This window comes from Sturnira hondurensis, unplaced genomic scaffold, assembly GCF_014824575.4.
Source record: "Sturnira hondurensis isolate 20B ecotype Veracruz unplaced genomic scaffold, ASM1482457v3 Scaffold0000880, whole genome shotgun sequence".
NCBI classification, from domain to species: domain Eukaryota; kingdom Metazoa; phylum Chordata; class Mammalia; order Chiroptera; family Phyllostomidae; genus Sturnira; species Sturnira hondurensis.
The window spans coordinates 23,245,964-23,318,052 of NW_028073511.1; the positions used below are offsets into that span (position 1 = coordinate 23,245,964).

Sequence of the window (72,089 nt, forward strand, 5' to 3'; positions counted from 1 at the left end):
ACAGCTTGAAGAGATTTAATGCATAGTAATGTAAAGTATAATTTAACATTTGCTTTGACAGAATCAAAGTGTTTGCTAAATCTGTTTATTCAAATTTCTGTTTCTATGTAGATGCTACTAGGAGACACATCTTCGACAAGCAGGTTTTTCCAGTGATTATGATAGTCAATGAGGACATAGAGCTGAATAAGACAACAGCATTCAAACAAGGAAAATAAAACCCAATGTGTTATAAAACACACTACTATATTAAAGTCCACATTAGCAAGAAGAGCAGTTAAAGTGTTGATAACAAAAGGAATGGCAGACACAAAAGTAAAAAACTGTGGTCTCAGATTATCCTCATTTGAAAATTATAGAAATGGCCTAGTTGCCAAGCTTAGCTTTTTTAATTGGAGTGGTAAAACTTATGGCTATTTTATTAGTAAAACAAACGAATTATTACATCGGTGATATTTTTTTAAAGACTTTATTTATTTTTAGAGGGGAAGGAGAGAGGGAGAGAAACATCAATGTATGGTTGCCTTGTGTGCCTCCCGTGCTGGTAGTTAGCCTGCAAGGAACCGGCCTGCAACCCAGGCATGTGCCCTGACTGGGAATCGAACCGACATCGGTGATATTTTTAATTCTAGAAGAAATTACTCTTAAGCAATCCAAGCAGTTTCATGAGGTAAATGAAAATTCCAAAAATTTCATATCCAAGATTGGGAATAAATTTGGAAGAACAGGAAGAAAAAAATTGATATCAAGGAAAACTATCAGGTATCGGAAGAAGAAATTTAAAGAAAGGAGTTAATTAAATTGAGAAATTGAATAAAACTTCCAATAAATAAATAAAAGAAGCAATCTATGTTTTCACAACCTGATTAAAGAACTGAAAATCCTGACTACAAGGCTTTGAGTCCTATAATAATGGGGACTTCATCAGCCCCAGGACAATTGTCCCTTTCTTTCCCACCATCCCGAAAAATCTTTTCAGAACCCCCTTTATGTCTTTGTTCCTGAGGCTGTAGATGAAGGGGTTCAGCATGGGTGTGACCACAGTGTACATTACTGAGGCTGTTGCACTTGACTGTGAGCTGTGGGTACCAGCAGAGCTGAGATACACACCTAGGCTTGTACCATAAAATAAGGAGACAACTGAGAGGTGAGATGCACAGGTGGAAAACACTTTATACTTCCCCTGAGCTGACGGGATTGCTTGTATGGAGGACACTATCTTAGAGTAAGAGTAAAGGATCCCAACAAAGGGACCACCACCCAGCACCCCAACTCCAAAATACATCACAATGTTTTCAACAAAGGTGTCAGAACAGGCAAGTTGGACCATCTGATTGAATTCACAGAAAAAGTGGGGGATTTCCAAAGCTGTACAGAAGGACAGTCTCAAAACCATTAAGCACTGCAGCAAGGAATTTAACACACTGATGATCCAGGACACCAGAACCAGCAGTCCACAGAGCCGGGGGTTCATGATGACCATGTACTGTAGGGGATGACAGATGGCCACAAAGCGGTCATAGGCCATCACAGTCAGGAGGAAGTTATCTGACCCCATAAAGAGTATGAAAAAATACATTTGGGTGAGGCATCCTGCATAGGTGATGGCTTTGCTCTGTGTCTGGATGTTCACCAGCATCTTTGGGATGGTGGTGGAGGTGAAACCAATATCTACCAAGGACAGGTTGGAGAGGAAGAAGTACATGGGTGTGTGGAGGTGGGAGTCTGAGCTGATGGCCAAGATGATAAGCAGGTTTCCCAACACAGTGATCAGGTACATGGAGAGGAACAGCCCAAATAGGACGGGCTGTAGTTCTGGTTCCTCCGATAGTCCCAGGAGAAGAAATTCTGACACTCTCGTAAGGTTCCCTGCTTCCATGAGGTGGAGCTAACTTTCAAGAAGGAGAAAGAGAACAGGAGTAATTTTCATACACACCTGCATTATTCACACAGCTCTAATGCTACAGTTTATATATTTTGCTGTCAAGAAATTAATTTTGTATTTTGGGACAGATCTGTTCTGCTCTAGGAGTTTTCTGTGTCATCTCAGAGTAGAAATTTTTGTTCCAATCTGTTTTTCTCCTAAGGTGTCTGGTATATTACAGTTTTACTTAGAAATATTTCATGTATTTCAGGAATACAAATTGAGTACTGACCATGTTTTTGGCACTGTCTGGGCTGTGAGTGGAGGTGCTGAAGAACACAGATCCCTACACATCAATTCTGGGGAAAGAATATGGAAGCAAGTAATAGAAATAAATTTAACACTACAGATGGTAACAGATCCTATGGAGAAAATGAAAGCAGGTCTAAAGGAGAAAGTTACTAAGCTGTTGTATTTTTCATGGGTTTTTAGGCAAGACCTGCCAACAAGGTGACATTTGAGCCCAGAACTCAAGGGAGGAAGAAAGGGAGATCAAGCTTATGTGGTCAAGTGTGTGCCCAGCAGAGGGAATGGCCAGTACCAAGGCCCTAGGAAGAAGCTGCAGGGATTTAGTGATTTATTCAAAGTTGATATCAGAGTATGTGGTGGACCTTGGTTATAATTTTTTCAGGTTACTTCTAGCCAGTGGGTCTCAACCAGAAATGATTTTGCCCCCATGGTATCTGACAATGCTTGAAGGGATACTGCTAAACACCTACAATTCACAAGAAAGCCCCTTCCCCTGATCCCACCCCTCCAATTATTTTCCAGCCTCCAAAGTCAACAGTGGGAAGGTGAGAAAACCTGTTCTATAGAAGCACTTCAATCAACTTCAATATGCCTATGAACCAACAAGGATCCTACCAGAAATGCAGAATCTGATTCAGCAGGTCCTATTGTGCTCAGAGACCCTGCCTTTCTGTCAACCTCCCAGGTGGTGTTGATGCTGCAGGTCCTGGTCTGTGGACTGTGGACTGCTCTCTGTGCAGCAAGACTGTGGTTCTGTGTTAGGGTCACATATAGTGTGTTAGGTTTTATGACCCAAGTAGTGTTTTTACCTGTAGTTTTGAAGGAGTAGTTTATTCACTCCCTCCAGAGACTAAATTCTGAATTCCTGAGACAAAATTTCAAAGCACTTCTGAAAACTTTGTAGTGAGTAGAATAAAGGCCTCCAAAGATGTTCAAATCCTAATCCCCAGTAGCTTGGAATAATTTTTTTTTTTTATAACAAGGGGGGATGAGGTCAGCAGATGGAACAGGGCTGCTAATCACCTGATTTTTTAAAAAAAGATTTTATTTATTTAGTTTTAGAGGGGAAGGGAGGGAGAAAGAGAGGAAGAGAAACATCAATGTGTGGTTGCCTTTCCTGCACCTCCTACTGGGGACCGGCTTGTAACCGGGGCTTGTGCCCTGACTGGGAATTGAATCAGTGACCCTTTGCCTCACAGGCTGGCACTCAATCTACTGAGCCATCCCAGCCAGGGCTTATCAGCTGGCTTTAAGGAGAAGATGATCAGGATCATCCAGGGGCACTAGGGTCAGCACAGTGCTCCCCTAGATGCAGAGAGGGAGACCAGGAGAAAATTTGACACTGCTGGCTTTGACGAAGGAAGAAGGGCCCAGAGCCAAGGAATGCAGGTGGTCAGAATACAAAGTGGAGATAAGGAGAAAACAGATTCTCCTTGAAGTCTCTAGGAGGAATTCAGCCCTGCAGGCACCTTGAGATTAGCCAGTGAGCCATTCCAGGCTTCTGATATCTGGACTTGTTATAGCACATAATTGTTTCTTTTAAACAGCTACTGTGGGAATATTTTACAGCGGCAATAGAATTTAACAATAAACTGTCCTGATGGAACTGAGTTTCAGCTTCTCAATTTACTCATCACTTTGCTTAGGTAAGGGCACTTTATGTTGAAAACCCACATGAAATAGAAAAGATATTTTAAATTGATTTTCATATTAGCCAAGAGCTGGTGCAAGGAAGTCCTCATGGCATAAATATAAACATGAGAACTATGATGGCTTTGTGTTAGGAAGATTTGAAGTACAAAGTGTGACCTTAAATAATCCATCACTTAATTGTAAAAAGTTTGTTTCTCAGCACCATGTGCTCGTTACCTAGAAGTTGGTCAGTCCTCAATTTATATTCCCCAAGTGCATGACAGAATTTCTCAATTATATAATAGAATAATGTCCACTTGGGGAAAAGTCTGAGTGTGGGATAGAAGTTCTTATTACCTATTCCAACAGAGAAAATAACTGAGTAATGAACTCTAAAATATATGCAGCCTCACCAGATATGAAATCATTGAAATGAAATTATTTAGTGTTCCTTTTTAGATTTATTAAATATTTCTCATGTGAATATGCTGCATGGAGGAAGATACGGCAATGTCTGTCTCACTGACTGCTGCCGCCAGGTGCTGTCTACCTCCACTGGATGGATCTTTTCAATGAATACACAACATGCTCAAATGCACTGCGTCCTAGATATCTATCACAAATACTTCACTGCACAGCTCTCCACCCCTAATACTTTATTCCTCCTCCCTGAATAAGACCACTCCTCAGGAATGTTTTCATTTCACTGCAACAATTTTGTACATCTCACTCATTCTAAAGTGTCTTCTAACTGGACTTCCATTCACATCACTTAATTGTCAAACACGGTCCCTCTGTTGCAGACTCAAACAGCATTGTTAATGTATTCAATAAATCATAAATCAATTACTTGACCAAGAATTGGTCAACATATTTCATAAACTAAGAGCTGTCATCAAGTTCATATTATAAAATATCTGTTAATTATAAAGATGTCCGTATGGACATGGCGATCTCTGGTCTTGGGACTCAGCTGATTAGGGTTGCAGTGCCTCAGGTAAAAGCTCTCAGGTTCCATTCTCTCTGACCCTTTCCTGATGTACCTACCAGGCTCTCAGAGTGCTCTGGATGGCTTTTCTGAAAGGAAGGTCTCGCATGCCAGTCAGAATTGCTCCCTGGGTGGTGGATGGTGGAGACTGAAGTTTCATCTCACTGAAGGCAGCAGAAAGGAGTGAAGCATCAGTTTCTGAGCAAGACTTAGGAATTGCAGTGACAACCATATCCTGTACACCAATGCTGCAAAAGCTTAGGGACTGCACAGGGGAGAGATTTGCAGCTCTCTCTATATCTGCACATCCAGCACATTTCCCCTGTGTTGTCCCATCCTCTGAGCATTGGCTTCCCTCGGGGCCTCTGGAATAAACAGAAAGGATTTTTTCCCTAATGATTCTTTGATCCCAAGAAGCCAGGTTGGAAGTCAATTGGATTTAGTTTTTATGATTCTTTGTCTTGGATCTCACCTGCTTCCCAGAGGTCTAACTCCCATTACCTTATCCCAACCCTGACTTAGCATTTCCTCCAATGTCTGAGACTAAGGAACCCATCAGAAACAGGTCCCGTTGACCCTTACAGTACTGATTTGTGGTGGGAACACAGTCCTGATGTCTGTAGAGCATTGCTATCCCCTTTCCATGACCGGGAAAGCTGGGTTTCTTTGACATGCAGTCCTGACCACCACACTCTTTTCCACACTCTGACACATTTGTCAAAATAATTAGGGATTCTGTACATATTTCATAAACTAAGAGCTGTCATCAAGTTCATATTATAAAATACCTGTTAATTATAAGAGATATGTTTCAATAGTTTAATGCCATGTTAACTGGACTTAGTAACTTACAGACTTTGTCTGATTTAATTTTTTGAAAAGCCCATTCTATAAGGTATTACTATTATGAACTTCATTCCCATTTTCAGAAGTAGGCCTTTAAGGGGTTTATAGTTTGCTCAAAGTTGTGAACTAAGTGAGAGATGGGCCTTGTCAGGTTGCTTCCAGTTTTCAAACTCTGGGTCAGTGGTTTGATTTTGCCCTTAGAGATATTTGGCAATATGTGGAGGGAGGCTACTTAGCACCTACAATATCCAAAAGACATATATAATAATCCCAGCCCTATTGTCAACATGGAGAAGGTGATGAAGCTTAGTTTAGATCACCACTCTTCCAACTTCAAGGCTCATATAAGTCCCTCAGGCTTATAGTTCAAATGCAGGTCATGGTGGGCCCAGAGGATCTTTGAATCAAATGAGTTCCCCGGCAGTGTCAGCGCTGCAAGTGCTGGTCTGCAGACCACACTTTGTAGTAAGGTTGAACCTGTGTTAGAGTCAGGTACAAGTAGTTTTAGGTCTTCAGAACCAAAGAATCATTTTGCATGTAATTTTGAATGTAGAGTGCCTATTCACTCATTTTTCAGCTGTTATAAATTCATTCTTTAGCCCTGGATGGTGTAGCTCACTGGATTGAGCACAGGCTTGCGAATCACACCATCGTGGTTCAATTCCCAGTCAGGGCACATGCCTGGGTTGCAGGCCAGTTCCCAGCAGGGGGCTCACGAGAGGCAACCATACATTGATATTTCTCTCCTTCTCTCTCCTTTCCTTCCCCTCTAAAGATAAATAAATAAAGCCCTGGCTGGTGTAGCTCAGTGGATTGAGCACAGGCCTGCGAACCAGAGGATCGCGGTTCGGTTCCCAGTCAGGGCACATGCTTGGGTTGCAGGCCGGTTCCCTGCAGGCCAACTCCCAGCAGGGGACACACCAAAGGCAACCATACATTGATGTTTCTCTCCCTCTCTCCTTTCCCCTCTAAAGATAAATAAATAAAATCTTTAAAAAAAAATAAATAAATAAAAATCTTTTAAAAATCTTAAAAATTGCAATAACAGTTTAAAAGCCCAGTTCCTGTTAATGAGGGAAAGAAATAAGTGTGAAGGGCCCAGCAGAGAGCCAGGTGCAGAGAGAAGACTTCAGGTGTTTGAGTCACCTCAGACTCAAGGGACCACATGCTGACCCGTCTGTTATTGCTCCACTGACCTCTGGTCTAATTGTCATTCCTGCACTTCTTCTGTGGTTATTACGTCACCCTTGTGTTTATATGGCCCAGCAGCAGATGAGGCTGTCCCTTCTCTCACTATCTTTGTGGTATCTTTCCTTTGCTGTTGTTGCCTTTGAGTTTTGATCTCTAGTGTGACACATGCGATGGGTACACAGCAGTCCTGGTTCTGTATCTTGCCAACATGCAAAGTCCCCCATGAACAAATTATATATATATCCTGCTTATGGAACAATTATTGATTCCTTTTCTTCACATATTTCTCCTTCAGGATATGATGTCATAGCACACTTACCCTCCATGGTATGGGGCCTCCTTTGTATGATGTGAGATCAAATGAGCAGGACATTCAAGGATTTTGTTCACTCATGTGCTCTTACATAGAAAAAAACTGTTAAAGTATGGAATATTCATAGTATAAAAAAGGAAGGATTCTAATAATGGTATTAATGAAATGGAATAAAATTGTAAAACTGATTTCAAAAGACAAATTTATAAAAGACAATAATCTAATCACATCAACTTATAATTAATTGAATGGAAAAAATTTCTTTGTCAAGATGAAAGCAGATGGAGAATTTTTATTTTAAGAAGTAAGGGGCCCTGGTTGGTGCAGCTCAATCAATTGAATGAAGACTGCGAACCAGAGGGTTGCAGGTTTGATTCCCAGTCAGGGCACATGCCTTGGTTGTGGGCCAGGTCCCCAGTGGGGGACATGTGAGAGGCAACCATTGATGTTTCTCTCTCTCTCTCTCTTTTTCTATCTCCCTTCCCCTCTCTAAAAAATAAATAAATCTTTTAAAAAAAGAAGTAAGTAGAGGAGAGCCAAGATGGAGCTGTAGGTAGACACACTGTGCCTCTTTGTACAACCAAAACAAGGACAACAACAAATTTAAAAATAAAAAAACAACCAGAGCTGACAGAAAATCCAACTGTATGAAAGTCCGACAACCAAGGAGTTAGAGAAGAAATATTTATCCAGACTGGTAGGAGGGGTGGAGATGGGCAGCTGGGTGAAGAGGACTTGCATCAGGGCAGCAGCTGAAAGACTGGATGAGGTGGCGGCTGGCAGACTGGGTAGTCCCACGTTCACATTCAGCTAAACTGGGAGGAACAACTAGGGAGTGAGATAGACCACACAGCCCAGGGAGGCAGTATGGAGAAAGAAAACCTCAAAACCTCTGACTGTAAGAACCTGTGGGGGTTGAGGCAGCAGTGGGAGAAACTCCCAGCCTCACATGAGAGTTTGTTGGAGACACTCACAGGGTCCTATACTGTACAAAATCCTACCCACCTGGGAATCAGCACCAGAAGGGTCCAATTTGCTTGTGGGTAGTGGGGGAAGTGACTGAAAACCGGCAGAGAGCTGAGCAAGTACCATCGTTCCTTCTCAGACCCCTTCCCCACATACAGTGTCACAATGCAGGGATGAGGATTGCTCTGCCCTGGTGAACACATAAGGCTCCACCCCTTACTATGTAACAGGTGTACCAAGACAAAAAAATTGTCCAAATGAAAGAACAGTTGAAAGCTCCAGAAAGACTATGACTAAGTGACAAAGAGATAGCTAACCTATCAGATGCACAGTTCAAAATATTGGTTATCAAGATGCTCCAGGAACTCACTGGGTACTTCCACCACATAAAAAAGACCCAGGCAGCAATGAAGGTCTATTATGTGAAATAAAGAAAAATCTACAGGGAACCAACAGTGAAGGGAAGAAAACCAGGACTCAAATGAATGGCTTGGAGCAGAAGGAAGAAGGAAACATTCAACCAGAACAGAATGAAGAAACAAGAATTCAAAAAAATGAGAAGAGGCTTAGGAACCCTTAGGATGACTTTAAACGTTCCAACCTCTGAATCATAGGGGTGCCAGAAGGAGAAGAGGAAGACCAAGAAACCCAAAATTTATTTGAACAAATAATGAAGGAGAACTTCCCCAATCTGACAAAGGAAATAGACTATCAGAAAGTCTAGGAAGCTCAGAGAATCCCCAAAAAGTTCAACCTAAGGAGGAACACGACAAGGCACATCATAATTACATTAGCCGTGATTAAAGAGAAGGAGAGAATCTTAAAAGCAGTAAGATAAAGGAAGGCAGTTACTTACAAAGGAGTTCCGATCAGACTATCAGATGATTTCTCAAAAGAAACCTTGCAGGCAAGAAGGGGTTAGAAAAAAGTATTTGAAGTCCTGAAAGGAAAGGACCTACATCCAAGTTTAATTTACCCAGCAAAGCTATCATTTATAATAGAAGGGCAGATAAAGTGCTTCCCAGATGAGGTCAAGTTAAAGGAGTTCATCACCACCTTACCATATGAAAGTTAAAGGGACTTATCTAAGAAAAAGAAAATAAAAAAATAGAGGGGGAAGGGCTGGGAATACAAGAAAGAAAACTGTACTTGAACAAGAGTTAACAAAAAATAAGAACAGTATGATGACAACAAACTCACAACTATTAAAAACCAAACCTAAAAACAAAAAATGAATACAAACTGAGAAAGCAACTAGAAGAGGAACAGAATCACAGAAACGGAGATTACATGGAGGAGTATCAGTGGGGTTATGGGAGGGAGAGAGGTGGGGAAAAGGTACAGAGAATAAGTAGCATAAATGGTAGGTAGAAAATAGACAAGGGGAGGTTAAGAATAGTATGGGAAATGTAGAAGCCAAAGAATTTATACGTATGACCCATGGTCATGAGCTAAAGCAGGGGGATGTGGGTGGGGGGGAGGGCAGAGGGAAAGGGAAAGGGAGGAAAAGGGAGGAAAATGGGACAACTGTAATAGCATAGTCAATAATGTATATTAAAAATGAAGTAAGGGGAGGAGACACAATATGACTGAATGACCACATAAAATTAGTACATTTTCACACATTTCCCTATATCATGTATACTTATATAAAGGAATTCTATACCAAGTAGCATTGTTTTTAGAAAAAATACTTGAATTCAATATACAAAGTTAATTTTATGGTCACTAGTTCACCTAGCAAGCAGATACAGTAATCTCTGAGCTCTGAGGTAGCCTGGGTAGTCTCTCAGGTTATTATCAGTAGAAATTCTAAGATCCATTCTCTTTGGATCTTTTCCACACCATCTCCTGCACTCTGAGAATCACGTGGACAGCATCTCTGAAAGGAAGGGCTCCTGTAGAAGTCCGAATCCCCCCCTGGATGGATAATGTTGGAGACTGAAGCTCTGTCCTCAGACAAAAGAGCAGGAAGAAGTCAAACATTGGTCTCTGGACCAGAATCAGGTCCCTGAACAAACAAGTATGTTCTGTCTGTCCCAAAATGCCCGTGTTGAGAGTCTGCCGCATAGAGAGATATTTACCTCTCCCTTCATTTGCTCGTTAGATACTGTCCCCCTGTTACTCCCTGCTCTGAGCACCTCATTTCCCTTTGGGACTCTTGTCTGGACTGAATGGAAATTTTTCTGCTGACACTCTGTTTCTAAGGGATTAGATTTGAAGTCAAGGGAATCCTGTCACCTCCCGGCACCTTACCCAACTTGGAGTTAAAGTTTCTCAAAGTCTAAGACTGAGAACATTTCCCTGACTAGAACCTTTGGGACTTCAATTCATGGACTTGTGGTGGGGCACAGTCTATCATACCTCCAGCCAATTGCTATTTCTCTCCAACAAGAGAGACAACTCTGTAACTTGATGTAGAGCTTTGGGCACTACACTCCTTAGCTTTATTTGCCAAATCATTGAGAAATTTCACACTTGATATGAAGGGCTGCCATTTAGTTTCTCATTAGAAAAACTTTCTTAATTATGGGACATATTTATGTAATTTTATGTTACATAATCTGACTTTAGTACCAATCATTAGCCTTGCTTAACTTAGTTTGTATAAACATTTCTTCTGTGAGGTGGAACAATTATGAACTCCATTCCCCACTGCTGAAATGGGGCTGGAAGGAGTTCAGTGATCTGCCCGAAGTCATAATCAGAGTAAGGAATCGGGGATGATTGGAGTGTCAGGCTGCTTCCAGTTCTCACACATGGCAGCAGTTCCCAGACAGGGATGATTTTCCCCTCCAGCTCTGTGGCAATGTCTGGAAGGAGGCTGCTAAGTACCTACAATACCCAACATAAATAATTATGTCAAATTAGGAAGGTGATATAATCTATTTGAGACCAGTCCTTCTCCAACTTCAAAGTTTTATTGTGAACTGAAAAATAGTATTGACTGGGGTTTTGTCACCAAAGAGGATTTATTCAAGAAAAAACATATTTGAACCCATAATTTTTGTATGCCTCCTTTAATTCAACAAAATTTGCATTTTACGTATGTTCAATTCATTTCAGTCATTAACTCCAATTATTTAAATTATTTAAAATATGAAAATTTGCTAGAACTAATAAGTGAATTCAGTACCGTTGTGGGATGCAAAATTAGTTTACTGAAATCTGTAGTGTCTTATAACATAGAATTAGGGAGAGAAACTGAGAAAACAATCCCATTTACAATTGCATCAAAAAGAATAAAACTTGGTGTGAACAATAACAAGAAGTAAAAACCCTGTACATCGAAGCCTGTAAGATTCTGTTTGGTATCAGGTACTGTGATCCCTTTTACTTTGCTCTTCTTTCTCAAAATTGCTGCAGCTATTTTGGATCATTTATGGTTCCATATAAATTTTGAAGTGGTTTTTCTGCCTGTCAAATATGCCATTGGTACTTTAATAGGTGTTGCATTGAATCTGTAAGTTGTTTTGGGTAGTGTGGACATTTTGATGATGTTAATTCTACTGATTACAGGAACATGGTGTATGTTTCCATTTGTTTGTGTCTACCTTGATTCCTTTCTTCAGTGTTGTGTAGTTTTCTGCATACAGGTCTTTTACCTCCTTGGTTAGTTTTATTCCTAGGTATTTTATTTTTCTTGTTGCTATATTGAATGAGATTTTTTTCTTGATTTCTGCTTCTGCTGTTTCATTGTTGGTACACAAAAGTGCCTTTGATTTTTGGATATTGACTTTGTATCCTGCTGTTTTGCCAAATTCATTTATTAGGTCGAGCAGTTTTGGTGGAGTGTATACGATTTTCTATGTACACTATCATGTCATCTACAAACAATGACAGGTTTGTTTTCTTCTTTCTGATTTGCATGCCTTTCATTTCCTTTTCCTGTCTGATTGCTGTGCCTAAAACTTCCAATACTATATTGAATAGAAGTGGTGAAAGTGGATAACCTTGTCTTGTTCCTGATCTTAGGGGAAAAGATTTTAGCTTTTGCCCATTGAGTATGATGTTGGCTGTAGGTCTTTAATATATGGCCTTTATTATATTGAGGAATGCTCCCTCTATTCCCACTTTGTTGAGTACCTTTATCATAAATGAGTGTTGTACCTTTATCATAAATGAATGTTGTACCTTACCAAAAGCTTTTTCTGCATCTATTAATATGATCATGTGGTTTTTGTCTTTGCTTTTGTTTATGTGATATATTACATTTAGTAATTTGCGACTATTGAACCATCCTTGAATCCTTGGGATGAATCCCACTTGGTCGTGGTGTATGATGTTTTTGATGTATTGTTGGATGCGATTTGCCAATATTTTATTGAGGATTTTGGCGTCTATGTTCATAAGCTGTATTAACCTGAAGTTTTCTTCCTTTGTTGTGTTTCTATCTGGTTTTGAAATTAGGATGATGCTGGCTTCTTAAAAAAGTTGGGGAGTTTTCCATCATTTTGGGTTTTTGGAATAATCTGTGAAGTATAGGGGTTAGCTGTTCCTTTAATGCTTTGTAGTATTCTCCTGTGAAACCATCTGGTCCAGGGATTTTGTGTCTTGGGAGTTTTTTTATTACTTCTTCAATTTCATCTGCTGTTATTGGTCTGTTCAGGTTTTCTGTTTCTTTTTCATTGAGTTTTGGAAGATTATATTTTTCTAGAAATTTGTCCATTTCACCTAGGTTTCAAATTATTTGGCTTACAGTTCTTCTTTTTTTAAAATATATTTTATTGATTATACCATTACAGTTGTTCTATTCCCCTCTTCATTCCCCTCTACCCGCACACTCCCTCCCCCACCATTCTCCCCCCCTTAGTTTATAACCACGTGTCTCAAGTTCTTTAGATTCTGTATTGCCCCCACTATTCTCGCCATCCCCCTATCTATTTTCTACCTACCATCTATGCTATTCTCTGTGCCTTCTTCCACCTTCTCCCCCTCCCACCCCCTGTTTCTAACCCTCCATGTGTTCTTCATGTCTATGGTTCCACTCCTGATCTAGCTGTCCTCTTGGTTTGCTTTTGTTTTAGGTGTGGTTGTTAATAACTGTGAGTTTGCTGTCCTTTCACTGTTCATATTTTTCATCTTCTTTTTCTTAGATAAGTCCCTTTAGCATTTCATATAATAAGGGCTTGGTGATGATGAACTCCTTGAACTTGACCTTATCTGAGAAGCACTTTATCTGTCCTTCCATTCTAAATGAAAGTTTTGCTGGATAAAGCAATCTTGGCTGTAGGTCTTTGGATTTCATGACTTGGAATACTTCTTTCCAGCCCCTTCTTGCCTGTAAGGTCTCTTTTGAGAAATCCGCTGACAGTCTGATGGGTACTCCTTTGTAGGTGACTGTCCCCTTATCCCTTGCTGCTTCTAGGATTCTCTCCTTCATTTTGGTTTTGGCTAATGTAATTATGATGTGCCTTGGTGTGTTCCTTCTTGGGTCCAACTTCTTTGGCACTCTCTGAGCTTCCTGGATTTCCTGGAAGTCTATTTCCTTTGCCAGACTGGTGAAGTTCTCCTTTATTATTTGTTCAAATACGTTTTCCACTCGTGGCTGTTTCTTTCCCCCTTCTGGTACCCCTATAATCCGGATGTTGGAACGTTTAAAGATGTCCTGGAGGTTCCTAAGCCTCTCCTCATTGTTTTGAATTCTCATTTCTTCATTCCTTTCTGGTGGGATGTTTTGTTCTTCCTTCTGGTCCATTCGATTGATTTGAGTCCCAGTTTCCTTTCCATCACTATTGGTTTCCTGTGCATCTCCCTTCATTTCAATTAGTTTAGCCTTCATATGTTCCTCTAATTTGTGACTATGTTCCTCCAATTTGTGACTATAATCTACCAGTTCTGTGAGCATCCTGATAAATAATGTCTTAAATTGTGATTCTGAGAGGCTGGCAATTTCTCAGTCGCTTAGAGTTATTGGCTCTGGGACTTTGAGTTCTTCTTGCACCATCTTTTGGGCTGTTTGTGCCTGTTCCATAGCAGGATCAGAGCCCTAAAGTGTTCACTAGAACAGGGCAACTAAGTTGCTGGGTTGTGACGCAGTATTTGGGGGCGTGGTCAAAGAGGGACAATGCCTTCCTGTCTGCCGCCAGCTGCCATGCCCGGCGCTGCAGCCACCACCGTCACCAGGCCCACGTGTTTCGTTCCACTGCACGTGAGTGTGCCACCGCCGTCAGCCCTCCACCACTGGGTTCGCCCCCTGTGGCCTGTGTGGTCCGTCTCACTGTGGGCAAATGTGTGACTGCGGTCAGTCCTCCCCACACCCCGACTGGTTCTGGGCTGCCTGCGCGCCCAGGTCGGGGGATCTGTCCTGCCCGACCCAGCTCCGCTGCTGGCTCTGCCTCTCTTACTGTCCCCATTGAACGGTTTGTAGTTGAATGGTTCGTAATTGTCGGACTTCTGTATAATTCCGTTTTCTGGTCTTTGGGTGTGTCCTAGTTCTCCAAACCTTTGTTGTGTTCGAACTTGGTTGTGGGAGAAGGCACAGTGTTTCCACCTATGCCTCCACCTTGGCAGAAGTCTCGGCATACAGTTCTTCTTAGTAAATTCTTGTAATCTCTTCTATTTTTGTGGTATAAATTGTAATCTCTCCTTTTTCATTTCTGATTGTGTTTATTTGTGTTCTCTCTCTTCTTTTCTTGATGAGCCTACTTAAAGGCTTGTCTATTTTGTTTATCTTTTCAAAAAACCAACTCCTGGATTCATTGATCCTTAGAATTGTGCTTTCCTTCCTTCTACTTCCTCTGGGCTGTCTTTGTTGTTGTTCCTCGAGTTCTTGCAGGTGTAGGGTTAGGTTGTTTGTTTGAAATGTTTCTATTTTCTTTAGGTAAGTCTGTATTGCTATGAACTTCCCTCTCAGGACTGTCTTCACTGTGTCACATACATTTTGGGTTCTTGTGGGTTCATTTTCATTTGTTTCCAGAAACGTTTTGAATTCTTCCCTAATTTCATTCTTGACTCATTCATTGTTTAATAGCATACCAATAAGTCTCTGTGATTTGGGGTGTTTTGGTTTTTTTCCTTTGTGGTTGGTTTCCAATTTCAGTCCCTTGTGGTCAGAGAAAACGCTTGGTGTAATTTCAATTTTCTGTAATTTTCTGAGGCTCGTTTGTGTCCTATCATGTGGTCTATCTTTGAAAATGTTCCATGTGCATTCGAAAAGAATGTGTATTTAGCTTCCTTGGGACGAAGGGCTTTATATATATCAGTTAAGTCCATTTCATCTAGGATGTTGTTTAATGCCGCAATACCTTTGTTGATATTTTGTTTGGAAGATCTGTCCATTTTTGACAGTGGGATGTTACAATCCCCTACTATAATTGTGTTGCTGTCAATATCTTTCTTGAGGTCCTCTAAGATTTTCTTTATTTATTTGGGTGCTTCTGTGTTGGGTGCATATATATTTATGATGTTAATATCTTCTTGGTGCATTTTTCCCTTGAGCATTATGAAGTGACCTTCTGGGTCTCTCTTTATGGCCCTTTGTTAAAAGATTTTATTTATTTGTCTTTTAGAGAGGAAGGGAAGGAGAAAAGGAGAGAAATATCAATGTATGGTTGCCTCTCATGAGTCCCCTGCCAGGAACTGGCCTGCAACCCAGGCATGTGGCCTGACTGGGAATCAAACCATGATCGTGTGGTTCGTAGGCCTGAGCTCAATCCACTGAGCTATACCAGCCAGGCCTTTATGGCCCTTTTTTTTGAAGTCTATTTTGTCTGATAGGAGAATTGCTACCCTGGCTTTTTTGTTTCTCTGTTTGCTTGGAAAATCTGTTTCTAGCCTTTCACTTTTAGTCTGTGGTGGTCTTTTGACCTTATGTGGGTCTCTTGTAGGCAGCATATGTGTGGGTCATGCTTTCTTATCCATTCAGCTATTCTATGTCTTTTGATTGGAGCATTTAATCCATTTACTTTTAAGGTTATTATTGATAGGTACTTATTCATTGCCATTTATGTACCTATGTTCCTCTCTGTCTCTCTCTTTTCCTTCCTTTCCTTAAAGCAGTCCTTTTAGTATTTCCTGTAGATTTGGCTTGGTGGAGGCATATTCTTTTAGACTTCATTTGTCTTGGAAACTATTTGGCCTTCTATCTTGATTGATAGCCTTGCTGGGTAAAGTAGCCTTGGTTGTAGGCCTCTGGTTCTCATTCTTTAGAATATTTCTTGCCATCCTCTTCTTGCTTGGAGTGTTTCCATTGAGAAGTCAGTAGCCAACTTTATTGGGGCTCCCTTGTATGTTACTCCCTTTTTCTCCCTTGCTGCCTTTAAGATTCTCTCTTTGTCTTGGAATTCTGCCATTTCAATGATGAAGTGTCTTGAAGTGGGCTTCTTTGGATTCCTCTTGATTTGGACTCTCTGTGATTCCTGGGTTCGTGTGACTTTTCCTCTCATCAAATTAGGGAAATTTTTCATCATTACTTTTTCAAATAGATTTTGTATTCCTTGTTCTTCTTCTTCTCTGTCTGGTATTCCTGTTTTTTGGATATTATTACATTTCATATTGTCTTGCATTTCTCTTAATCCCTCTTCATTCTTTCTAAGCCTCTTTTCCTTTTCTTGCTCTTTCTGGAAGTTTTTTCTACTTTGTCCTCCAACTCGCTGATCCAATCTTCTGCTTCATCTATGTTGCTTTTCATACCTTCTACTGTGTTCTTCAGTTCAGAAACTGTATTCTTCATTTCCTCTTGGAATTTGCTGATGGTTTCTATTTCCCTTTTCATGTTGATATAGTTTGCAGTGAGTTTATTGTAGCTCCCCTGTAGTTTCTGGTAGCTTGTTGTGAGCTCTTTGAATCTCCTGATAACCAGTGCTTTGAATTTAATATCTGATAGTTGACTTGCCTCTATTCCATCTAACATTCTATCTGGGACTTCCACCATTTCTTTCATTTGGGGATTGTTTCTTTGTCTTCCTATTGTTTTTGAGCCTCTTCTTATTAGGCTCAGCTTCTTAAATTGATCTGTTCTGACTTCTTGGGTTTATGGTGTGAACTTCTGTGGTAGAATACCTGTGAAATTCATTGGTGCAGTCTCCTGCAGGTATCTTGGTGTTTTCTGCTTCTACCTACTCCTTTTTTGTGTGTGTGTGTGATCAGTTTTAGGGGGAGGCAAAATGGTTTATGACAGCAGAAGGGTATTTTATGTTATTTACAGTCAGAGCTGGTAGGGAAGAAATAGAAAATCTTTAGGCTATATATAGTGTTAACTGTAATTGTCAACCCAACTTGCCACTTTTAATAAAAGATGGATGAAAGATAAGTTTCTTGTCGGGAAGGGAAGGCTCATGAGTTGTATCTAGAAAGCAGTGAGGTTGCAGTTGGTCAAATTTTGAGGTACGGTGAGAGTAAAGAACTGTAACTAGGTGTAGCATGTGAGCAAATAGTTAATCACTAGAGTAATAGAATTCAGGAACCTGTAAAGTGGGCTAAGATCTAGGAGATGTGTAGTGAAGTATTTACAGTTGTATAGAACAGGTATTATTAATAATAATATTAGAGCAACAATCATATGACAGACTCTATGTGATCTGTCTGAATGCAGGGTATAGAGCTTTGAGTAGTGTGCCAAAGGAAAACAAGTGGCGTGAAGTATAGAAAATTAGGAATACACTGTTGAAAAGAGAACAGGGGAAACCTGTCAAATTATACAATATAACCAGCGAAGACTAAGAAACCTATACAGAAAGAGGAGGAATACAAAGATACTATTAAAATATAAAGCAAGTGAGAATAATGAAAAAAAAACAACAATGCAGCGACTTGTGGCTTCTCTGCTATAGCAGAGTGAAAATTGTCTCTCTCTCTCTCTCTATTGTTGAGATGCTCCCTCTTTGGTTCCCACTCTAGTCCTTTCGCAGTTCCCAGTTGTTTGTGTCTCTTGTGGGTAATAGAAAACAAAGCAACAAACAAAAAAAACAAACACAAAAAATCCAGGAGAAAGGAGAAATAAGCAATAAGTTTGGGAAGAAAGGAAGAAGGACTGAAAAAGGAAAAAAAGAAAGGAGAGGAACAAAGTATTGAAAGATAAAGCAATAATAAAATTAAAAAAATATAAGATTACTTTTTAAAAAGTTGCTAAAACAAACAAACAAACAAACCATTCTCTTGTTGGTTTCAAACTGTCCAAACCAGTTTTTCTGGTTGCAGAAGGACTTCTTTGTGGGCTGGGGTGCAGTCGTGCACCCGTGCATGTGTGCACCAGCCAGGCAACCAGATTGGGTGCGTGCACCTGCACACCCAGCAAGCTGCCTGGTTCCCGCGGGATCTGGCATGGTCCTTCCCAGTCCTGTGGCAGGACTCAAGTGCTTCTGCCCCTCCTCTAGATGGTGGCTGGGCTGGGTGGGAAGCAAGGCAAGCTGCTGTAGCAGGAGAACACTTCAGTCCACTTTCCAGTAAAAACTCCAGAAAGCCTGCCTCTCAGCCCCGCCCAATCTCCAGCCAGATCGATGACAACAGTGTGCCTCTCAATTCTCCCAGGCTGGCTGGCTGGCTGGCTGGCAGGCTGGCGACCACAGAGTCTGCGGTTGAACACGGCCCTCTGTCCTTGTTACCCTTTATGTAAACTTAAGGAGACAGGTCTCTGCCCGGTATTGCCCAGCCTTGTTTAGACGGGGAGGGAGGGAGTCAGTTCTATCCCACGGACACTGTAGCAGGCCCAAGGCTCCCAAAAAGTCTGCTGTAGACCCGCCAGGTGCCGGGCTTCCAAAGCGCCCTCTGTAGCAGGCTCCCCCAGTGCTGGTCCCAGACCGAAGCCTCTGTACCCTGGCCATGGCGGTGGCACCAAGGCAGTTAGAAGATGGCTGAGGGTGCCGGTTGCCGCCACTTTTGTCTTTACTCATGTCCAGGAGTCCCCACTGACCTGTAGCTGTCTGGTCCCTCTGTCACACTCTCTGGTCTCTTATTTTCATAAATGCTGGGGAAGTGTTGGTTGATTACACTGTTCCTCAGTAGATCCACCAGGATTTTCTCCCAGGGGTACTGGAACTGGAATCGATTGGTCCTACTCGTCTCCATCTTTCCCTCCTCCCTGCCTCCTGCCTCCACACAACTGCACAGCTCCCTTTAAAATCAACAGGCACTGCGTGTACTTCAAAGGGCAGTATATTTACACGTTTTCTCCATTGATTTGGAGTAATATCTTCCTTCACAACCGCACACCCCGGCCAGTGCATGTTGCTCCCCTCCGGTGGCAAGGCTCTTCCCCCTTTCCTAGTCTTGAGCTGCAAGTGAATCTCCTTACCAGTGTTTTGAACTCTGCATCTGATAGATTGGTTAGCTCCTTGTCACTTAGATGTACTTTTTCTGGAGCTTTGATCTGTTCTTCATTTGGGCCATATTTTTTGTTTCAGGGCATGTTACATAGCTAGGGACAGAGCGTTAGTATTTGCCAGGGTGGGGGAAGCCATATTCCTGTGTTCTGGGGCTTCATGTGGGGGAGGGGCCTGAGGGGTAACAGTGCCACTTGCTCAGCTCTTAGCCAGCTTTCAGTCCCTTCCTCCACTACCCACAAACAAATTGGATTGTTCTGGTGCTGATTCCTGGGTGGGTGGTTTTGTGTATGTTCTAGGACTCTGCATCTCTCCAAGGCAGTTGTCTGTGAAGCTGGGAGTTTCTCCTGCTGCAACAACCCCATCAAGTTTTTTCAGTCTGAGGTTTTGAAGCTTCATTTCCCTGTGCAGGAAGCCTGGGTTGCTTGGTCTGTCTCACTCCCCATTGTTCCTCCAGGTTTATCTGCATGCAAACATGAGACTGCCCTGTCGGCCAGCTGCCACCTTGCCCATCCTGGTCCTCTAGCCACCACCTTGCCTTGAGACTTCTCTGCCCTGGCTGCTTATCTCCACCTCTACCACCAGTCTGGATGAATGTTTTTTTCTTTAACTCCTTGTTGTTGGACTTCTATGCAGTTTGATTTTCTGGCAGTTCTGTTCGGTTTTTGTTTTTTAATTTGTTGTTGTCCTTCTTTTGGTTGTGTAAGGAGGTACAGTATATCTATCTACACCTCTATCTTGGCTGGAAGTCCAAAAATGTTAAATTTGGACATTATACATCATATAAAGAAAGTGCAAGACTAAAATCACATGATCATGTCAGTAGATGCAACAAAAGCATATGATATTATCTAGCACCCATTTATACAAAAACACTCGGCAATGTGAGAATAAAGGGAGTGTATTCGAGTATGAAAAAGGCCATATACAAAAAACGAACTACCAGTATCATACTCAATGGACAGAAACTGCAAGTGTTTCCCTTAAGATCAGGATCAAGACAAGGGGGTCTGCTTTCACCACTATTATTCAGCAGACTACTGCAAGTACTAGAGACAGTGATCAGGCAAGGGGAAGAAATAAAAAGCATCCAAATTGGAAATAAAAGCTAAAAGTGTCATTATTCACAGATGTCATGATGGTGCACTTAGAAAATCCTGTACTACACAGCAGAAAGAAAGAAGGAGCTCCTATCCTTGTGACAGCATGGATAGAACTGGAGAGCATTATGCTAAGTCAAATAAGTCAGGCAGTAAACTACAAATATCATATGATTTCACCTTTAAGTGGAACCTAATCAACAAAACAGATAAGCAAGAAAAGTATAACCAGAGACATTGCAATTAAGAACAATTTGACAGTAAGCAGAGGGGAGGTGGGTAGGGGTAATGGTGGGGGGGAAGGAGGAAAGGGTTTTCAGGAACAACTATAAAGGACTCATGGACAAATCCAAGGCAGAGTGGAATCAGAGGAGAGAGGTGGGGATGGCTGGGGTCAGGGGGAGTGGTGGGGGAATGCAGACAACTGTACTTGAACAGTTACCTCACTTTTACAAATTAAAAAAGGAGACCCTATAGGCTCCATGAAAAAACTACTTGACCTAATAAGTGAATTCAGCAAGTAGTGTGATACAAAGCCAATATGCAGAAATCGATGGTATTTTGCACATGGCTATGAACTATCAGGAGGAGAGACAACGAAAAAAAACTCACCTTTACTGAGTTTTTTCAACAACAAAATAAAAAGTACCTAGAAATAAAATTAATCAAGGAGGTAAAAAACCTGTACTTGGAAATCTATAGCACATTGAAGAAAGAAATTGAGCAAGATACAAATAAATGGAAGCATATGCTGTATTCACGGATTAGAAACATTAATATCATTACAATATTCATACTACCCAAAACAATGTATGGATTCAATGGAAATCTTTTTTTGTTAGTTCATTGTGGTTTTATTTTTATTTTTTTAATTTTAATTTTTATTTAATTCTTGTTAAAGTACATTTTTCTGTTTTATATTCCCAGCCCTGCCCCCCCCAGTGCTCCCCACCTCCCTCCCATTTCCGCCCCCCACCTTAGTTATTGTCCATGTGTCTTTCATACTTGTTCATGTGAGTCCACCCCCTTTTCCCCTATGATTCTCTCCCCTCTCCCCTCTGGACCCTGTCAGCCTGTTCCATATTTGAGTGTCATTGGTCATATTTTGCTTGCTTGTTTGTTTTGTTGTTTAGATTCCTGCTAACGGTGATATCATATGGTACTTGTCTTTCACCACTTGGCTTATTTTGCTCAGCATAAAGCTTTCCAGTTCCATCCCATGATGTTGCAAAGGGTAGGAGTTCCTTCTTCCTTTCTGCAGCATATAATTCCACTGTGTAAATGTACCATACCTTTTTGATCCAGTCATTTACTGGTGGACATCTAGGTTGCTTCTAACTCTTGGCTATTGTGAATTGTGCTGCTATGAACATCGGGGTGCATAGGTTCTTTTGGATTGGTGTTTCACGGTTCTTAGGATATACTCCTAATAGTGGAATTGCTGGGTTAAAAGGTACGTCCATTTTTGGTTTTCCTAGAAAATTCCATACTGTTTTAAACAGCGGTTGTACCAGTCTGTAATCCCACCAAGAGTGAACTAGGGTCCCCTTTTCCCCACAACCTCTCCAGCACTTGTTGTTTGTTTCTTTGTTTATGATAGCCATTCTGACTGGTGTAAAGTGGTATCTCATTGTGGTTTTAATTTCCATCTCTCTGATAGCTAGCAATATCGAGCATCTTCTCATGTGTCTCTGGATCCTCTGTATGTCCTCCTTGGAGAAGTGTCTGTTCAAGCTCTTTCCCCATTATTTTCATTTTTTTAAATTTAATTATTTTTTCAAGTACACTTTTCTGTCTATTACTCCCATCGCATCCCACCCCCGTGCTCCCACCTCCCTCCCATTTCCACCCTTCTAAGTTGTTGTCCATGTATCCTTTATATATGTTCCTCTAAATCCCACCCCTATTTCCCCTGAAATTCCCTCCCCTCTCCCCTCTGGTCACTGTCAACCTGTTCTCTATTTCAGTGTCTTTGGTTATATCTTACTTGCCTCTTTGTTCTGTTGTTTAGCTTCCTGTTAAAGGTGAGATCGTATAGTATTTGTCCTTCAACACATGGCTTATTTCACTCAGCATAATGCTTTCCAGTTCCATCCATAATGTTACAAAAGGTAGGAGCTCCTTCTTTCTCTCTGCAGCATAAAATTCCATTGTGTATATGTACCATAGTTTTTTGATCCATTCATTTACTGACGGGCACCTAGGTTGCTTCCAAATCTTGGCTATTGTAAATTGTGCTGCTATGAACATTGGGGTGCATATGTTCATTGGGATTGGTGTTTTAGGGTTCTTAGGATACAATCCTAGCAGTGGAATTGCTGGGTCAAAAGGCAGGTCCAATTTTAGTTTTCTGAGAAAATTCTATACTATTTTCCATAATGGTTGTACCAGTCTGCAATCCCACCAACAGTGAACTAGGGTCCCATTTTCCCCACACCCTCTCCAACATTTGTTGTTTATTGCTTTGATTATGATAGCCATTCTGACTGGTGTAAAGTGGTATCTCATTGTGGTTTAATTTACATCTCTCTGATAGCAAGCGATATTGAGCATCTCTTCATGTGTCTCTGGATCCTCTGTATGTCCTCCTTGGAGAAATGTCTGTTCAAGTCCTCTGCCCATTTTTTGATTGGGTTGCTTGTCTTCTTAGAGTTAAGTTGTGTGAGTTCTTTGTATATTTTGGAGATTAAACCTTTGTCTGAGGTATCATTGGCAAATATGTTTTCCCATACAGTTGGTTGTCTTTTTATTTTAATGCTGTTTTCTTTAGCTGCGCAGAAGCTTTTTATTTTGATGAGATCCCATTTGTTTATTCTTTCCTTTATAGTCCTTGCTCTAGGGGACATATCAGTAAAAATGTTGCTGCGTGAAATATCTGAGATTTTCCTGCCAATGTTCTCCTCTAGGACTTTAATGGTGTCATGGCTTATATTTAAGTCTTTTATCCACCTTGAATTTATTTTGGTGTATGATGTAAGTTGGTGCTCGAGTTTCATTTTTTTGCATGTAGCTGTCCAGTTCTCCCAACACCATTTGTTGAAGAGGCTATCTTTACCCCATTTTATGATACTGCCCCCTTTGTCGAATATTAATTGACTGTAGAGATTTGGGTTTATTTCTGGGTTCTCTATTCTGTTCCATTGGTCTATGTGCCTGTTTTTATGCCAGTACCAGGCTGTTTTGATTACAGTGGCCTTGTAATACAGTTTGATATCAGGTATTGTGATCCCTCCTACTTTGTTCTTCTTTCTTAACATTGCAGCTGCTATTCGGGGTCTTTTATGGTTCCATATAAATTTTTGAAGTGTTTGTTCTATGTCTGTGAAATATGCCATTGGTACTTTAATAGGTATTGCATTGAATCTGTAAATTGCTTTGGGTAGTATGGACATTTTGATGATGTTAATTCTTCCAATCCATGAACACGGTATACGTCTCCATTTGTTTGTGTCTTCCTTGATTTCTGTCTTCAGTGTTGTGTAATTTTCTGCATACAGGTCTTTAACCTCCTTGGTTAGATTTATTCCCAGATATTTTATTTTTCTTTTTGCTATATCGAATGGGATTTTTTTCTTGATTTCTGCTTCTGCTGATTCATTGTTAGTATACAGAAATGCCTTTGATTTCTGGATATTGACTTTGTATCCCGCTGTTTTGCCAAATTCATTTATTAGTTCCAGCAGTTTTTTGGTAGAGTCTATAGGATTTTCCATGTACACTATCATGTCATCTGCAAACAGTGACAGTTTTGTTTCCTCCTTTCCGATTTGGATGCCTTTTATTTCCTTTTCTTGTCTGATTGCTGTGGCTAGAACTTCCAATACTATATTAAATAGAAGTGGTGAAAGTGGACAACCTTGTCTTGTTCCTGATCTTAGTGGAAAAGCTTTCAGTTTTTGCCCATTCAGTATGATGTTGGCTGTAGGTCTTTCATATATGGCCTTTATTATATTGAGGAATGCTCCCTCTATTCCCACTTTGCTGAGTACCTTTATCATAAATGGGTGTTGTACCTTATCAAAAGCTTTTTCCGCGTCTATTGATATGACCATGTGGTTTTTGTCCTTGCTTTTGTTTATGTGGTGTATTACATTTACTGATTTGCGGATATTGAACCATCCTTGCATCCCTGGGATGAATCCCACTTGGTCATGGTGTATGATCTTTTTGATGTATTGTTGGATGCGATTTGCCAATATTTTGTTGAGGATTTTAGCATCTATGTTCATCAGTGATATTGGCCTAAAGTTTTCTTTCTTTGTTGTGTCTCTATCTGGTTTTGGAATTAGGATAATGCTCGCTTCATAAAAAGAGTTTGGGAGTTTCCCATCATTTTGGATTTTTTGGAATAGTCTGTGAAGAATAGGGGTTAGCTCTTCCTTAAACGCTTTGTAGAATTCTCCTGTGAAACCATCTGGTCCGGGGCTTTTGTGTGATGGGAGTTTTTTGATTACTGCTTCAATTTCATTTGCTGTTATTGGTCTGTTCAGGCTTTCTACTTCTTCTTCATTGAGTTTTGGAAGATTATATTTTTCTAGAAATTTGTCCATTTCACCTAGGTTTTCAAATTTCTTGGCATACAGTTCTTCATAGTAATTCCTTACAATCCCTTCTATTTCTGTGGTATCAGTTGTAATCTCTCCTCTTTCATTTCTGATTGTGTTTATTTGTGTCCTCTCTCTTCTTTTCTTAATGAGCCTACTTAAAGGCTTGTCTATTTTGTTTATCTTTTCAAAAAACCAACTCTTGGATTCATTGATCCTTATAATTGTGCTTTTGGTCTCTATGTCATTTAATTCTGCTCTGATCTTGGTTATTTCCTTCCTTGTACTTGCTCTGGGCTGTCTTTGTTGTTGTTCTTCGAGTTCTTGCAGGCGTCGGGTTAGGTTGTTTGTTTGAAATGTTTCTATTTTCTTTAGGTAAGCCTGTATTGCTATGAACTTCCCTCTCAGGACTGCCTTGGCCGTGTCCCATAAGTTTTGGGTTGTTGTGAGTTCATTTTCATTTGTTTCCAGAAACTTTTTGATTTCTTCCCTAATTTCAATCTTGACCCATTCGTTGTTTAATAGCATACCATTCAGTCTCCATGATTTTGGGTGTTTTGGGTTTTTTCCTTTGGGGTTGGTTTCTAATTTCAGTCCCTTGTGGTCAGAGAAAATGCTTGGTATGATTTCAATTTTCTTGAATTTGTTGAGGCTCATTTTGTGTCCTATCATGTGGTCTATCTTTGAAAATGTTCCATGTGCATTTGAAAAGAATGTGTATTTAGCTTCTTTGGGATGAAGCGCTCTATATATATCAGTCAAGTCCATTTCTTCTAGAGTGTCGTTTAATGCTGCTATATCTTTGTTGATATTTTGTTTGGAAGATCTGTCCATTTTTGACAGTGGGGTGTTAAAATCCCCTACTATAATTGTGTTGCTGTCAATATCTTTCTTGAAGTCTTCTAGGATTTTTCTTATATATTTGGGTGCTCCTATGTTGGGTGCATATATATTTATGATGTTAATGTCTTCTTGGTGGATTCTTCCCTTGAGTATTATGAAGTGACCTTCTGGGTCTCTCTTTATGGCCCTTTTTTTGAAGTCTATTTTGTCTGATATGAGAATTGCTACCCCGGCTTTTTTTTCTTGTCCATTTGCTTGGAAAATTTGTTTCCATCCTTTCACTTTTAGTCTGTGGTGGTCTTTTGACCTGAGGTGGGTCTCTTGTAGGCAGCATATGTGTGGGTCATGCTTTCTTATCCATTCAGCTATTCTATGTCTTTTAATTGGTGCATTTAATCCATTTACGTTTAAGGTTATTATTGAAAGGTACTTATTCATTGCCATTTGTGTACCTGTGTTCCTCTCTATCTCTCTCTTTTCCTTCCTTTCCTAAAGCAGCCCTTTTAGTAATTCTTGTAGAGCTGGTTTGGTGGAGGCGTATTCTTTTAGACTTCTTTTGTCTTGGAAGCTCTTTATTTGGCCTTCTATCTTGATTGAGAGCCTTGCTGGGTACAGTAGCCTTGGTTGTAGGCCTCTGTTTCTCATTACTTGGAATATTTCTTGCCATTCTCTTCTTGCTTGGAATGTTTCCATTGAGAAGTCAGTAGCCAACCTTATTGGGACCCCCTTGTATGTTACTTCCTTTTTCTCCCTTGCTGCCTTTAGGATTTTCTCTTTGTCTTGGAGGTTTGCCATTTTAATGATGATGTGTCTTGCAGTAGGCCTCTTTGGGTTCCACCTGATTGGGACTCTCTGCGATTCCTGAATCCGTGTGACTTTCTCTCTCCTCAACTTAGGAAAATTTTCCGTTATTACTCTTTCAAGTAGGTTTTCTATCCCTTGTTCTTCTTCCTCTCCTTCTGGTATTCCTATTATTCGGATATTATTACGTTTCATGTTGTCTTGTATTTCTCTTAAATTCTCCTCATTTTTTCTGATTCTCTTTTCCATTATTTGGTCTGTCTGGGAGATTCTTTCTATCCTGTCTTCTATCTCACTTATGCGATCTTCCGCCATATTGATTCTATTCTTCATACCTTCTACTGTGTTCTTCAGTTCAGAAATTGTATTCTTCATTTCCTCTTGGCCTTTACTAATGGTTTCTATTAGTAACCTTTTTCATGTTGGTGTAGTTTGCAGAGAGTTCATTGTAGCTCCCCTGTAGTTTCTGGTAGCTCGTTGTAAGCTCTTTGAATTTCCTGATAATCAGTGATTTGAATTCAATATCTGATAGTTGGCTTGCCTCTATTTCATCTAACGTTCTTTCTGAGACTTCCTCCTTTTCTTTCATTTGGGTATTGTTTCTTTGTCTTCCCATTGTTTGTGTTGCTCTTCTTGTTGGCTTCAGCTTCTTAAAGTGATCTGTTCTCGGTTCCTGGGTTTATGGTGTGAACTTCTGTGATAAGATGCCTGTGAGATTCAGTGGTGCAGTCTTCTGCAGGTATCTTGGTGTTCTCCACTTCCACCTACTCCTCTTGTTGGTTTCTAGCTGGTCAAACCTTTTCTTCTGGTCTCACTAGCTGCAGCAGCCTGAGGGGCTATTAGTGCGGCCTTTCTCTCATCTCGGTGAACTTAGCTGGTCTTGCCAGTGCCCTCCCAAGATCCAGAGTGGCGCTGCTCTCCCGTGCCCTGCTGAGAGCAGGTTTTTCCCCAGGCTTCCCAGCACGCACTCCCAGCCAGGGTTTCCTGGTCTTGCAGGCTTGGGCTTGGACCTTTCCCAGTGCTGTGGCTGCACACACTGGGCAACTCACAATTCTTCCAAGCCGGCAGCCACAGCCTGACTCCTGGGGCTTCTCAGTCTGAGCCCAGCTGGGTAGGGATGGAGCTGGTGACTGGTGCTCTTCCAGGGGCCCTGGCAGCAGCCCGCAGCTCCCCGAGGCTGTGTGAGCACTGGCTAGAGTCCCCAGCTGGAGTCCCCCGCTATCGAGAATGCGCACCACTGGGAATGCGCACCACCAGGAATGCACGGGACTCCCAGACCTCCAAGTTGGTAACCACAGCGCACCACTGGGAATGCGCACCACCAGGAATGCACGGGACTCCCAGACCTCCAAGTTGGTAACCACACCCGACTCCTGGTGCTTCTCAGTCTGCGCCTGGCTGGGTAGGGAGGGAGCTAGTGACTGGTGCTCTTCCAGGGGCCCTGTCGGTAGCGCGCAGCTCCCCGAGACTGTGGGAGCTCCGGCTCAGGCTACTGGTAATACCGGTGCCCCTCAGGTCCCCAAACTGGCAACCACAGCCTGACTCCACGGGTTATCAGAGCTCTCCAGTTTGCTTCCCAATGCCCACTCCTCTCTCTGCCACTACAGGCAGACCAATGTCTCCTGGTGTTTTCCAATCTGCACCCTGCTGGTTAGAGAGGATGCCGGTGACTAGTTCTCTCATAGGGTTGTCATTGTTGCCCTCCCTCGGCTCTCAGAGATCAAGGCGGCCCTGCCAGGGCCCTGGCGCTGCCCGGCGAAGGGCCTGCAGGCTCTGCGCTGTTCCCTCATACCTTGTTGATCTGAGGTCCGTCTCCTCTCCTCAACCTCTGGTCATTCAGTGTCCGCTATACTTTCTGGGGTCCTGCCGTCCCATATGCTGGGTCCTTGTTGGGTGTTCACTGTGCTCCTCTGCAGAGCAGCCTGGTTTTTCTCCGGTGTGTGAAGCGAAATCCTTTGTCCTACTCTGTCACCATCTTCCTCATCTTCTTCTTCAGTGGAAATCTTATTAAAATACCAATAGTATATTTCACAGACTATAACAAATATTCCAAAAATATATATGGATGGAAAAAAAAGTCCCTATAAAGCCTCAGCTATAGTAAAAAGAAGAACAAAGTTGGAGGGAGAACAGTAACTGATACAAAACTATACCACAAGGTTACTGTAAGCAAAACAGTCTGGTACTGGCATAAGAACAGTCACAAAAATCAACGTAACTGTATAGAGAACCCAGAAATAAAACCATGTCTTTATGGTCAATTAATATTTGACAAAGGGGGCACAAACCTAAAATGGCATAAAGACAATCTCTTAAATAAGTGGTGTCATGAAAACTGGAATGGTACTTTCAAAAAATGAAACTTTTAGACCACCATATTACATGATACACCAGAGTAAACTAAAAAGCAGCAAAAGCCTTAAATGTAAGTCAAGATACCATAAAAGTCATAGTGGAAAACATAGGCAATAAAATTGCAGATATCTCATGTAATGATATTTTAGTGAATATATCACCTAAGGCAAGGGAGATAGAGAAAAAAGTAGCAAATGGGACTACATCAAATTAAAAAGCTACTGTGTGGCTAAAGAAATCATCATCAAGATGAAAAAGTAACCAACTATATGAGAGAACATATTTGCCAATGATACATTGGACATGGTTTTAATCTCCAAAATATATGAAAAAACTCATATGACTGTACACCAGGAAAACAAACAATCCAATTAAAAAATGGGCAAAGGTTCTGAATAGACACTTTTCCAAGGAGGACATACAGATGACCTAGAGACATATGAAAAAATGCTGAACATCACTAGCTATCAGAGAGAAGGAAATGAAAACCACTATGACATACGACTTCACACCTTCCAAAATGCCTATCATCAATAAAGCAACAAACAGCATGTGCTGGCAAAAATGTGGAGGAAAGGAAACCCCAGTGCACTGTGGTAAGAATGCAGACTGGTATGACCACTGTGGAAACAGTGTGGAAGTTTCTCAAAAAATTAAAAATGGAACTGCCTTTTCACACAGTGATTCCCCTGCTGGGATTATATGCTATGGCACCAATATCCTGAGGCACCAATTTATGTACCCCTGAAGAATCTATGTACCCCTGTGTTCATAGCAGCATAATTTACAAGAGGCAAGTGCTGGAAACAGCCTAAGTGCCCATCAGTAGTTGAATGGATTAAAACCTGTGGTACATTTACACAATGAAATACTACACAGTAGAAAAAAAATAAGGAATTCCTACCTTTTGTCACAACAAGGATGGAACTAGAGACTGTCATGCTAAGTGAAATAAGCCAATCAGTGAAAGACAAATAGCATATGATCTCACTTATAAGAGGAATGCCATGGACAAAATAAACTAATGAGAAAAATAGCCTGAGGTATAGGATCATGGAATAACCAGACAGCAGTAAGTGGGACAGGGGAGGTGGGGATTCTTTGAAAGAAGGAGCGGAGATTAGTCAGAGAATACATGCAAAGGACCAATGGACAACAATGTGGGGATTGACTATGGAAGTGCAGGGAGGGCTAGGTGGTGGAGCCTGAAGGAGAAAAATTGGGATAACTGTAAAAGCATAACCATAAAACAATAAAAAATAAATACCACTACAATATAAGACCAATTTTAAATTCAGGGCCTTGCCCAGAATAAAAGTTATCAGCAGAGTTAGCTCTTTACAATCAAAGTATAGGACTGGACAAACTCTAAATACTGATCATCTGCTCATCCTACTGTCCTGCTAATGACTTTTCTCCCCTCTGATGCTCCAGGTACCTTAAAATGGAGTAAAAACATACCTCACTTTTAGCTCAAAATGTCACATACACCTCATTGTCTTTTTATCACTGTCTGTCTTATGTATGAATCTGTTACTGAACTGCCTTTGCACAAGTGGCTTCACCTGCCCAGGTGCAATTGGGGAAATGTGTGTGTCAGGCAACCTCTGGGACCTTGACTGTCCTGGGAAAAATATCAAGGACAAATTGGGATGACAATAAAGCAGGTTTTATTCATGTGGAGAAAAAGAAAGAGATCCAGGCAAGGAGGCCCCTGGGAAAGAAAAGTATGAACCAGAGTGGATGAGGGCTAACAGGAGAGTGAGTTTATGCACACAGTCTGTTAGTTCTTGTGGCTTTATATGTGTCCAAGGTGGGAGAGGGTTTCTCCAAGCTTTGGAGTGCCAAATTATGACTCTGCCTTCTGTTTGGGAGAGGGCCTTGTTCCTAAAATGGTCTTCTGGAAGTTTCATGACCTTTGTCCTCATGTGCTCCCCTTCTACACGTGGTGTCAGTTTTCATTATAATGATGGTATAATGAGGTTTGGGGTGGATGTAGTCAATCATTCCTCCACTTGGAAATGATCTGGTTCTAGTCAGTTCTTGTCATTGACTTCCACACCTGCCAGAGTGGTTTCCCTGCCATAAATGATTTCTCTTTGATTATGACAGAATGGGGGTATAAGTGGGCTCTGGTGAAAGGATGTCTGCTTCTAGTTCTTCATTTCACCTGTTGGGTTTTCTGTAACTCCTTTGTATCCTGCCTCACGTTTAAATAGAAACCACTGGGAGACACACAAGGTCTATGCTGAAAACATCCAGCCTTGTTAATATAATGAGAAAGGTTTGTGCAACATCGATGTAACCTGGCAGCCAACGAAGTGGACTGGAATGCACATGTGTGAACAATAACGGCTTCCTTGTACTAGTCAGTGGGTCAGTAGACACTATTGAGTGAGCATTTGTACTGTGTGGCTGTCGATTTCAAAATGACTGAGATAGTAGAGCAGTGAATCTGCATCAAAATTTGCCCTAAGGTTGAACATTACTCCATAGAAACAAACTATTTGGATGATTCAGAAGCCTGCAGCTGTGGGCATCTGGTGATTGGCAGCTTCATCATGACCACCCACCCCCTCATGCATCATGTCTCATGCAGAATTTTGTGGCAAAATATCAAACTACCCAGGTGACTCAGCCAACCTACAACCCAGATTTGGTGCCCTGTGACTCCTGGCTTTTCCCAAAACTCAAATCACCTTTGAAAGAAAGAGGTTTCAGACCACTGACAAGACTCAGGGAAATACAACAAGGCAGCTGATGATACTTTGGAGAACTGTGAGAGGTTCCAAGGTGCCTACCTTGAAGGGAACTAAAGTGTCATTGTCTTAAGTACAATGTTTCTTGTATTTTGTATCTTCTTCAATAAATATCTCTATTTTTCATGTTATATGGCTTAATACCTTCTAGACAGATTTCATATTTTTATAATTTAAATAGTCAGGTTTTTTCCAGATACTATGGTAGGTTTTCTGGACATAAAGCCTAATAAGACAAGCTGAGAGATTGGTCATAAAACCCAATAACATGTTTCTAGTGTACATGCTTGACATTACACTTTAGAAAAAGTTTAACTTATTTATTTTTAGACACAGGGGAAGAGGAGAAAGAGAGGGAGAGAAACATTGATGTGTGGTTGCCTCTTGCATGTCCCTTACTGGGGACGTGGCCCACAACTCAGGCATGTGCCATGACTGAGAATTGAACCGGCAATCCTTTGGTTCACAGGCCGGCGCTCAATCGATTAAGCCATATCAGACAGAGTGACATTACACTTTTGATGTATGAATCATCAGTTTGGAAGGCATCTATGTCAAATAATCCTACTGCCCACTGAGTGATAAGTCTGCTAGGCAAGCACCCAAACCTCCCCATCCAACTCAGTCTGCCTGTCTGTCTGTCTGTCTCTCCCTCCTCCTCCTTGCCCCCCATTGAGAGATCTTCTGTGGCCCTGAAGATGCTCCGACTGTCTAGGATCCTTGAGAAATAAACTTTTCGCTTTCACAATTCCCTGATGGTTGTTGCAATTATAATAAGGACCACAAGGGGTCGTCCAGCCACGACATTGACTGTGGTCTGAGGAATAAGTAGCAGGGCCCATCACCAGTGCCCAGGCCTTCCTATCCTATAGCATCTCTGTCAACAGGCTGAACTTACAGGAAACAATGATCAAATCTCTATCCTCAGGAAGAGATGCTAATGTACTGATGTACAAAGAATGAGGGACACAAAAGTTAAAACTGAGGTTCCAGATCTTCCTGGAATGAAAGTACATAAATGGTTTGAGTAACAAAGTGAAATTATTTCACATGGTAATACAACTTATGACCATTGTATCTATAAAACAAGAACAACTTACTTACAACAATGTATGTCATTTCAGAAGATATGACTCTTAAAGAGATCCATGTTGCTGTGAAATAAACTGTAATTTGCAAAGAGTTCTGATCCAGGTGGAAGAAATATCTATGTTGAGCCTAGAATATGGAGAAAAGGAGAAAATGTCTGGGATAAAGCTTAATACAATGGTAATTTAAATTGTGTAGAAAAGTTGAACTCAAAGAAATGGAAATGACAACAGAGAAATAAAAGAGCAAGTTTTCAAACCAAAATCTGATTTAAGAAAACCGTTCTGGTTTTCCTCTTAGAGACAAGAAAGCAAGGTCATACTTTCTGATTCAGGATGATGGTCCCTATTTTACCTGCCATCCCAAAGAATCTTTTGAGAGCCCCCTTTATGTCTCTGTTTCTGAAACTGTAGATGAAGGGGTTCAGCATGGGTGTGACCACAGCGTACATCACAGAGGCTGTTGCATTGGACTGTGAGCTGTGGGTACCAGCAGAGCTGAGATACACTCCTAAGATTGTACCATAAAATAAGGAGACAACTGAGAGGTGAGATGCACAGGTGGAAAATGCTTTATACTTTCCCTGAGCTGATGGGATTGCCCATATGGAACACACTATCTTAGAGTAAGAATAAAGGATCCCAGCCAGAGGACCACAACCTATTAGCACAGTTACAAAATACATCACCCTGGTATTAAGAAAAGTATCAGAACAGGCAAGTTGGGTTACCTGGTTGAGTTCATAGAAAAAGTGGGGGTTTTCCACATCTGTGCAAAAGGAGAACTGCAACATCATCTTGCATTGTAGCAAAGAATCCAGGGCACTCATGGTAAAGAACACCAGAACCAGCAGTCCACAGAGCCGGGGATTCATTATGACCATGTAATGCAGAGGGTGACAGATGGCCACAAACCTATCATAAGCTATTACCATAATGAAGTCATCCAACATGCCAAACAGTATGAAAAAATATGTTTGGAAGATGCATCCTGCATAGATGATGGCTTTGCTCTGTTTCTGGATGTTCACCAGCATCTTTGGGATGGTGGTGGAGGTGATACCAATATCTACTAAGGACAGATTGGAGAGGAAGAAGTACATGGGTGTGTGTAGGCGGGAGTCTGAGCTGATGGCCAGGATGATGAGCAGGTTTCCCAACACAGTGATCAAGTACATGGAGAGGAACAGCCCAAATAGGATGGGCTGTAGTTCTGGTGCCTCTGATAGTCCCAGGAGAAGAAATTCTGACACTCTCGTACGGTTCCCTGCTGCCATGAGGTGGAGGTGACTTTCAAGAAGGAGAAAGAGAACAGGAGTAATTTTCATATAACCCAGTGTTACTCAAATAGCTTTGATGCTAGTATTTACATTTTGGAGTTAAGAAATACATTTCATCTTTTGGGACATGTCTGTTGTACTTTAGGAGTTTTCTGTGTCATCTCAGAGTAGGAGTTTTTGTCCTAACCTACTTTTCCCCCTAAGGTATCAGGAATACTAAGTTTTTAAAAATAGTTCTTCAAGTACAGTTGCCTCCATTTTCATCCCACCATGGACCCCCTGCCCCACCCTTCTTTGCCTCCCATCTCCAAATCTATTCCCTTTGGCTTTGTCCATGTGTCCTTCATACATGCTCCTTGATGGTCCTCCCCCTATTATCCATCTCCCCACTCTTCTCTGGTTACTGTCACTTTGTTTTTCTATTTCAACGTCTCTGGCTGTATTTTGCTTGGTTGTTTGTTTTATTGATTAGGCTCCAATTATAGGTGAGACATTATGGCATTTGTCTTTCATTGCCTAGCTTATTTCACTTAGTATAATGCTCTCTAGTTCCATCAATGCTGTCGGGAAGGATAGGTGCTCCTTCCTTCTTTATGCTGCCTAATATTTCACAGTTTTAATGAGAAACATATCATGTATTTCAGGAATACAAATTGAGTACTGACCATGTTTTGGGCACTGTCTGCACTGTGAATGAAGGGTTTTGAAGAACACAAGTCCCTACACGCCTATATTAGAGAAAGAATATAGAAGCAAATAACAGGAATAAATATAACAACAGATGGTGACAAATCCTATGAAGAAAACAAAATCAGGTCTAAATTAGAAAGCGAGTAGGCCATTCTATATCTCATGGGTTTTTAGGCAAGACTGGCCAACAAGGTGATGTTTGAGCAAAGAACTCAGGGGAGAAATAGATGGAGATAAAGCTTATGTGGGCCAGTATGTGCCCCAGCAGAGGGAATGGCCACTACCCAGGCCTCATGGAGCAGCTGCAGGCATGTAGTGATTTGCTCAAAGGTAATATCAGAGTATGGTTATAATTATTTCAGGTTGCTTCTAGGCAGTGGATTTACACAAGAAATGACTTTACACCTAGCAATGCCTGAAAGGATACTACTAAACACCTACAATTCACAAATATACACACACAAATCTCCCCCAAATCATTATCCCTCCCCAAATGACAATGGTAAAAGGTGACAGAACCTAGTTTAGACAAGCAGTTCTGTAGCTTCAAATGCATATAGAGTCCCCAGGATTCTAGTTCGAATGCAGAACGTGATTCAGCAGGTCCTTCAGGCTCAGAGAAGCTATGTTTCTGACAAGCACCCAGGTGGTATCGACACTGCAGGTCCTGGTGTGTGGACTGCCCTTTGGGAAGAAAGGCTGTGGTTCTGTGTTAGACTCCGTGGCAGTCACTCTCATTCCTGTGATCCAAATGTTGTCTCTGCATGGGGTTTTGGAGGAAATGGGTAATCACTCATTCCAGAGTTTATGATTGAATCTGTGCTCCCTTTGTGTAAGGGCCCTTGACTGACACAAAATACACATCTGAAAACCAACCTTTAGCAGGCAGGATTTCGACCTCTGTAAGATGTACACATCGTATTTCCTAGTATATTTGAATACGTTATTTTTTTAAAGCAAGGGATGGATGAGGGTAGCTGAAGGAACAGGGCTGGTAATCAGCTGATTTAAGATAGAAGGTGAGCCGGGATCATCTGTGAGGACTAGGGTCAACATAGTGCTCCCCTAGAAGCAGAGAGGGAGACCAGGAGAAAGAGCAGCACTGCTGGCTTTGAAGAAGGAGGAAGGGCCCTGAGCCAAATACTGCAGGTGGTCAGAATACAAACAGGGATTGAGGAGAAAACAGATTCTCCCTGTGGCTCTAGGAGGAGCCCAGCCCTGCAGACACCCTGAGATTAGCCAGTGAGACTCCAGCCAGGCTCTGACATCTAGAACTGTACCCACATCTCTGTGCTCACTGAGAACAACTGGTGTGGGAGCACTTCCCAGCAGTCTCTGCAGTTTAATAGTCAGTCATCCAGTGACATGTGATGGAGGGGTTGAGTTTAAGTCTCTGCATTTATTAGTTTTCTCGGGTAGGCATTTTACTTTGAAAATCCAAGGAAACTAGAAAAGAAATATTGAAATGATTGGAGATATTCTATCCCATTAGGTGGGACAGTGAAGTCTTCATGGCATAAATGTAAAGTAAAGGCTGTGAACTAGGACATCTTGGTGTCATTAAGATTTAAGGTACAATGTGTGACCTTAGTTTCTTTATCACTGAATTGTCAAAACTTGTTACTCAGTACACTATACTCCTCATTTACAAGTTGGTCAATCCTCAATTTATATTTCCCAAGAGCATGACAGCCTCTCTCATTCAAAGCACAGAGATATGACCACTGCAGGAACAGGCTAAGTGTGGGACAGAAATTTCTACTGTTCTAATATAGAAAGTAAAAGGGCACAAAATCTCAAAATATTGCAGCCTTGTCAGTAATGAGATAAAACTAGTTAGTACTCCCCTTTAGACTTATTAAATATACTCTCATGTGAATATGCCTCATGAGAGAAGATACTGCAATGTCTGCCTCACTAACTGCTGCTACAAGGTGCTGTCTGCCTCACTGGTCTGAATCTTTTCAATGAATACACAACATGCTCAAAGGTACCCTGGCTTAGAATTTTATTACACACACTCTCACTTCACTGTACTCCACACCTAAGGCTCCATTTCATCTCTAAAAACAGCAAAACTCTCTGAGAAGTGTTTTCATTTTCCTGTAACCATTTCCTGCATCTCAGTCACTGTGCAGCGACTCCCCACTGCACTCCCAGACCCATCACCTAACTGTCAGCTATGGTCCAGGAGCGCAGATTCAAACAGGTGCATCCTTATTAATATATTAAGTAATTTAAGTATAAAATAGTTACTTAACCAGGAATACAGAGATATCTGGTCTTGGGGCCGGACTGATTAGGGTTGCCATACCTGAGGTAAAAGTTCTCAGGATCCAGCCCCTCTGACCCTTTCCTGATATACCTACCAGACTCTCAGACTCCCCTAGACAGGTTTTCTGGTCTCTGTTTGGAAGTCAGAATTGGTTCCTGGAGGGTGGAAGATGAAGACTGAAGGTCTGTCCCAGACAAAACAGCAGGAAGGAGTGAAGCATCATTCCCGAGCCAGACTTAGGAATCACAGCCACAACCATGTTTGTCCAGCAACATTGTACAAGCTGAGGGACAGCAGGAGTGGGGGAGATATTTACAGCTCTCTGAGTATCTGCTCATCAGGCACATTTCCCTCGTGTTTTCTAACATCTATGTACCCAATTCCCCTCTGGGCCTCTGGAATAAATAGAATTATTTTTTCCTAATGATTCTCAGATCTCAAGAGACCAGGTTAGAAGTCAGGTGGATTTCGATTTTATGACTCCTTGTTTTGGATCTCACCTGCTTCCATGAGGTCTTACCACCTACTACCTTATTCCAACACTGAGTTAAAATTTTCTCCACAGTCTGAGACTATGGAACACAGGAGGACCATATTTCTTTGGTCCTTAAAGCACTGAGTTTTGGTGGGGACACAGGCCTGATGTCTCCAGAGCATTGTTATTCTTCTTCAAAGTGTGGATGGGGGGCTCTGTTCATTTGATATGCTGTCCTGGCCACCACAGTCTTCCTCTCTGGCCTATTTGTCAAAATAATTAGAAATTTCTTACTTATATCACATGTTATGAGCTGTCATTTAGTACCTCATGATAAAATAATTGTTAATTATGAGATATGCACTTTGATCCTTTGGTCCATATAATCTAAGCCTAGTACCTTATTGATTCTGTCTGGTTTAATTTTTTGAAAAATCCATTCTACGAGGTGTTACTGATGTGAATGCCATTCCCCTTTACAGAAATGGGGCTGGAAGTGGTTTAGTGATTTGCTCAAAGCTATGAACTGAGTGAGGGGTGGGCCTTGATTGGAATCTGTCAGGTTGCTTCTAGTTTTCAAACTCTGGGCCAGTGTCTGACATGATTTGCCCCTGGAGACACTTGGCAATGTGTGGAGGGAGGTTTCTAACCACTTACAGTATCCATTACATATAATTATCCAAACCCTATTCTCAACCTGAGAAGGTGACTAAGCCTAGCCTATACCAGCACTTCTCCAACTTCAAGGTACACATAAGCTGCCCAGGATTATAGTTCAAATGCTGGTCCTGGTGGGCCCAAGGGTTCTTTGAATCAAATGAGTTCCAGGTGGTATTGATGCTTCAGGTGCTGGTCTCTGGACCACACTTGGAGTAGTAAGGCCATGGCTGTGTTCAAGTTGGGGGTAGGTAGATTTAGGTCTTCAGAACCAAAAAGCATTTCCATGCAATTTTGAATGCAGAATGGACATTTAGTCATTACAGAAGCTGTTATAAAATCTTTGTTCAATTTTTTTCAGTTTCCTGAGGAAATTCCATAGTGTTTTCTCCATGGGTGGACTAGTCTGAATTCCCACCCATAGTGCAGTAGGGTTCTTTTTTCTCCACATCCTCTCTAGCACTTGTTGTTTGTTGATTTGTTTATGATAGCCATTCTCACTGGTGTGAAGTGGCATCTCATTGTGGTTTTAATTTGCATCTCTCTGATGGCTAGTGATACTGAACATCTTTTCACATACCTCTGGGTTCTCTGTATGTCCTTTGTGGAGAAGTGTCTTGTTCAGATCTTTTGCCCATTTATTGATTGTGTTGTTTGTCTTTCTGATGTAGACTTGTGTGAGTTCTTTATCTATTTTGGAGATGAATACCTAGTCTGAGGTATCATTGGCAAATATGTTTTCCTATATGGTTGGTTCTCTTTTAATGTTTTAAAAAAGATTTATTTATCTTTAGAGAGGAAGGGAAGGAAAGAGGGAGAGAAATATGTATGGTTCATTTCATACCTCATTTTATCATGAGGTACTAATATGATTCAAATGTGTACTCAGTTCATAACTTTGAGAAAAATATATGGTTGCCTTTCATGGGTCTCCTGCTGGGAACTGGCCTGCAACCCAGGCATGTGCCCTGACTGGGAATCAAACCGTGATCATCTGGTTCGCAAGCCCACATTCAATCCACTAAGCAACGCCATCCAGGGCTGGTTCTCTTCTAATTTTAATGGAGTTTTTTTTTAGCCATGCAGAAGCTTTTTATTTTGAGGATATCACATTTGTTAATTCTTTCCCTTATGTCCCTTGCTCTAGGGGACATATTGGTGAAAATATTGTTATGTGGAATATTTGAAATTTTCCTGCCTATGTTTTCCTCTAGGACTTTTATGGTGTCGCTATTTAAATTTAAGTCTTTCATCCACCTTAAATTTATTTTCATGTATGGTGTAAGTTGGCAATCAAGTTTACTTTTTTTATACATGTAGATGTCCAGATCTCCCAACACAATTTATTGAAGAGGCTATTTTTACTCCATTTATGCTTCTGTTCCGTATGTCAAATATTAATTAACCACAGAGACTAGGGTTTATTTCTGTGCTCTCTATTCTATTCCATTGTTCTATGTGTCTATTCTTGTGCCAGTATCAGGCTGTTTGAATTACAGTGGCTTTGTAATACATTTTGATATCAGGTATTTTGGTCCCTCCTACTTTGTTTTCTTTCTCAAAATTGCTGTGGCTATATGGAGTTGTTTATGGTTCCATATAGATTTTTTAATTGTTTGTTCTGTATCTATGAAACATGTCATTGGTATTTTGATAGGGATTGCATTGAATCTACAAATTACTTTTGGTAGTGTAAACATTTTGATGATGTTAGTTCTTCCAATCCATGAGCATGGTACATGCTTCCCTTTGTTTGTGTCTTCCTGATTTCTTTCTTTAGAGTTGTGTAGTTTTTTGAGTACAGGTCTTTTATCTTCTTGGGAAGATTTATTTCTAGGTACTTTACTTTTCTTATTGTTATATCAAATGAGATGTTTTTTCCTGATTTTTGTTTTTGATATTTCATCGTTGTGTACAAAAATGCCTTCAATTTCTGAATTTTGTCTTTGTATCCTGCTCTTTTGCCAAATTCACTTATTAGGTCAAGAAGTTTTTTGGTGGAGTCTATTGGGTTTTCTATGTACAGTATCATGTATTCTGCAAAGAATGACAGTTTTGATTTCTCCTTTCCAATTTGGATGTCTTTTATTTTTTTTCTTGTCTGATTGTTGTGGCCAGGACTTCCAATACTATGTTGAATAGACGTGGTGAAAGTGGACAGCCTTGTCCTGTTCCTGATTTTTTTTTGCAATCACAGTGCCAGATGTATGTCACGGCTGCTGCATAAGCACTTATATTGTGCCCAAACATGAAGTTCTCTTGGAACTCTATTTTTAACTTAATGTTTTTATTTTGTTTTGAAACTTGAAAGATATGCATTTTTATTTTTAATTAGAATAAATTTGAATAAGATCAAAGGGAGTAAGTTAGATAACAGATATATCCATGGATATATCCAGGGATCAAAACTCTTTTGGAATTACAGGAATATACATAAAAATTTTGTGAATTTTATACAAGAATCAACATGTTATAAAATTTCTTTCTAGAAAACCCTTTATTCATGTATCTACAAAACAAGAAGAAATTACTTACAATAATATATAGGGTCTGGCACTAAGAAAGCTTCTTTTTTATTACAAAGTCATAAGCATGTAATTCTTTATCATAACAATATCACAGTGGAACACACCATATGCCATTTCATGTGAAATTTTGAAATTGCTGTCCATCTCATGTAAGGCATTCATATACTGTACCAAGCACACTCAAGCAAGCCTTACTTCTGCTGGCCCTGTATGTCATTTGAGAAGAAATTATTCTAAAGACATCAATGTTGCCACAGAAGTAGAGAAACACTTATGAGAATATCTGATCAAGGTTGGAAAAACTTTTTGATTTGAGGAAAAAGGACAAAGGAAAATCTGTATATATAATAGACAATGCAGAAAGCTTAATAAAATGGTGGCTTAAACTGTATAGAGAAGTTGAAACAAACAAAGGAAATTCCAGGACAGAAATGAAATGAGCAAGTTCAAAACCCAAAATCTGTATAAGAATCAGAGTTTCTGGTTTTGAATCTTAGGGCAAAGAAGGTAAGTATAATTTTTGGCCTCAGGTGATTGTCCCTTGTGTACCTGCCACCACAAAGAATCTTTTGAGAGCTCTTTTTATGTCCTTGTTCCTGAGACTGTAGATGAAGGGGTTCAGCATAGGTGTGACCACACTGTATAATACTGAGGCAATTGCACTTGATTGTGAGTTGTGGGTAACAGCGGAGCTGAGATACACCCCTAGGCTTGTACCATAAAATAAAGAGACAACTGAGAGATGAGACGCACAGGTGGAAAATGCCTTATACTTCCCCTGAGCTGATGGGATTGCCTTTATGGAGGACACAATCTTAGAGTAAGAGTAAAGGATCCCAGCCAGGGGACCACCACCTAGTAGCATAGTTACAAAATAAATCACAATGTTATTAAGAAATGTGTCAGAACAGGCAAGGTGGGTCACCTGATTGAGTTCACAGAAAAAGTGGGGGATTTCCAAGCCTGGGCAGAAAGACAGCCTCAACACCATCAAGCATTGTAACAGGGTATTCATGGCACTTATGATCCAGGACACCAGAAGCAGCAGTCCACAGAGCCGGGGGTTCATGATGACCATATAGTGCAGGGGGTGGCAGATGGCCACAAAGCGGTCATAGGCCATCACAGTCAGGAGGATATCATCCAACACTCCAAAGAGTAAGGAAAAACAAGTCTGAGTGATGCATCCTGCATAGGTGATGGCTTTGTTCTGTGTCTGGATGTTCACTAGCATCTTTGGGACGGTGGTAGAGGTGAAACAGATGTCTACCAAGGACAGGTTGGAGAGAAAAAAGTACATGGGGGTGTGTAGGTGGGAGTCTGAGCTGACCGCCAGGATGATGAGCAGGTTTCCCAACACAGTGACCAGGTACATGGAGAGGAACAGCCCAAATAGGATGGGCTGCAGTTCTGGTGCCTCTGATAGTCCCACGAGAAGAAATTCTGACACTCTTGTAAGGTTCCCTGCTGCCATGAGGTGGAGGTGACTTTCAGGAAAGAGAAAAAGAACATGAGTAATTTTTACAAAAAGCAGTATTACTCATATAGATGTAATGTTACAGTTTATATGTTGTAGTTAAAATATTAATTTCAGTATTTTGGGTTGGATCCCTTCCCTCTATGATTTTTCTGTGTTCACCAGAGCATGAATTTTTGTCCCAATCTGTTTTTCCCCCTAAGGTGTTAGCCTAAATACATTATTAAGGAGAAATTATTCAAGTTTTTCAAGAATACAAATTGAGTGCTGACTGTGTTTTCTGCACTGTCTAAGCTGTGAGTAGATGGTGCTGAAGAACACAAGTCTCTATAAGGCAATATTGGGGAAAGAATATAGAAGCAAAAAAAAAAAGAAATAAATATAACATTACACATGGTGACAAATTCTATGAAGAAAACAAAAGCATGTCTAAAGGGAAAGTATCCAGGCTGCTCTATTTTTCATGGGTTTTTAGGCAAGACCTGCCAACAAGTGACATTTGTGCACTCAGTTCAAGAGAGAAAGGGAAGGAGATCGAGGCTGTATGAGCAAGTATGTACCTAGCAGTAGGGATGGCTTGTACCAAGGCCTTAGGGAGGAGCCAAAGGGGTTTAGCAATTTGCTCAATGGTGATATCAGAGTATATAATGGGCCTTGGTTATGATTTTATCTGGTTTCTTCCAGTCAGTGGGTCTCAACTGGTAATGACTTTACACCTAGCGATGCCTGAAGGGAAACCACTACACACCTACAATTCATGTTCACACAAAAAAATACCCCTGTATTTATAATCCATCCCCAAATATAAATTGTACAAGGTAACAAAATCTAGTTTAGACCAGCACTTCTTCAGTTTCAAACGCATATGGTGTACCCAGAATTCTAATTCAAATTCAGAATCTGACTCAGCAGATCTTTCAGTCTCAGAGAAGCTATGTATGTGACAAGTGCCCAGGGGGTGTTGATGCTGCAAGTCCTGTCTGTGGACTGCTCTCTGAGAAGAAAGGCTGTGGTTCTGTGTTACACTCAATTACAAGTTGTTTCAGTTCCTGTGATTCAAACATTGTCTTTGTGTAGAGTTTTGTGGGAAGAGTGTAATCACTCACTCCAGAGGCTATGATTAAATCTGTGTATCCTTTATATAAGGGCCCTTGAGTGACACATAATCATAGTATTCTGACAATTTGTAGTAGGCAGAGTTCTGACTCCTGTAAGATATTTAAATCTGAATCCCCAGTATGTTTGAATATGATGTTTTTTATATCAACTGAAGGAATAGGGTAGCAGAAGGAACAGGGCTGCAATCAGCTGACTTGAAGGTAGAAGATGAGTAGGATCATACAGGGGGGCAAAGTCAGCACAGTACTCATCTAGATGCAGAGAGGGAGACCAGGAGAAAATGTGACACTGCTGGCTTTGACGAAGGTGGGAGGTCCCTGTGCCAAGGAATGTAGGTGGTCAGAACACAAACTGGAATTAAGGAGAAGACAGCTTTCCCCTGTCTCTCTTAGGTTCTCCCTGAGCCTCTAGAATGGACCCAGCTTTGCAGACACCTTGAGATTAGCCAGAGAGACTCATGCCAGGCTCTGACAGCTAGAACTGTACACCCATATCTGTGCTCACTGAGAATGACTGGTGTGGGAGTGCTTCCCAGCAGTCTCGGCAGTCTAATAGAGTCAGTCATCCAGTGACATGTGATGGAGGGGCTGAGTTTAAGTGTCTGCATTTGTTAGCTTCCTTGGGTAGGCATTTTACTCTGAAAATCCAAAGGGAATAGAACAGAAATTTAAAGATATTTGGAGATTTCCACCTCGTTAGCTGGAACAGTGAAGTCATCATGGCATAAATATAAACGTGAACTAGGATATCTTGGTGTCATTAAGATTTAAGGTACAATGTATGTCCTTAATTTTTTCATTCCTGAATTTTCAAAACTATTCTTTCTCAGTGTACAATTTCCAAAACCATTGTTTCTCAGCATGCTACTTTGGCTAGAATAGGGTGAGTCCTCAATTTATATTCCCAAGAGCATGACAGAATTTCTCATTCAATGCATAGAAAAATGTGCACTGCATGGAAAGGCTGAGTGTGGGATAGGAACTTCTACTAATTGTTTAAATAGAGACATAAAAGGACACAAAATCCTAAAATATATTAGCCTCACCAGTAATGAAGTAGAACTACTTAGGATTCCATTTAGACTTATTAAATATTTTCTCATGTGAATATGCAGCATGAGAGAAGATACTGCAATGTCTGTCTCCTTAACTGCTACTGCAAGATGCTTTCTACTTTTACTGGCTGGATCTTCCAATGAATAGAAAACATGCTGAAATGAACCGCATCTTGAAATTTTAGGACAAATGCTCTCAATTCACTGCACTGCTCTCCACACCCAATGTTTCATTTCCTTCTCCCCGAACAGGAAGATCACTCACAAGTGTTTTCATTTTCCTGTAGCCATTTCATGCATCTCATTCATTGTACAGAATTATCTGACTGGACTCCCAGGCCCATTACTTGGCCTTGGAGAGAACATTCAAACAGACACATCCTTGTTAACATATTAAGTAAATTAAGGATAAATTAGTTCCTTAACCAAGAATACAAACAGAGATATCTGGTCTCAGGACTGGGATGATTAGGGTCCTAGTGACTCAGTGAAAGTTCTCAGGTTCCATTCTCTCTGACCCTTTCCTAATATACCTACCAGGCTCTCAGACTCCCCTGGATGGGTTTTCTGAAAGAAAGGTTTCCGTGTGTAAGTGAGAATTGCTCCCTGTAGGGCTGATGATGGAGGCTGAAGCTCTGTCCCACACAAGACAGTAGGAAGGAGTGAAGCATCAGTTCTTGAGCAAGACTTAGGAATCAGCAGCAACAACCATGTCCTGTCCACCACCATTGTACAAGCTCAGGAACTGCATGGGGAGATGTTCACAATTCTCTGTATATTGGCTCATCAGACACATGTCCCTCGTGTTATCCCTACATCTAAGTACATGATTTCCCCCAGGGCCTCTTTAATTAACAGGAAGAAAATTTTTCCTAATGATTCTCAGATCTCAAAAGACCATGGTAGGAGCCAGGTAGATTTAGGTTTTACGATTCCTTGTCTTGGGTCTCATCTGCTTCCCAGAGGTCTCAACTCCTAGTACTTCTTTCCAACACTGAGTGAACATTTTCTCCAAAGTCTGAGACTATGAAACCCATCAGAACCAGGTAGTCCCTTTGGTACCCAAAAACTTATTTGTGGTAGCAACACGGCCCTGATGTCTCCAGAGCATTGCTATCCCCTCTTCAATTAGGGGAGAACTGTGTTCCTTTGATATGCAATCCTGGCTACCACACTGCCTGATTTCCTGATGCGTTTGTCAAAATAAATAGAATTTCTTAATAATATCACAAGTTATGAGCTGTCATTTAGTGTTTCATTATAAAATATGTGTTAATTTTGAAAGATACCCTTTGATAGTTTTATGCTATATAATCTGAACTTAGTACCTTATAGACTTTTCTGATATAATTCTTGAAAAGTCCATTCTATTAGGTATTACTATCATGAACTGCATTTTCTTTTCCAGAAATGGGGCTGGAAGGTCTTTACTGATTCGCTCAAAGCTATGAACTTAGTGAGGGATGGACCTTGATTGAAATCTGCCAGGTTGCTTCCAGTTTTCAAACTCTGGGCCTGTGGTTCTCCTGAGATGATTTTGCCCTTGAAACCTGTGGAAAGAGGCTACTAACCACCTGCAGTATTCATCACAACTGGTTATTCCATCACTATTGTCAGTGTGAGGAGTTGTCAAAGTCTAGTCTAGACCAGCACTTCTTCCACTTCAAGGTGCATATGAGTCACCCAGGATTACTGTTCAGATGCAGGTCCTGGTGGGCCCAGGGGTTCTTTGAATCAAATTTGTTCCCAGGCCGTGTTGATGCTGCAGGAGCTGGTCTCTGGACTACAGTTTGAGTAGTATGGTTGGGTCTATGTTAGAGTCAGGTACTTTTAGGTCTTCAGAACCAAAAATTATTTGCATGTAACTTTGAATGGATATTGTATATTCAGTCACTCCAGAAGCTGTCATAAATTCGTTGTTCAATTATTTTATATAAGGATTCATGAATGACATATGATAGGCTTCTGAAAAGTACCTAATTTGATTTGTTTGCATAAGGGCTCTTGTGTGACACTATGGAAATTATTAGTGAAGAAAAATTTGCAGTAAGAAAAAGAAGAGCTTCTAAAGATAATTACATCATAATTCCCATAAACTTGTGTTATGTTACTTTTCAATGCAAGACAGAATTAAAGTGGCAGATGGAATAGTGTGACTAATCAGCTAATTTTAAGATAAAATGCCATGATTATGTAGGTGGGACTGATGTACGCACCATGGTCCTAACATTGGAACAAGATGGAAGAATAGTTGAAACCAGAGGGAAACTGAAGGATGCTACATGGCTGGCTTTGAAGATGGAGAAAGGGCCTAGTGGCAGGAGAAACTAGGGCAGGAAAGGAAACAGGATCCTCCATGAAGCATCCAGAAGGAGCCTAGCTCTGCAGATATCTTGCTTTCAACCCATTGACTCATCAGACTTCAGACTCCCCAGATCTATAGGTATATTAACTTGTTTCTTTTAAACCTTAGTGTGGTAATTTGTTACATCAGCAATAGCACTGTTATGCAGACACTTATTCAATTATTCTTAGGGGAAAGTGATTTTAAGGACCTCAATCCATTTACTTGCACCCCTTGGGTGAGGACCTTTTCTGTTGAAACACCCAATCAGTAGAAGAAACAAATCTAAAGTCAATTTGGAGATTCTTCCCCATTAGCAGGTACAGATATCCCTACAGTATAAAAGAAAATGTGGTTCTGACTTTGAAGTCTTTGGACATTGAGAGAGGAAAATAATTAAAGACAACTGCCCTGGCCATGAGGCTTAGTTAGTTGGAGCATCATTCTGTGTATCAAAAGGTTATGGGTTGGATTCCTGGTAAGGGCACTTGCATGGATTTGGGGGTTTGATCCTCCATTGGGGCATGTGTGGGTGGCAATGGATCAATCTTTCTCATTTGAGTCTCTCTCTCTTTCTCTACCCCTCTCTCTTGAATCAATGGAAACATGTCCTGAGGTGAGGATAAAAAAATTATAGACAACCATACTGCTTAAAATCTTTGTGTGTAAGTTTGTGCACTTTTAAATCTTCCTTTTAATTCAACCTGTCACAATTTTCTTTCCTGTCCTCTTCAGTTTTCTCTGAAATTTTCTTTCAACATTGAAGATGGGAAAGGAGTTCATTTATGTACATTTATGCAATTAAATGCTTATTTATTAAATCACTATAATTATACATATAAATATTATACAGACACATATACATATACACATAAACAAACTACTGGCCCATAAGAGAGTCCTGACTCAACAAAGCATTTCCACACATTTCTTCTTTTCTGCACTACATTCATTAGATTTATTATTATTGCACATTACCATCAGAAATAAGAAAATGGGCTCAGGGAGATTCAATTTTTCAGAAATATGTAACAATGAATTTAAAACCTTTGTACATACATATCTTTGAATTACGTAAACATGGACACATGTAATATGCATTCTTAATTTTGTAAGGCCCCTTTAATTAAGCAAACTGTACATTTTAAATATGAGCAAGAAAAAAACCTAGTGATGCATGGCTCTGGGTAAGATGTAGAGCACAGGTAGCTGAGCCACACTTTAACGGGGTGGGAGAAATGTCACTGGGTAGGGAGCAATGTGTCTTAAATGGATATTAAAAAGTAGCATTAAGTTAAGGTAAATCACATATTTTTGTAAACTAAAAGATTAGCTTACATATATAAATAGAGTAAACTGACATAAATTGGTTCAAGACAGGGTGCAGGTCAGCCTTACATGACTTCATGGATGAGCTATAGACACTCAGTGCAGAGACTCACTGCTGATGCAGACCCAGGAAATTCAGGGCAGAGATCAGAACAACTCCCATCACATAAACCCATTTGAGAAAAAAAAGGTGTTATAATCATATAGCATTTAGGACAAGTTGTTAGACAGCATTAGCTAATTGGTACAATAATCCAGGCACACAAAACCGAGGGCAATTATTAATAACTTTCCGTTTCTCAATTTTTGGTATATGTGCTGAGATTTTGAGACAGCATTTGTGATCATTCAGTTATTGNGAATATTAATTGACTGTAGAGAGTTGGGTTTATTTCTGGGCTCTCTGTTATATTCCATTGGTCTACGTGCCTGTTTTTGTGCCAGTACCAGGCTGTTTTGATTACAGTGGCCTTGTAAATACAGTTTGATATCAGGTATTGTGATCCCTCTTACTTTGTTCTTCTTTCTCAAAATTGTGGCTGCTATTCGGGGTCTTTTCTGGTTCCATATAAATGTTTGAAGTGTTTGTTCTATGTCTGTGAAATATGCCATTGGCACTTTAATTGATATTGCATTGAATCTGTAAATTGCTTTGGGTAGTATGGACATTTTGATGATGTTAATTCTTCCAATCCATGAACACGGTATATGTTTCCATTTATTTGTGTCTTCCTTGATTTCTTTCTTCAGTGCTGTGTAGTTTTCTGCATACAGGTCTTTTACCTCCTTGGTTAGGTTTATTCCCAGATATTTTATTTTTGTTTTTGCTCTATCAAATGGGATTTTTTTCCTGATTTCTGCTTCTGCTGCTTCATTGTTGGTATACAGAAATGCCTTTGATTTCTGGATATTGACTTTGTATCCCGCTGTTTCGCCAAATTCATTTATTATTTCCAGCAGTTTTTTGGTAGAGGCTATAGGGTTTTCCATGTACACTATCATGTCATCTGCAAACAATGCCAGTTTTGTTTCCTCCTTTCCGATTTGGATGCCTTTTATTTCCTTTTCTTGTCTGATCACTGTGGCTAGAATTTCTAATACTATATTGAATTGAAGTGGTGAAAGTGGACAACCTTGTCTGGTTCCTGATCTTAGTGGAAAAGTTTTTAGTTTTTGTCTATTGAGTATGATGTTGGCTATAGGCTTTCATATATGGCCTTTATTATGTTGACGAATGCTCCCTCTATTCTCATTTTTCTGAGTACCTTTATAATAAATGGGTGTTGTACCTTATCAAAAGCTTTTTCTGCATCTATTGATGTGATTATCTGTTTTTTTGTCTTTCCTTTTGTTTATGTGGTGTATTACATTTAGTGATTTGGATATATTGAACCTTTCTTGCATCCCTGGGATGAATTCCACTTGTTCGTGGTGTATGATCTTTTTGATGTATTGTTGCATGCAATTTGCCAATATTTTTTGAGGATTTTAGCATCTATATTCATCAGTGATATTGGCCTGAAGTTTTCTTTCTTTGTTGTGTCTCTATTAGGTTTTGGAATTAGGATGATGCTCGCTTCATAAAAAGAGTTGGGGGGTTTCCCATCATTTTGGATTTTTTGGAATAGTCTGTGAAGAATAGGGGTTAGCTCTTCCTTAAAAGCTTTGTAGAATTCTCCTGTGAAAGCATCTGGGCCAGGGCTTTTGTGTGATGGGAGTTTTTTCATTACTGCTTCAATTTCATCTGCTCTTATTGGCCTGTTCACGTTTTGTACTTATTTTTCATTGAGTTTTGGAAGATTATATTTTTTTTAGAAATTTGTCCATTTTACCTAGATTTTCAAATTTCTTGGCATACAGTTCCGCATAGTAATTTCTTACAATCCCTTCTATTTCTGTGGTATCAGTTGTAATCTCTCCTCTTTCATTTCTGATTGTGTTTCTTTCAGTCCTCTCTTTTCTTTTCTTGATGAGTGTACTTAAAGTTTTGTCTATTTTGTTTATCTTTTCAAAAAACCAGCTCCTGGATTCATTGATCCTTAGAATTGTGCTTTTAATCTCTATGTCATTTAATTCTACTCTGATCTTGGTTATTTCTTTCCTTCTACTTGCTCTGGGCTGTCTTTGTTGTTGTTCCTCGAGTTCTTGCAGGAATTGGTTAGCTTGTTTGTTTGAAATGTTTCTATCTTCTTTACGTGAGCCTGTATTGCTATGAACTTCCCTCTCAGGACTGCCTTCACTGTGTCCCATAAGTTTGGGGTTGTTGTGAGTTTATTTTCATTTGTTTTCAGAAACTTTTTTATTTCTTCCCTAATTTCAATCTTGACCCATTCGTTGTTTAATAGCCTACCATTCAATCTCCATGCTTTTGGGTGTTTTGGGTTATTTCCTGTGGGGTTGGTTTCTAACTTCAGTCCCTTGTGATCAGACTAGATGCTTGGTATGATTTCTATTTTCCTGAAGTTGTTGAGACTTGTTTTGTGTCTTATCATGTGATTTATCTTTGAAAATGTTTCATGTGCACTTGAAAAGAATGTGTATTTAGCTTCTTTGGGATGGATCGCTCTATATAGATCAGTTAGGTCCATTTCTTCTAGAGTGTCGTTTAATGCTGCTATATCTTTGTTGATATTTTGTTTGGAAGATCTGTCCATTTTTGACAGTGGGGTGTTAAAATCCTCTACTATAATTGTGTTGCTGTCAATATCTTTCTTGAGGTCCTCTAGGACTTTCTATATATATATGGATGCTCCTGTGTTGGGTGCACATATGTATTTATGATGTTAATGTCTTCTTGGTGGATTCTTCCCTTGAATATTATGAAGTGACCTTCTGGGTCTCTCTTTATAGCCTTTTTTTGAAGTCTATTTTGTCTGATATGAGGATTCCTACCCTGGCTTTTTTTTCTTGTCCATTTGCTTGGAGAATTTGTTTCCATCCTTTCACTTTCAGTCTGTGATGGTCTTTTGACCTCAGGTGGGTCTCTTGCAGGCATCATATGTGTGGATCATGCTTTCCTAACCATTTAGCTATTCTATGTATCTTAATTGGTGCATTTAATCCATTTACATTTAAGGTTATTATTGAAAGGTATTTAGTTATTGCCATTTATGTACCTGTGTTCCTCTCTGTCTCTCTCTTTTCCTTCCTTTCCTTAAAGCATCCCTTTTAGTAATTCTTGTAGAGCTGGTTTGGTGGAGGTGTATTCTTTTAGACTTCTTTTGTGTTGGAAGCTCTTTTTTTGACCTTCTATCTTGATTGAGAGCCTTGCTGGATAAAGTAGCCTTGGTTGTAGGCCTCTGTTTCTCATTAGTTGGAATATTTCCTGCCATTCTTTTCTTGCATGGAATGTTTCCGTTGAGAAGTCATTAGCCAACCTTATTGGGACCCCCTTGTATGTTACTACCTTTTTCTCCCTTGGTGCCTTTAGGATTCTCTCTTTGTCTTGGAGTTTTGCCATTTTAATGATGATGTGTCTTGCAGTAGGCCTTTTTGTGTTCCACCTGCCTGGGACTCTCTGCGGTTCCTGCATTCGTGTGACTTTCTCTCTCCTCATCTTAGGAAAATTTTCTGTTATTACTCTTTCAAGTAGGTTTTCTATCCCTTGTTGTTCTTCTTCCCCTTCTGGTATTCCTATTATTCGGATAGTATTACGTTTCATATTATCATGCATTTCTCTTAGACTTTCCTCATTTTTTCTGATTCTCTTTTCCATTACCTTGTCTGTCTGGGAAATTCTTTCCATCCTGTCTTCGAGGTTGCTTATGCGATCTTTTGCCTCATCAATCCTACTCTTCATACCTTCTATTGTGTTCTTCAGTTCAGAAATTGTATTTTTCATTTTCTCTTGGCCTTTGCCGATGGTTTCTATTTCCTTTTTCATGTTGGTATAGTTTGGGGATAGTTCATTGTAGCTCCCCTGTAGTTTCTGGTAGCTCGTTGTAAGCTCTTTGAATTTCCTGATAACCAGTGCTTTGAATTCAATATCTGATAGTTCACTTGCCTCTATTTTATCTAACATTCTTTCTGAGACTTCCTCCTTTTCTTTCATTTGGGGATTATTTCTTTGTCCTCCCATTGTTTGTGATGCTCTTCTTGTTGGCCTCAGCTTCTTAGATTGATCTCTTCTCATATCCTGAGTGTATGGTGTGAACTTTAGTGGTAGGATACATGTGAAATTCAGTGGTGCAGTCTCCTGTAGGTATCTTGGTCTTTTCTGCTCCCACTACTCCTCTGGTCGGTGTATAGCTAGTCAAACTTTTTCTTCTGGTCTCACTAGCTGTAGCAGCCTGAGGGCCTTTTATTGTGGCTCTTCTCACGCCTTGGTACGCTCAACTGGTCTCGCCAGTACCCCCCCAAAATCCAGACTGGCACTGCTGTCCCGCGCCCTACTGAGAGCGGATTTTCTCCCAGGCTTTCCAGCTCTGGTCTGGCATGAGGGCACGTGCTCCCAAGCCAGTCTTTCCTGTTCTCGTAGGCTTGAGTGCGGACCTTTCCCTGTGTTGTCGCTGAACACACAGGGCAACTCACAATTCTCCCAAACCAACAGCAACAGCCTGACTCCCTGTGTTTCCGTGCCTGCGCCAGCTGCGTAGGGATGGAGCTGTCGACTGGTTGTCTTCCAGGGGCCCAGCCAGCAGCCTGAGACTCCCTGAGACTGTTCGCCAGCCGATGCAGGTCCCACAGGGATCACCTGGGCGACTCTCAATTCCCCAAGACGAGGGTCGTCGCACACCCCACCCCTCTGGGAAAGCACTGGTGGTTCCCCAAGTAGAGGACCTGTGCGGGCCCCTTGAGGGCCAGGAAGGAGAGGGTGACCGGCGGTTGTTTGAGCTGGAGGCCGGCTGGGGGGGGGGGGGCGGCCCGGGAGGCACGGGGACCTGCAGCCTCTCAACCCGAAGGCCACGGCTTGACTCCCAGTGCCTCCCAGTTTCCGCTGGCTGAGCAGGGACGGCGTTGGTCTGCGCTGGGAGAGCAGGGATGGAGCTGGTCTGTGCCAGGTGAGTAGGGATGGAGCTCACAACTGACTCACTTCTAGAGGCCCTGCCAGCAGCCCGAGACTCCCCCAGACTGTTCGAGGGTTGGCACAGGCCCCGTGAAGCAGGGAATGCTCTGGCAACTCTCAGTTCTCCCAAGCCAGCAACCTGCCTCCACGGGTTATCAGAGCTTTCTGGTTTGCTTCTGAATGCTCACTCCTCTCTCTGCCACTACTGGAAGACCGATCTCTTATGGTGTTGTCCAGTCTGCGCCGTGCCAGATGGGGGTGGTGCGGTGACCAGTTCTCTCCCAGAGATGGTGTTGCCCACCCTTAGCTCTCAGAGACCGGGGTGGCTGGCCAGGGCCCCGGAGCAGCCTGGCGGAGGGCCTGCCGCCGCCTCTGCGCTGCCCTCTTGTACCTTGTTGATCCTCGGTCATCTCCTCTCCTCAACCTCTGGTCATTGAGTGTCCGCTACACTCTCTGGCGTCCTGCCTTCTTATATGCTGGGTCCCTGTTGGGCATCTGCTGTGCTCCTCCACAGATCAGACAGGTCCTTCTCCGGTGCGTGGAGAGAAGTGAAATCCTTTGTCCTACTCCGCTGCCATCTTCCTACCTAGTTTGTGCACTTTTAAATCTTCCTTTTAATTCAATACCACAATTTTCTTTCCTATCCCCTTCAGTTTTCTCTGAAATTTCCTTTCAACATCGAAGATGGGAAAGGAGTTCATTTATGTACATTTATGCAATTAAATGTTTATTAATTAAATCACTATATTTATACATATAAATGTTATACAGACACATATACATATACACACAAACACACTACTAACCCATAAGAGAGTCCTGACTCAACAAAGTATTTCCACACATTTCATATTTTCTGCACTACATTCATTAGATTTATTATTATCCCACATTACCATCAGAAATAAGAAAATGGGGCTGACAGGGTCCAGAGAGGAGAGGGGAGAGAATCATAGGGGAAAAGGGGAGGGACTCACATGAATAAGTATAAAGGACACATGGACAATAATTAAGGTGGGGGGCGGAATTGGGAGGGAGGTGGGGAGCACTGAGGGGGGTAGGGCAGGGAATATAAAACAGAAAACTGTACTTCAACAAGAATTAAATTTTAAAAAAAGACAAAAAAGATAAAAAATAACAATGAATTTAAAACCTTTGTACATACATATCTTTGAATTACATAAACATGGACACATGTAATATGCATTCTTAATTTTGTAAGGCCCCTTTAATTAAGCAAACTGTACATTTTAAATATGAGCAAGAAAAAAACCTAGTGATTCATGGCTCTGGGTAAGATGTAGAGCACAGGTAGCTGAGCCACACTTTAACGGGGTGGGAGAAATGTCACTGGGTAGGGAGCAATGTGTCTTAAATGGATATTAAAAAGTAGCATTAAGTTAAGGTAAATCACATATTTTTGTAAACTAAAAGATTAGCTTACATATATAAATAGAGTAAACTGACATAAATTGGTTCAAGACAGGGTGCAGGTCAGCCTTACATGACTTCATGGATGAGCTATAGACACTCAGTGCAGAGACTCACTGCTGATGCAGACCCAGGAAATTCAGGGCAGAGATCAGAACAACTCCCATCACATAAACCTTTGAGAAAAAAGGTGTTATAATCATATAGCATTTAGGACAAGTTGTTAGACATCATTAGCTAATTGGTACAATAATCCAGGCACACAAAACTGAGGGCAATTATTAATAACTTTCCATTTCATAATTTTTGGTATATGTGCTGAGATTTCGAGACAGCATTTGTGATCATTCAATTATTGGAGTTTATTTTGGATACCTGGATTCACAAGTGAGTCTATTTTGGTTCCTTCCAGGTAACATGGATTGATTCTATTTAGGTTCCTTCCAGAGAACGCGAATAGGTTGGAAGGATTTGCATGTTTAGCATAAAACTGGTGACCCTGCAACAAGGCCTGGGAAGCAATTCAAGCCCTCTTGTGCATCACCCTCTGGTCATGGAGAAGGAAGAGATTCTAGGGCATGAGGAAATATGAATAAATGATATTGATGTAGTTCATATGCTGTCTATTTCATAATTAGGCCAAATTTTAGAAAAGTGGAGATATTTTGTTTAGAGTTACAGGGGAATTATATTTGTACACAGAATTATAATTTTGAAGAACAAACAGGAAAATAATTGAGTAGTAAAATTTAAAATATACTAACCATCCTTTACCTCAATGAAAACAGGCTGTTGCACATAGAATCCATTTTCTATACAACTGGAGTGGATTACAGCATGAAAAATTATTTTGCAGAGTAATCAAATAAGTAATACTTTCCCACCTTTAAGTTGAATTTTGACTGAAGCTCATATTAGGTCAATCTGTTTGAAAAATTTGTCTTTCCACGTGGACCCTGTGTGGAGTATTTGGTAATCAATGTTTGCCCAGGACAATGGCAAGCATTGAGGATACTGAACTGAATGAGAATAGAATCAGGCATCCAGTTAAATATATGCAGGCAGTGAAATACAAATGCCATATGATCTCACCTATAAGTGGAACCTAATCAACAAAACAAACAAGCAAGCAAAATATAACCAGAGACACTGAAATTAAGAACAACCTGACAGTAACCAGAGGGTTGGTGGGAGGGGATAATTGAGGGAAGGAAAGGAGGGAGAGGGGAAGGGTTTTCAGGAACAATATAAAGGACACATGGACAGAAACAAGGAGGGTAGAAGCAGGGGAGAGAGTGGTGATGGCTGGGATGTGGAGGGAGTGGTGGGCGGTAAATGCAGGCAACAGTACTTGAACAACAATAAAATAATTTCAAAAATAAAAGAACAAACTGACAGTAACTAGAGGGGAGGTGGGAGGAGGATAATGGGGAAAGATAGGGGAGGGTCATCAAGGAACATATATAAGTGACCCATGACAAAGCCAAAGTGGGGAAGAATTGGAGGTGGGAGGTGGGGGTAGGTGGGGTGGGAGAAAGGGATGGAGGGCAAATGGAGACAACTCTACTTGAACAACAATAAAAAAATAAAATCATTAAAAAATCTATTTGATCAGAGAAAACAATCTGCAGAATGTGAAAACCCACGTTAGCAGGAAGAATAGTTAAGGGAGTGAAGTAGACTAGAAGGCCAGACCAAAGTGGAAACTGTATGTCACATTTCCCTGTGAAAACGTCACATGAACCGATTTAGTTAACAAGTGGAGTTTATTTCATGTGGGTAATACAACTCATGAATATTCTTTCAGTAACACAAAAGAAAATTCTTGAGATCCCATGTACCATTTGAGAAGAAATTATTCTTAGGAAGTCCATATGACCCCAGGAAATAAATGGAAATTTCCAAATATTTTTTTCTGAAACTTGGGAAAAGCTTCGTGAAAGTGAGATAATGGACAAAGAGAAAAAGTCTGTATATTAGAGCAGAAAGCATGATAAACTCAAGTACTTCCATTTTTAGAGAAGTTGAATTTAGATAAGTGGATATTCTAGTAAATAAGTGAAAGAGGCACATTAAACTTTCTGAGCCCACTGATGTCCCTCACCACAGCCTAGGAGCACGGCCTCCTCCATCTTGTACTTGGCTCTGAAGTCTTCAGCAGTAAGATGAGCATTGTAAATCTGCAGAATGATATGAGCATTGTCCACAGAAGCTGCAAAGACCTGAGCCATCGGGTCCTTGATGGTCTTGAAATGATGTCCCCAGTCTCTGAATTGGGGCCCCTTTTTCTCTAGGTGTTTCCAGAATATTCTTTTCCATCTCCAGTTATCAGTCTCCAAGCTTCTCACTGTGTCCAGGTAGAAGGCCAGGTGGTTGTACAGACATTGCCTAGCTACTTTCTGGCTCTGGATGCCCTCTATGCCTGCCAGATGCCTGGTCATCCCTGCAGCCAGGACCTCCAGATTCATAGCTGACCCACACACTGTTGGTGTGGGAGATGGAGATCTGGGAACCTGAGTCTCCAGAGCCTGAAGAGATGCTGTTTGAGCTGCTGGCTGGTCGGGCTGGTGGCTGTGCAACTGAGGAAACCCAGGGTCTGGTAGTTTGTGGAGAATCTGGAACAGGCTCTGAAGCTCAAGTTGTTCAGGGACAAAGGCCAAAAGCCAAAGTCCCGATTACAATATTTCTTTAAAAAATTTATTTATTAATTTAGATGTAAAGAGGAAGAAGGAAAGAGAGAGAGAGAGAGAACAAAAGGAAGGGGTGGTGAGACAGAGAGAGAAATACTGATCTGGTTTTCCACTTTTTGATGCATTCATTTGATGCTTCCTGTATGTGCCCTGAATAGAGAAATACAAGACAACCTGAAAACAATTAATTAAATGGCAATGACTACATTCTTATTAACAATTACTTTGAATGGAAATAGATTAAATGTTCCAATGATAAGACGAATGCATAAAAAGGCATGATACATATATATTCTTCTATATATTCTTCTATAAGTATATTTTAAATATAAGAATAGAAGAATATATATATATATATATATTCTTTAGAATATTACTTAGCCCCCAAAAGTATGTGATCTTGCCATTGTGACAACATGGATGGACTTAGTGGGTATAAAGCTAAGGGGAATAAGTCAGACCAAGAACAACAGTTAGATTAACAACTGAAGGAGATAGCCAGGGACAGCAGATCCCTGGAAGTATCAAAGAGGATGGTTAAGGTCAATTGGCGTCAACTTCTGACATCACCAGAGGCAGACCCAGAAAGAAAAAAACTGGTAAATGTAAGAGGCTACAGAGTTGAAAGCCACTGTGGTCTTCTCCATGATTTGCGATATTTTCTTACCTGCATAGCTTTTTCACATTCATTTCTTGTCCAGCAAGTTTGTACATATTGTCACTAGAGTTTATACTATCATGTATTTCAGTTGACATATTTTGCCCCTCCCTCTTCTTAGCCCATTTTCCCTCCCCCCTTCCTTGCATTATTTACATTTCAAATTTTGTTTTCTCTCTTCCTACAACTTGTTTTCATTCTGCACTCTTACTATTTCTCCCCCATCCAGACACACAAAACCAATTTTTTTTTGCCAAGGGTCATCTCACCTCCTTTTTACCTTCTCTTAAAATATTCACATTCTTTCTCCACCTTTGACAATCTTTGCTAGTTGGCTGTGAGTAGGGTAGTTGTTGTTGCATTATTTATTCAATTTTATCTCTAGAGCCTTACTAATTCTGTGTCTCAAATATGAAATCTTACTGGTCCCTTCTACTTCTTGTTTTTCCTCTTACATTTTAATTTTGCTGTCTTACAATTAGCCTGTTATGTTTTTTGTTTATTTTGGTTTATTTTCTATTTCTTTTCCATTCTGACCTTTTCTTTTTCTTTCTTCTTCTGTTTTTCTTTTTTTCTGTTTCCTTACATCGCAAATTTTAATTTTCCCTTCTCTTAGCCCCGTTTTTCTTCCTCACTGTTAGTATTCCCTCTCCCTATATCATTTCCAAATGACTTCTCATTCCTCTAAACATCTCTTAGACATTACTTTGTTTCTTCTTCCTCCTCATTTTTACTTTTTCCCCATCTTATAGATGGTATCATATACCATCAATATTAATTTTACGTTGTTGTTGATAATACTGTGGTGGATATTTCTCTCCAATTTGGCTCCTAAATTTTTATTAATTATTTATTTTTCCTTCCTTTTTTCTCTTTCTCACTTTATTTTATTTCATATTATTTTAATTTCTGTTTAAGCCAAATACCATATGTTTCCCTTCTCTACTTCATTCCACATTCTTCATTCCCTATTTTTATTCATGATGTAAATTTGCCTTCTCTGTTTCTTTTGCTCCAACTCCCAACTCTTATTGGTGCTCCTCCCTCTACTCTCTCAAAATCATTTGTCTTTCAGTAGGTCATTTCATATCTGCTCTCCTTTCTTATATAGTCTTAAATTCTTTACACCATTATTAATACTGGTTCATTTATGGTTGATAGTGGGATTGTGGAAGATAGTTACTTTTGTGGTTGTTGGTTTCTTTCCTGGGCTTTGTGGTTTTATTCTGGCAATAGCTGCACAACATCACAGAAGACATGGTCAGTTGAGTGACCCTCAAGCAACCAGCTAAAGGGAAGGATCCACCAAAGAAAGATACAACAGCAATCAATCCAATTAGATCCAGAGAACCAGCATAAAGGGCATTCCATGAGCCCCAAGTTCAGGTGACCAAGGAGACTGCACCACTGAATCTCACAGGCCTCCTACCATAGATGTTCACACAAGTGAAAATAGATCAATTTAAGAAACAGAAGCAAACAAGAAGAGTCTCATCAAAAGTGGGAAGACAAGAAACAACCCCAAGGAAAAAAAGAATCCTCAAAAAGAATGCTAAATGAAACAGAGGCTACTTAATTATCAGATATTAAGTTTAAAACAATGGTTATAAGAAAGCTCAGTTCAAATTACCAAAAACTACAGGAAAACTATAAGGAACTTACTGGAAACTACATCAGCAGAAAAAAAGGACATAGAAACAATCAACAAGGATCAAGAAGATGAAGAATACAATTTCTGAATTGAGGAACACAGTAGAAGGGATCAAAAGCGTACTAGATGAAGCAGATGATCAAATCAATGAGCTGGAGAACAAGGGGAAAAAAACTTCCAAAAACAGGAATAAAAAAGAAAAAGACTCAAAAAGAACAAAGATGATTAAGGGAACTGCAGGACAACATGAAAACAAATAATATCTGTATAATAGTGATAGCAAAAGGAGAAGAGACTCAAGGAATAAAAAAGTTGTTTGAAAAATTAATGATGGAAAACTTCCCCAACTTGACAGCACAAGCCACATAAGTCCAGGAAGCAGAGAGGGTCCCAGTCAAGAGGAACCCAAGGAAGCCCACCCCAAGACACATCATAAATACAATGGCACAATTCAAAGAAAAAGACAGAATCTTAAAGGCAGCAAGGGAGAAATAGGAAGTAATATACAAGGCAGTAAATACACAAACCTTGTAATATACAAGGTTTTAACACCCTGATTAGACTAGCAGCTGTCTTCTCAAGAGAAACATTACAAGCCAAAAGACACTGGCAAGAATACTCCAACTAATAAAAGCAAAGGCCTGCAACCAAGACTACTCTATTCAGCAAGGCTCTCAATTAAAATGGAAGGCCAACTAAGAAGATTCCCATACAAAAGCAGGCTAAGGGATTACACCTCCATCACACCAGCATTGCAGGATATGTTAAAAGAGACTGCTTTAAGAAGAGGAAGAAAAAAAGTGAAAGAGGAAGAAAGATACAAAGGGATAAAATGGCAATGGAAGAGTACCTGTCAATAATAATCTTAAATATAAATGGATTAAATGCATGAATCAGAAGACATATGGTAGCTCAACGAATAAGAAAACATAACCCACAAATATGCTTTATACAAAAGGGCCACCTCAGGACAAAAGACCTACACGGACTGAAAGGGAAGGGCTGGAAAAAAATATGCCAAGAAAATGGACAAGAAAAAACAGTCAGGGTAGCAATACTTATATGTGACAAGATAGACTTCAAAGCAAAAGCCATAAACAGAGTCGGAGAAGGACATTTTGTAATACTCAAGGGAAGAATCCATCAAGGAGTTATAAATATTATCAATATATATGCACCCACCATAGAAGCACCAAAATATATCAGGGAATTCTTGGAGGACTTCCAGAAAGATATAGACAGCAACACAATTATAGTAGGGGGTTTTTAACATCCCACTCTCAACAGTGGATAGCTCTTCTAAATAAAATATCAACAAAGATATTGTCGAACTGAATGACACATTAGATCAAATGGACCTAACTGGTATATATAGAACCTTTTATTCCAAAGAAGCAAAACACACATTCCTTTCAAATGCACATGGAATATTTTCAAAGGTAGACCACTTCATAGGACACAAAACAAGCTTCAAAAACTCAAGAAAACTGAAATCATATCAAGTATTTTCTCAGAACACCAGTACTTAAAACTACAAACCAACCTCAAGGAAAAAATTCAAACGCAAAACTTATGAGGATGAAGATGGCAGTGAGGTAGGAGGGAGAAGATTTCACTCCCTCCTACACCCAGGAGAAAAACCTAGCCAATCTACAGAGGAACAGAGGAAACAGCCAACAGTGCCCCAACATATATAAAAATAAGAGACCAAAAATTGTAGTGGACACTAAAAATCAGACAGTAAGGAGAGTGCTTGAGAACAATAAGGTCCCAGGGACCAGTGCAGGGGCCAGTGCAGCTGCAGCCCCACTATGGCACCCTCTTAGTCTGCCACAGCATCCTTGGAAGAGAGCCAAATCAACTGCTCCCTTCTCAGCCAAACAAGGTTTCAGTAGCACCCGGAGAGACCTAGTTGCTTGAAGTCGCAGGGAGGGGAATAAGGACTAAATGGCAAACACACAGGGGCTGTGAGCACCCACGGAATCTGTGGATGCTTGTTGAAGAGTTGAGAGTTGCACAGTGGTGGGCCCTGGGCCCAATAGTTCCAAGTCTGGCTAGAAAATTGGGCTGTCCTAGAGACTAGGCCACTGTACAGAGTGGTAGGCTTGAGTAGGAGGAATTTCTCAAAAAGTAAAAGTGAAAAGAGAGACACTGCTTGGGGAATTCTCCTGCAGCGGCCACTCTGGCCTCTTTCCCACCCAGCTGGGCAGTGATCTTGAGGTTGTGCAGAAGGCCCTGTGCACCCCCACAGCACTAGAAAGGGTGCAAGCCCAAACCCATGGGTCCTAGACAGCCTGGCCAAGTGCATGCTTGCCCCCCCTTCCCAACCCAGCTCAGAGTGATAACCCCTGGGAAAGTATGCTCTGAGGAAGGACTGGATCCCACACCCAAGGTGTGGGGAGAGGTGACAGGCTAGCTCTGGGCAGAGTGCACTGAGTGCAGATCAGGAAGGGAGAAAAGCCATACCAATCGCCCCTCAGCCTGCTGCAGCCAGCAAGATCAGAAAAACCGATTTGTGCTTGAACAATAATTAAATAAAAATAGAAAATAAATATACTAATATAAAAAAATGAATATGATGCTAACTGTCAAAAAAAGAAAAAAAAGAAAAACCGATTTGGTCAGTTTGAAACCAACAAGAGGCTTTTTAAAAATTAATTTTTAATATTTTATTATTTTTTATATTTCAGTTCCTTTTTCCTCTATTTTGTTCTTTCTTGTTTTATTCCTTCTTTCTTTCTTCCCAATTTTATCTTTTCTTCCTTCCTTCTTCTGCTTTAAAAAAAAAAATACCACCCTGGCTGGCGTAGCTCAGTGGATTGAGCGCGGGCCTGCGAACCAGACAATCGTGGTTCGATTCCCAGTCAGGGCACATGCCTGGGTTGCAGGCCGGTTCCTTGCAGGATAACTACCAGCATGGGAGGCACAAAAGGCAACCATACATCGATGTTTCTCTCCCTCTCTCCTTCCCCTCTAAAAATAAATAAATAAAATAAAAAAAATACCTACGAGTGTGACAAAAAAACCTGGAATTGTGAAATGACCAGAGTTAGACCCAAAGAGGGAGCATCCAACAGCTGAGACAGTGAGACAAATTTCACATTGCTATTACAGAGAACCTGCAAGTTAGTGCATATTTATATTATTATTTTTATTATTCTTACATCTTTTATTTTAATAGTAGTTTTGTATTTCTCTTCTTTGTGTATAATCTTCTTTGCTTCGCTGGTTATATTGTATCATTTGACAGGTTTTCTGGGTTCTCTCTTTCATAGTGTATTGCTAATTTACTGTCCCTGACTTCACTTGTGTTCCACTAGCATATTATTCAAAGTCCTATACTGCCTATTCTTGTTATCCAGATCACATAGACTCTATCATATAATTGTTGCTGTAATATTATTGTAAATAACAGCTGTTCCATACAATTGTAAATACTTCACAACACCCTTCCCAGATCTTAGCCCACTTCACGGTTTCCTGAATTCTATTACTGTAGCGGGTAACTCTATTCTCTCACACACTACACCTATTTACTATCCTTTACTCTTACCTTACCTCAGAATCTGACCTCCCATAACCTCACTGCTTTCTAGATCCAACTCACAATCCTTCCCTCCCCAACAAGAGTCTTATCTTCTTTCCATCCTTTCTACAAAGTGGCTAGTTGAATGGAAGATCATGGATAACACTATACATAGCCAAAAAATCACCTGTTTCTTCTCTACCAGCTGCTACTGTAAATATCATAGAATATTCTTTTGCTGTATTAAATCATTTTGCCTCACCCTCCAAATGATTACAAAAAAAGAGTAGGTGGAAGATGTGAACACAAGGATACCCGCTAGAAGTGGAAACCCAACAACAAAGAAACCACTAACAGAGAACAACAGAAGAAGATTAAGGAGAAAGTGGAAACCCACAAACCTCAACCCAGGATCCATCTGGAAATACAACTAAATAGTGGAGAAACTACCCAGAACAAATAACTGACAAGAGCGAGAGGGAATCCTCAAAACCTTGTACGCACAGAAGAGCCAGCTTCAACACAACTTGCCCACACCAGCACAGCAAAATACAAGAGGTGGAAGACAGAGTGACCCTCAGTTAACCAGGTAGTGGGAAAGAACCACCAAAGAAATACCCCAAAACAATAAAAACCAAAGACAAATACAGAGCCAACATAAATGACAGCCCAAGACCTGTGAACTTGGGAGATCAAAAAACTGCCCCACTGAATCTCACAGGTTTTCTACAATAGAAGTCCACACCATATACCCAGGGAGCCAGAACAGATGAATTAAGAAGCTGTGGCTAACAGAAAGAGTGTCACAAACAACGGGAAGATGAAGAAGCAACCCCCAAATGAAAGAAAATGAGGAAGCCTTAAAAATGCTAAATGAAATAAAGGTAAGTCAACTATCAGATACTGAGTTCAAAGCAATGGTTATCAGGAAGCTCAGTGAGCTCATAATGAATGACCAAAAACTATAGGGAGACTACAATGAACTCACTGCAAACTATATCAACATGAAAAAGGAAATAGAAATTATCAACCAGGGCCAAGAGGAAATGCAGAATACAATTTATGAACTGAAGAACACAGTGGAAGGAATCAAAAGCAGGATTGATGAAGCAGAAGATTGGATCAGTGAGCTGGAGGACAAAGTAGAAAAAAACACCCAGAAAGAGCAAGGAAAGGAAAAGAAGCTCAGAAAGAATGAGAGAAATTAAGAGAAATGGAAGACAATATGAAACGTAATAATATCCGAATAATAGGAATACTGAAAGGAGAAGAAGAAGAGCAAGGGATAGAAAACCTATTTGAAAAAGTAATGATGGAAAACTTCCCTAATTTGATGAGAGAAATAGTCACACAAATCCAGGAAACACAGAGAGTCCCAATCAAGAGGAACCCAAAGAGGCCCACTTCAAGACACATCATCATTAAAATGGCAAAATTCCAAGAGAAAGAGAGAATCTTAAAGGCAGCAAGGGAGAAAAAGGAAGTAACATACAAGGGAGCCCGAATAAGGTTAGCTTTTGACTTCTCAATGGAAATGCTCCAAGCAAGAAGAGAATGGCAAGAAATATTCCATGTAATGAGAACCAGAGACCTGCAACCAAGGCTACTTTACCCAGCAAGGGTAGCAATCAAGATAGAAGGCCAAATAAAGAGCTTCCAAGACAAAGGAAGTCTAAAAGAATACACCTCCACCAACCAGCTCTGCAAGACATACTAAAGGAACTGCTTTAAGGAAAGGAAGGAAAAGAGAGAGACAGAGAGGAACACAGGTACAAAAATGGCAATGAATAAGTAACTATCAACAATAACCTTAAATGTAAATGATTTAAATGCCAATCAAAAGATGTAGAAGAGCTGAATGGATAAGAAAACATGATGCACACATATGCTTCCTACAAGAGACCCACTTCAGGACAAAAGACCTACACAGACTGAAAGTGAAGGGCTGGAAAGAAATCCTCCAAGCATATCGACAGGAAAAAAAGCCAGGGTAGCAATACTTATATCAGACAAAATAGACTTCCAAAAAAAGGGGGGGGGCATACAGAGAGACCCAGGAGGTCACGTCATAATACTCAAGGGAAGCATAATACTCAAGGGAATCCACCAACAAGACATAAATTTTGTAAATATATACGCACCCAACATAGGAGCACCCAAATACATAAAGAAAATCTTAGAGGACTTCAAGAAACATATTGACAGCAACACAATTACAGTAGGGGATTTTAACACCCCACTGTCAAAAATGGACAGATCTTCTAAACAAAATATCAACAAAGATATTGTGGCATTGAACAATGCCCTAGATGAAATAGACTTAACTGATAGATATATAAAGCCCTTCATCCCAAAGAAGCTAAATACGCATTCTTTTCAAATGCATATGAAACATTTTCAAAGATAGACCACATGATAGGACACAAAACAAGCCTCAAAAATTCAAGAAAATCGAAATCTTACCAAGCATTTTCTCTGGCCACAATGGACTGAAACTGGAAACCAACCTGGAAGGAAAAAACCCAAAACACTCAAAATCATGAAGATTGAATAGTATGCTATTAAACAATGAATGGGTAAATAATGAAATTAAGGAGGAAATTAAAAAGTTTCTGGAAACAAATGAAAATGAACTCACGAAAACCTCAAACTTATGGGACACAGCAAAGGCAGTCCTGAGAGGGAAATTAATAGTGATACAGGCCTACCTAAAAAAGATGGAAACCTTTCAATCAAACAACCTCAACCTATGCCTACAAGAACTCTAGGAACACAATAAAGATAGCCCAGAGCAAGGAGAAAGAAGGAAATAACCAAGAGCAGAGCAGAAATAAATGACATAGAGACTAAAGCACAATTCTAGGATCACTGAATCCAGGAGCTGGTGCCTTACCTCATTTCACCTTTAGCTCAGAATGTCCCATATACCTTTTCGTCCCTTTGACTCTGTCCCTCTCACCTATGTATCTGTTACCAGACATCCTCTGCACCTGGGTTGGCCTTGCCTAAGTTCTGTCTGTGAACTTCTGTATATTAGGTGACCTCCAGGTCCTTGACTTGCCTGGGAAATATTTCAAGGACTCATCAGGGTGAGAGTACAGCAGGTTTTACTGAGGTAGATAAAAAGAAAGAGGTCTAAGCATGGGTACCCCCGGGAAAGAAAAGTACACATCTGAGTGAATGAGGGCTAGTAGGAGAGGGAGTTTTCACACCAGTTAGTTCTTGAGATTTTATGTGTGTCCAAGGTGGAGGGAGGGGTTTCTCCAAGCTTTAGGACACCAAATTCTGACTTCACCTTCTGATTGGGAGGGGCCCTTGTTCAAATGTGGCCCTTCTGTTCCCCTTTGGAACAGAAGGGTCATGGCCTTTGTTCACCTCCCCCTTCTACTTCTGGTATCAATTTTTATTATAATGATGGTATAATGAGCTTTGGCATCGGTCTCCAGTTCATTTTTCCTACATTTTGGAATCATCTGAAGTAGCGTGTTCTTGCCGTTGACTTCCACACCCACCAGAGAGGGTTTCCTGCTATAAACTGATTTCTTTTGGATCATGACTGAATGGGGGTGGGGTTTGGTGATGTCTCTTCTAAAGTCTTCATTCCCTAATAGATTTTTCCTAAGTCTTTCTATCCTGCCTCTTATTCACATAGAACCCACTGGGAGACGTATACTCGAAAATCATTTTATGTAGGTCCTATAGTAGATATTCTGAACACTGAGCTTAATAAGACAATAAAACTGGGAAATAGGTTATAAAGCTCAGTAGGATGAGACTAGTGTAAATGCCTGACATCACACTTTTAATGTATGAGGCATCTGTTTCAAAGACATCCATCTCAAATAACCCTACAGCCAGCTGTGTGATAAGGCTGCTAGAGAAACACCCAAGCCTCCCAACCCAACCCAATCTCTCTCTCTCCCTGCTCACCTCCCCAACCCTATTTTAAGACCTTCTTTGGCCCTCATGTCTACCTTCCAGGACCTGAGAGAACAATATCCTTATATTTTCATAGTTTCATAATGGTTGTTGCTGTTATAATAAGGACCACAAGAGGCTGTCCAGGCACAACATTCAATGTAGTCTGAGCAACTAGTAGAAGGGCCCAAGGCCAGTGCCCAGGTCTTCCTACCCTATAGCATCACTGTCAACAGGCTGAGACTTACAGGGAGCAATGATCAAGTTTATATCCCCAAGAAAAGCCGCTAAGGTACTGATGTACATACAATGAGGGACACATGGTATAAACTAAGGTTTCAGATTTTCCTGGACTGAAAGTATATAAAATGCTGTGAGTAACCAAGTGAAAAAATTTTCCATATGACAATATATTTATGACTATCTATTTACAAAATAAGAACAAATTATTACAGCAATGAGTGTCATTCGAGAAAAACTAATTTTTAAGAAATCAATGCTGCCATGAAATAAACTGGAATTTACAAATATTTCCAAACGGTGTTGGGAAAAACCATGTGAAGCTAAGAAAATGAGAAAGAGAAACACTATCTAGGTAATAGAAGTAGCAAAGCTTAATAAAATGGTGACTTAACTTGCACAGAGAAATTGGACTCACAGAAATGGAAATTTCAGGACAGAGATAAAAGGAGCAAGTTCAAAAGCCACAATGTGGTTAAAATTCCATAACCACAAAGTTTTGAGTTTTGGGGCCTAGAAATCAAGGTCACTTTTTTGCATATTGAGTATTCGTTGTTTACTCACCATCCAAAGGATATTTAAAGAGCCCCCTTTATGTCTCTGTTCCTGAGACTGTAGATGAAGGGGTTCAGCATGGGTATGACCACGGTGTACAATAGTGAGGTTGTTGCACTTGTCTGAGAACTGTGGGTACTGGCAGAGGTGAGATACACTCCTAGGCTCATACAATAAAATAAGGAGACACACAGGTGATAGGTGTGTCTGAGAGGTGAGACACACCAGTGGAAAATGCTTTATATTTCCCCTGAGCTGATGGGATTGCCCATATGAAGGACACAATTTTAGGGTAAAAGTAAAGGATCCCAGCCAGGGGACCACCAGCCAGCAACCCAGTGGTCAAATACATCACCATGTCATTAAGAAAGATGTCAGAGCAGGCAAGTTGGGTCATCTGATTGAGTTCACAGAAAAGGTGGGGGATTTCCAAGTCTACATGGAAGGACAGTCTCAACACCATCAAGCACTGTTAGCAAGGGATTTAGGGTACTCATGATAAAGGAAACCAGAACCAGAAGTCCAAAGAGTTGGGGGTTCATGATGACCATGTAGTGTAGGAGGTGACAAATAGCCACAAACCAGACATAGGACATCACCATCAGTTGGAAGGTATCTAACATACGAAAGAGTGAGGAAAAATACATCTGGGTGATGCATCTGCATAAGAGATGGCNATCAAGCACTGTTAGCAAGGGATTTAGGGTACTCATGATAAAGGAAACCAGAACCAGAAGTCCACAGAGTTGGGGGTTCATGATGACCATGTAGTGTAGGAGGTGACAAATAGCCACAAACCAGACATAGGACATCACCATCAGTTGGAAGGTATCTAACATACTAAAGAGTGAGGAAAAATACATCTGGGTGATGCATCTGCATAAGAGATGGCTTTGCTCTGTGTCTGGATGTTCAACAGCATCTTTGGGATGGTGGTGGAGGTTAAACAGATGTCAACCAAGGACAGGTTGGAGAGAAAGAAGTACATGGGGGTGTATAGGTGGGAGTCTGAGCTGATGGCCAGGATGATGAGCAGGTTTCCCAACACAGTGATCAGGGACATGGAGAGGAAAAACCCAAATAGGAGGAGCTGTAGATCTGGTTCCTCTGATAGTCCCAGGAGAAGAAATTCTGATACTCTCATAAGGTTCCCTGCATCCATGAGGTGGAGCTGACTTTCAAGAAGGAGAGAAAAGCAGGTGTAATTTTCATACATACCTGCATTACTAACACAGCTTTATTGCTATATTTATATTTTGCAGTGAAGAAGTTAATTTTAGTATTTTTTGATGAATCTGTTCCCATCGAGGAGTTTTCTGTGTTATCTTAGAGCAGGAATATTTATCCTGACCTGTTTTTTTCCCTATGGCATTAGGTATACTTCAGTTTTAATGAGAAATATATCATGTACTTTGGAAAATAAATTGAGTGCTGACCATGTTATCAGCCCTATGTAGGCTACGAGTAGATGGAAAAACAAGTTCGTACACATCAACCTTAGGGAAAGAATATAGAAGCAAATAATAGAAATAAATTTAACAGCACAGATGGTGACAGATCCTATGAAGGAAATATGAAAGCAGGTTTAAAGGAAAAAGTGATTAGGCCATTCTGTTTTTCATGGGTATTTAGGCAAGACCTGCCAACAAGGTGACATTTGACCACAGAATTCAAGGGAGAAAGGGAGGGAGATCAAGCTTATGTGGGCAAGTGTGTGCCCAGCATGGGGAATGGCCAGCCCCAGGGCCTTAAGGAGGAACTGAAGGGCTTTAGAGATTTCCTCAAAGATAATAGTACAGTATGTGGTGGGCCTTGGTTTTAATTATTTCAGGTTGCTTTTAGGCAGTGTATCTCAACCAGAAATGATTTTTTCCCTTGGGTATCTGGCAGGGCCTTAAGGACTACCACTGAGCACCCACAATTCATATACAAACACAAATACAAAACCCCCAATTCTTATTCTTCACAGGTCAGGGGCAAAAAGTGACAGAAACTAGTTTAGCCTAGTACTTCTCCAGTTTCAATGGGCTCATTAAGTCCCCAGGATTCTAGCTCAATGCAGAATCTGATTCAGCAAGTCCTTCAGGCTCAGAGAAGCTGTGTTTCTGACACGTGCCCAGGTGGCATTGACACTGCAGGTGCTGGTCTGTGGACTGCTCTCTGGGAAGAAAGACTGTGGTTCTGTGTTAGACTCAGTTGCGGTAGTTTTAGTTCTTGTGATCCAAACATTGTCTCTGCATGGGTTGTGAAGAGAGTGTGTTCACTCATTCCAGAGGCTATGATATAATCTGTGTTTCCTTAATATAAGGGTGCTTGACTGGCACAAAATAATACACTTCAGAAAAACTATTTTTAGCAGGCCGAATAAGATGTACACCCCTAGTTCCAAGTACGTTGGAATAATTTTTTTTTTCTAGCAAGGGGAGAATGAGGGTGGCAGATGGAATAGGGCTGCTAATCAGCTAACTTTAAGGTAGAAGATAAGCAGGATCATCCAGGGGGACTAAAGTCAGCACAGTGCTCCCTAGGTGCAGAGGGAGAACAGGAAAAAATAGCCAGCTGGAAAACTGCTGGCTTTGACAAAGGAGGGAGGACCTTGAGCCAAAGAATGCAGGTGGTCCGAATACAAACTGGAATTGAGAAAACAAATTTCCCCCTGAGCCTCTAGGAGGAGCCCAGCCCTGCAGAAACCTTGAGATTAGCCAGTGAGACTCCAGCCAGTCTCTGACATGTAGAACTGTACCTGCATCTCTGTGCTCACTGAGAACAACTGGTGTGGGAGCACTTCCCAGCAGTCTCGGTAGTTTAATAGAGTCAGTCATCCAGTGACATGTGATGGAGGGGCTGAGTTTAAGTTTCTGCATTCACTAGCTTTCTTGGGTAGGCATTTTACTTTGAAAATCCAAAGAAAGACGAAAAGAAATTTTGAAACGATTGAAGATTTCCATCCCACTAGCTGAGACAGTGAAGTCTTCATGGCATAAATGTAAATGTTGTGACCTGAGACACCCTGGTGTCATTAAGCTGTAAAGTACATTGGGTGGCCTTCATTTTTCTTCACTGAATTATCAAAACTTGTTGCTCAGCATGCTACACGCTTTGGTAGATGCTGGTCAGTCCTAAATTTGTATTCCCGAAGATGATGACAGAATCTCACATTCAGAGCATAGAAATATGACCACTGCAGGAAAAGACTGAGTGTGGGACAGGAATTTCTACTGTTTTAACACAGAAGATAGAAGGGCAGAAACCCTATAACATGCAGCCTCACCAGTAATGAGGTAAAACTATTTACCACTCTCTTTTAGACTTCTTAAATATTTTCTCATGTGAATACTCAGCGTGAGAGAAGATGCTGCGATGTCTGTCTCACTAACTGCTGCTGGAAGGCACTGTTACTTCACTGGTCTGTACCTTCTCAGTGAATACACAACAGGCTCAAATACACCATGTCTTCGCAATTTAGTACAAACATTTTCACTTCGATGCACTGTTCTCCACACCTGAAGCTTCATTTCTTCCCCAAATAGCAAAACTCCTCAGATGAGTTTTCAATTTCCTGCAACCATTTTCTGCATCCCACTCACTGTGCAGCATCTTCCTACTGGACTCCCAGTCCCATCACCTAATTGTCAGCTATGGCCCTGGAGTGCAGCTTCAAACAAATGCATCCTTATTAACATGTTAAGTAAATTAATTATAAATTGGTTACTTAACCAAAAATGCAAACAGGGATATCAGGTCTCGGGGCTAGGCTGATTAGGGTCCCAGAAACTGAGGTGAAAGTTCTCAGATTCTAGCCCCTCTGACCCTTTCCTGATGTCCTACCAGGTGTTCCGACTCACCTGGATGAGTTTTCTGTAAGGAGTGCTCCATGTGCAAGTCAGAATTGGTCCCTTGAATGGTGGATTATGAGACTAAAGCTGTGTCCTGGAGGAGACAGCAGGAGGGAGTGAAGCATCAGTTCCTGAGCCAGACTTAGGACTCATGGCAACAACCATGTCCTGTTCACCAGCACTGTACACTTGCAGGACAGCATGGGGATACATTTGCAGTCTCCATATTATCTTCTCATCAGGCACATTTCTCTCATGTTATTCCTATATGTAAGTACATGATTTCCCCTTGGACCTCTGGAATAGGCAGAAAAAAATTTTTCCTAATGATTCTCATATTTCAAAAGACCATGTTAGAATCCAGATGGTTTTATTTATTTTATTTAATTATTTTATTGTTGTTCAAGTACAGTTTTCTGAATTTGCCCCCACCACTCCCCACCACCCCAGCCACCCCCACCTCCCTCCCCTGCTTCCATACCACCTTGGTT

At 40.7% G+C, this 72,089-nt stretch overlaps 3 protein-coding genes and 1 pseudogene across 3 annotated transcripts; all 4 read right to left on the bottom strand.

Moving 5' to 3' along the window:
* Positions 1-904: 904 nt before the first annotated feature.
* Positions 905-1,882, bottom strand: LOC118994290 (olfactory receptor 7A10-like). Its single transcript, XM_037056918.1, has one exon. It carries the CDS (start codon positions 1,877-1,879, stop codon positions 905-907), a length of 975 nt encoding a protein of 324 aa, XP_036912813.1. The 5' UTR covers positions 1,880-1,882.
* A 31,295-nt stretch (positions 1,883-33,177) lies between these two features.
* On the bottom strand, positions 33,178-34,038 carry LOC118994297 (olfactory receptor 7A10-like). The gene is made up of 2 exons (XM_037056933.1): positions 33,687-34,038; positions 33,178-33,401 (listed from the first exon to the last, which is right to left on the bottom strand). Exons 1-2 carry the CDS (start codon positions 34,036-34,038, stop codon positions 33,178-33,180), a joined length of 576 nt encoding a protein of 191 aa, XP_036912828.1.
* Positions 34,039-41,291: 7,253 nt separating this feature from the next.
* On the bottom strand, positions 41,292-42,140 carry LOC118994304 (olfactory receptor 7A10-like). Its single transcript, XM_037056946.1, has 2 exons — positions 41,786-42,140; positions 41,292-41,500 (listed from the first exon to the last, which is right to left on the bottom strand). Exons 1-2 carry the CDS (start codon positions 42,138-42,140, stop codon positions 41,292-41,294), a joined length of 564 nt encoding a protein of 187 aa, XP_036912841.1.
* Positions 42,141-67,785: 25,645 nt separating this feature from the next.
* On the bottom strand, positions 67,786-68,924 carry LOC118993830 (olfactory receptor 7A17-like; annotated as a pseudogene).
* Between the last annotated feature and the right edge of the window lie 3,165 nt (positions 68,925-72,089).

What these genes read in the sequence shown, in the direction of transcription:
- LOC118994304 (XM_037056946.1), bottom strand. Translation starts at nt 42,140, where the DNA reads ATGTACCTGGTCACTGTGTTGGGAAACCTGCTCATCATCCTGGCGGTC. An exon ending in TCTGGTGTCCTGGATCATAA is followed by an intron (nt 41,501 to 41,785) that starts GTGCCATGAATA and finishes CTCATCTCTCAG; the next exon opens with TTGTCTCTTTATTTTATGGT.
- LOC118994290 (XM_037056918.1), bottom strand. Translation starts at nt 1,879, where the DNA reads ATGGAAGCAGGGAACCTTACGAGAGTGTCAGAATTTCTTCTCCTGGGA.
- LOC118994297 (XM_037056933.1), bottom strand. Translation starts at nt 34,038, where the DNA reads ATGTACTTGATCACTGTGTTGGGAAACCTGCTCATCATCCTGGCCATC. An exon ending in TCTGGTGTTCTTTACCATGA is followed by an intron (nt 33,402 to 33,686) that starts GTGCCCTGGATT and finishes CTCACCTCTCAG; the next exon opens with TTGTCTCCTTATTTTATGGT.